The 61,068-nt window shown below is 35.3% G+C and overlaps 2 protein-coding genes, 1 long non-coding RNA gene and 1 pseudogene across 3 annotated transcripts; 2 read left to right on the top strand and 2 right to left on the bottom strand.

Annotated features, from left to right (window-relative positions):
- The first annotated feature begins 3,489 nt into the window (after nucleotides 1-3,489).
- On the top strand, nucleotides 3,490-17,548 carry LOC124835496 (uncharacterized). The gene is made up of 6 exons (XM_088098068.1): nucleotides 3,490-3,873; nucleotides 4,568-4,882; nucleotides 4,994-5,042; nucleotides 10,609-10,882; nucleotides 11,130-11,208; nucleotides 17,122-17,548. Exons 1-6 carry the CDS (start codon nucleotides 3,559-3,561, stop codon nucleotides 17,317-17,319), a joined length of 1,230 nt encoding a protein of 409 aa, XP_087954194.1. The 5' UTR covers nucleotides 3,490-3,558; the 3' UTR covers nucleotides 17,320-17,548.
- Nucleotides 17,549-20,899: 3,351 nt separating this feature from the next.
- Nucleotides 20,900-22,770, bottom strand: LOC124820385 (putative 12-oxophytodienoate reductase 11). Its single transcript, XM_047292054.2, has 5 exons — nucleotides 22,642-22,770; nucleotides 22,237-22,377; nucleotides 21,991-22,118; nucleotides 21,759-21,896; nucleotides 20,900-21,615 (listed from the first exon to the last, which is right to left on the bottom strand). The coding sequence occupies exons 1-5, from the start codon at nucleotides 22,710-22,712 to the stop codon at nucleotides 21,023-21,025; spliced, it is 1,071 nt and encodes a 356-aa protein (XP_047148010.1). The 5' UTR covers nucleotides 22,713-22,770; the 3' UTR covers nucleotides 20,900-21,022.
- Nucleotides 22,771-30,215: 7,445 nt separating this feature from the next.
- LOC148192439 (uncharacterized) lies at nucleotides 30,216-33,308 on the top strand. The gene is made up of 2 exons (XR_015782016.1): nucleotides 30,216-30,681; nucleotides 32,777-33,308. It is a non-coding gene; the product is annotated as an uncharacterized LOC148192439 (long non-coding RNA).
- A 19,147-nt stretch (nucleotides 33,309-52,455) lies between these two features.
- LOC124833396 (cytosolic sulfotransferase 15 pseudogene) lies at nucleotides 52,456-53,698 on the bottom strand (annotated as a pseudogene).
- Nucleotides 53,699-61,068: the final 7,370 nt, after the last annotated feature.

Raw genomic sequence — 61,068 nt, 5'->3', positions numbered from 1 at the left:
AGAGGCGAAACCCTCTACTACAGAGGCGAAACCCTCTACTACAGAGGCGAAACCCTCTACTACAGAGGCGAAACCCTCTACTACAGAGGCGAAACCCTCTACTACAGAGGCGAAACCCTCTACTACAGAGGCGAAACCCTCTACTACAGAGGCGAAACCCTCTATTACAGAGGCGAAACCCTCTACTACAGAGGCGAAACCCTCTACTACAGAGAGGAAGCACAAAAAAACGCAGAAAGAAGAAGGAGGTCCGAAGATGCGGAAGCATGCGGCGAGAAGAAGACAGACGTCAATGGCAGCAATGGTTACTTTGGAAGGTTTGAACAGAGAGAGGGAGGTTCGGTGAGAGACTGGCAGCGGCGTTGTTTGATACCGACGCCGAGAAGGCGGCGCGTGATGAACACGCGTTCGAGATCTACTTCTGGAGAGTGGAGGCGCATGACAGCGCATGCAAACGAGACAAAGACGGCGACCGCCAGGGTTGAAGAGACGGTCTAGATCCACTGGTCACCGGTCGAAACTGTGACGGTGGCCAGTGAGAAGGCGACGACTGGTTCAGAGGAGGCAGTGGTTCCCAGGAGACTTGTCTCTTTGATTCTGGGTGCTGAGATTTAAGAAGAAGAGAAAATGAATCTTATGAAATTTTTAGGGGCTGCCGGCGGCCATGACGGCCGACCGCCGGCAGACAGCAAAGACCACCGGAAGAGATCAGAAATCCTGCTCTGATACCATGTTAAATATAGTGAAAATTATATATAGGATTAATCTCCCTTGTGTTAAACACACATAGGGTTCTCTATTTATAATAGAAGAAATATGGGCTAAGCCCAAAATACAAATAAGAAATAATAACAAACTAACTGAAAGATAAAAGATATAATATTTCTAACAAGAACCAAAAAAAATGGCAGAAACTCAACTTACATGAATGAAAAAACCAATCAGTCCAAATTGAAGAGCTCACTGCAAAAAAAAAAATCAATTCTACAGTCTCTCTTCTTCAATTAAACGAGTAAAGAGTAAGAACACTTACAAAGAAACTAGAAAAATGACTTATAGAAATTATATGATTTAAAATAATGAAAATCGTTACAATTATATATATATATATTAAAATCTTTTAATATTCAAATAATCAAATCTCACAATTTTTAAATATTATCACTTTTAATAATGTTATTTTCTATATCTTTAGAATATTATTAGCTAAGAAAAGACTAAATGAAAACATAATCTAAATTAATATTAAATTAAGGTTTCATATTCCTCTTTATTGATATTAAATTTTATTTATATTTAGTATTAAAACACATGACTTATTACTTTATTTTTGTTTTCATTTTTACTACAAAATTAACTTCCAACCTTATTTTGTTTCCATCATAGTAACACTTGTCATAAATATTATTAAGGTTTAATACCCAATTTTGTCCCCAGTTTGGTTCGGAAATCTCAATTTAGTCCCCCTTTATAAAACTAATTGTAATGGATCCTTATTTGTAATTATGTGAGTCAAATTAGTCCCTTCCGTTAAATATAGACAAACGGAGTTAATGGGCGGATGATGTGGCAGTAGTCATTGGTTAGGTGTCTAACACGTAATTGTGTGAGTGCTTACGTGGTGTTAGGGCAGCTGATTTTAAAATTGGGTTTTAATTAGAAATTGGGTTTATTTAATTGGATTTATTTAATTGGGTTTATCTACAACACCATCTCCCCAATCTCTCGCCTCCCTCAGCAAAGAGAACACTGTTGAGTCCGATTCTTGTTTCTCCTTCTTCCCCATCATTTTCCATCGTCTTTTTTCTTCCATATCACAGGATTAGGGTTTTCAAAAACCCTTTCTTCTTCTCTTCGACGTCACTCCTACAACGGGGAAGAAGGGGTTTTCCGTGCGATTCGGTTTTCTTTCACTGTTCTTCTTCTCATTGCAGTTCAGTGATCAAATGGAGTTCCATAGTGAAGTTTCTCTTCTTTGTGGTTATGTTCTTGTCGCCAAGCGACGCAGTATTGGGGGATTCGGACGAATCTGCTCTCCTTCGTCTGAAGGCATCGTTTTCCGACCCCGCCGGCGTTCTCTCCACATGAACCTCCGCAGCCGGCACTGACTCTGGCTACTACTCTTGGTCTGGTGTCCTCTGCAACGCGAACTCCCGGGTGGTCGCCGTCAACGTCACCGGAAACGGCGGCAACCGCCGCAACGGAACCTCTCACCCGTGCAAAGGTTTCTCTCAATTCCCTCTTTACGGATTCAGAGTTCGGCGAACGTGCGAAGGTAGTAAAGGTTCTCTCTTTGGAAACATTTCTTCTTTTAATTTCATCAGTGTGCTCACGGAGCTTAGGGTTTTGTCTCTCCCCTTCAACGCGTTGGAGGGGGAAATTCCCGAAGCAATTTGGGGCTTGGAAAAGCTAGAGGTTCTCGATTTAGAAGGGAATCTAATAAGTGGATATCTTCCGTTTAGAATTAACGGCTTGAGGAAGTTGAGGGTTTTGAATCTTGGGTTTAATAAGATTGTGGGGGAGATTCCTGGTTCAATTTCATCTCTTGAGAGTTTGGAGGTTTTGAATTTGGCTGGTAATGGATTGAATGATTCTGTGCCTGGTTTTGTTGGGAGGCTAAGAGGGGTGTATCTTTCGTTTAATTAGTTCAGTGGGGTTGTTCCGCGAGAGATTGGGGAGAATTGTTGGAAGCTTGAGCATTTGGATTTGTCTGCTGTTGCTGAGGGAGGCGAGAGATTAGGGAGATGGTGTTGTAGATAAACCCAATTAAATAAACCCAATTTCTAATTAAAATCCAATTTTAAAATCAGTTGCCCTAACACCACGTAAGCACCCACACAATTACGTGTTAGACACCTAACCAGTGACTACTGCCACATCATCAGCCCATTAACTCCGTTTGCCTATATTTAACGGAAGGGACTAATTTGACTCACATAATTACAAGTAAGGATCCATTACAATTAGTTTTATAAAGAGGGACTAAATTGAGATTTCCGAACCAAACTGGGGACAAAATTGGGTATTAAACCTATTATTAAATATTAAATAAAAATAACACTTTTAATCTAATTTTGGATATAATCTAACAAAACTGAACTCTTTTTGTCTAATTACTCAATCCCACCATAATCCCACCACGACTTCTTTACTATTAAGAAGAACTAAATATGTTTTTAGTTTTAAATTAACATGTGAATTTGAAATTTATTTATATGTTAAACTTTGATGTTTTAAAAACAAATAAACATATAATTTCAATTCATAATTTTTTTCTTTTTTAAAGGATATTTTTGATTGACGTTAAAATGAAAATATGTTAAGTGAAAATACTAATGAAGTTTGACATGAAAAAAAATTGATATAATTAAATTAAAATAACTGTATGCATCTTTTAAATTTGAAAAAAACAAAAATATATGAGAAAATGACAAAGGATGAGAATCTAAAATCATATTTAAATATTAGAAAAAATAAAATGAATTAGTCCTCGTAAATTCCAAATAGAAGGCAGAGGAAATGGCACTTCGGATTCTTTGAAGGCGACAGAAAGCGTTGATGGCGAAAGAAAACGATTACACGATGGAATTCAGAAGCTACAGAGACGATGCGTGGTACACGGCGCGCGTTTCATTCGAGGGAGGGATGCTGAGAGTGTGGTGCTTCGACTTCCCTGGAGAGTGCTACGATGCGTTTGAAGCGTCCCAATTTGGGGAATGTGAGCACCTCCATGATTTTCAGCGTCGCTTCAGACCTATGTCTAAACAGCTTCAAGACAGCGAGTGTGGTTCAGTCGTGACAGGAACCAGGGTCTGCGCGTGTCAGCGCTTCGGTGACGGTAACATTCGCTTCTACGACGCCGTCGTGGATGGGGTCAGTCTCCACTCACCCACCACTCCTACGTGTGTTTTACCTCTTGTGAAATACAGGGTTTGTTTGGTTTAAGCTCGTATATTATAATATGATATAAGCGCTTTTACGGGAAGGAACTGGCTAGTTTGTTTAAATGATATGAACAATTTTTTTAAATTTAAATGTTTTTTATATATTTTTTTTAAAAAACATTTATTACAGAAGCTGAATCAGAATTTGCTTACTTAAATTATCTGATAAAAAGTTAAAAAGATGTTTTATTTTTATTTGGTTCAGTAATTTTTCTATCCAATATCGATCTATTATTATAGATTTGGTTGCACTTTTTCGGAAGATATTTTTTAGAAGTGTTAAGTCTCTTGTAACGGGGTTAAACTGATTTTGTTAATGAGTTAAGAAATACACAAAATATGTATTTATTCTTGCATTTCTCTTATTGTTTGGTAAGAATAATTTACTACGAGCTCTATATGACATACGGAAAAGACTCATCATTGCTCATTTGAGCAAATAGTAATGTATGATTCTTTCCACGTTTATGAGAAGGGTGTATTAGTTGAAATGAAAATTAAGTGAGTCCTAGATAGTAAATTCAATGAAATAGAAAGGTGATGGTTTCTTAGTTTGGGGAGAATAATGCAGGCAACTTTTACATTCTTATTAAATTAAATTGTTTCCTCTGTATCCTTCTTAGGTGAAAAGAAGAAAGCATTCTTTGACAGCAAAAGAGAAATCATGCGTGTGCACCTTCATACTTTTCTGGTTGAATGGGCCAAAAGAGGGAAATCTAACAGCTACAACAATTGAGGATATCTGCATAATTCAATCTGAAGGAGAGCTAGATCCTGTATTGGTTTCGTTTCTGGAGATGGCAAAGGGGAAAATAGATTTGTTTTCCACTCGTTCTGTGTCAGCATCAAAGGGGGTTTCTAGCATGGAAATGGCCGCTGAAGGGGACAGAGGCTCAGGCACTACCTATGGAATTGGTTATTTTGAGCGAATAGAAAAGGCAAATACTAAATGTTTTTATTTTTATTTTTTATGTACCCATGAATAATTTCTGCTAACTTGCTGAATGTATTTTCAATGCCTGAATATCTTACATTATATTACTCGACAGGAAAAACGACATGCTAAGCCGTCTGTTGCCAAAGTATTTTCACCTGAAGGTTTGTTTGTGTGTAACAGTAGAGTTTAACAGTAGAACTAGGTTCGACTCACCGGGTTTTTCTTCAAAATCCATTTCATGTTTTCCAGATATTTTTATAGGTCTCTTCGTATGATTGTCCATCTAGTTCTGTCAGGACTAAGTCATAAACTGTCAAAATTACAGGTCAACATTTAGGATCGTATGATTTTACTTACTAGGCGTGTAAAATTGTGTCAAATTCTACATGACTGATTACTTGTAAGACTGTGTTTAAGTAAATTTGACATTGTCGCTTTGCGTAAAATTGTTAGAATTACAATACAACTCATAATGTGGTTGAAAAATGAGCTCTTGGCCTATTGATTTTATGGTTAGACTGTACACAATTTAAATGGAATGACTTTTGAAATGAAAAATATGATCTATCTATTCTTGACAACTTGTGTTTTTGTTCATTTAGGTTGTTTGTGTATTTGATCTTCTTCACTTTCTTTAATTTAAATTTGCTTTGTTCTTTACTTTTGCACTTTCTTAGGTCTTTGTCAAAGACTTTGCTACAATTCTCAACCTGATGAATTTCTGTATACAAATGGAACATTGTTTCGTTTTTTCTCTTTTCTCACGTTACATCTGCAGTGATCTATATCCATTGCTACGGTAATGAATTATGAACAATATGGAATTCCTAGATTTGTGTTTATCTGTCTCTTCCTACTTAACTTCCTACTTAAAATGTAAGCCATGTTTGTTTTTTCTGACAAGTTAAAGTACTTCTTGTGAATCCATATGTTAATTTTCTGTACCTCTCTCTCTAGATACTTCTTATAATTGTTTGGGACCTTACTGTCCTGCCTTAAATTTTATGGTCATATGATTCAAATCCTTGGGAGACCTTGTTTGACATTGTTAAACGCTTATTCAATATTCTTATGTTTTAATTTTTCTCTACCATTATACATGCTCTTTAATATGCCTATTGGGTCAGGTAGGATCAAGTGTGGTTCTTATATATTTTATAATGATTTCCTATAATATGCATCTTTTATGTTGCAAATTCAAAACAGTGAGCATAAAACCACTACTATTGATTAACTCTTATAGCCAATATATAGCCTTACACAGAAGATACAAAAAAGTTTCAACCCATGTTTTACAACCTACTAACATGGAGAATAAACTACGAAAACATTATCTGAATCTGATAGGCAGTGGAGAAGAAGAAAGGCACTGAACGGCTGAAGGCGGTGAGGGCTCGAGCCGAACGGTTGAAGGCGGTGAGGGCTCGAGCCGAACGGTTGAAGGCGATGAAGGGCTTGAGCCGATCAGTTGAAAAGTTAATATCCTAACTGTTCTAGTAGTTAGGATGGGAGGGAAATGAATTGTATAAATATGTAGAGGGAGTTTTTTGGACATTAGTTGTATAGATAGGTTCTTTTGGATCCTGTGAGGGAGGTTATGCTCCCAACCATTCTTTGTACAGTGACTTCTATTGCTGTTAATAATAGAATTCATTCTTTCACCTCTATTACTTGTGGTTAGTGCGTGTTCTAGTCTGGGTTTCATACTGGGAAACCTAACAGAATCCCTAAAAGATAGGATTATTCAAAGCACTAACTAACAGACTTGAAATATTCAAAGCACTAACAGACTTGAAATCTAATTTAAATCTACAATAAGACTCAAATTAAAGACTTAACAAACTTCAACATCCTTCCTTAAACTGAAAACTATGTATTCAGTTTACATTTGAATCAAAACAAACTCCTAATAGACTTTGAAGCTTCACAAATTGATAAAGCTTTGATGGCTTGGTCATTATGTCTACAAGCGGTTCTTGGGTATGATAATGGATTGGTTTTACAGTTCCATCCTTTGTGAGCTCCCGAAGGAAATGAAATCTGACATCTATATGCTTGCTACGACGGTGAAAAACAGTATTCTTTGAGAGTGCAATAGCTGAACCACTGCCGCAGAAAACCGTTGTGCCACTGTTAGGAGCATGATTAAAATCAATTGAAATTCTCCTTAGCCAAATGGCTTGACAGGCACAAGAGGTGGTAGCTACAAACTCAGTTTCAGAGGTAGACAAAGTGACTATTGGCTCTTTCTTAGAAGACCAAGAAACAACACTTGAACTTAATAGAAAAACATAACCTGAAGTACTTTTTCTGTCATCCAAATCTCCAACATGATCACTATCTGTATAAGCAACCAATACCTCATCTCTTGTCTTTTTGTAGAATATCCCAAATTTGGAAGTCCCTTTTATATATCTCAATTACTTTCTTGGCAGCTTGGAGATGCATTTCTGTGGGATGCTCCATATATATGCTTTAAAGACTAACAAAAAACATGATACGAGGGCAAGTAGCAGTTAGGTACATCAAGCTGCCAATTAGCTGCTTAAATTGAGCACTGTCCACTCCAATGCTGTTCTCATCCCTCATGAGTTTGCATCCTGGATAAATTGGATTATGGACTGGATTGTACTTATGCATATCAAACCTTTCTAACACGTCTTAGGCATATTTCTTTTGACAAATAAAAATACCTTAACTTTGTAGGACTTCTTGCCGAGAAAGTATCCTATTTGTTCAAGATCTGACATATCAAATTCATGCATCATAGAATTTTTAAATTCTTCAAACATATGTTCATCATTGCCCATAAATATAAGATTGTCAACAGAGACATATAATCAAGATTTTACCCCATCTCCAACTTGGACAAATAGGGTATGTTCATAAGAATATCGCCTAAAACCTTCCTTGGCAAAGTATAACTTTATATGAATATACCAGGCTCGTGGTGCTTGCTTCAACCTGTATAAAGCCTTTTTTTAGCTTGTAGACATTTTGTTCAGCACCCTTTTGTTGATAACTAGGTGGCTATTCAGTGAAGACCTCTTCACTAAGTTCTCCATAGAGAAAAGTTGACTTGACATCAAGCTAAAGAACTTTCCACTTTTTTGTGCTGCAACAGAATTTACCATCCGAATTGTTTCCAAATGTGCAATAGGTGCAAAAACTTCAGTGTAGTCTACAACATATTTTTGGGTGTAACCCTTCACAACCAGATGCGCTTTGTACTTTTCTACATCACCATTTTCATTAAACTTTGTCTTGTACACTCATTTCAGATCAACCTTCTTTGCTCCTGTAGGTAACTCTGTTAGTTCCCAAGTATCATTTTTCTTCATAGCTTCAATCTTTGCATCCATTGTTGCCCTCCATTTTGCATCCTTTTGAGCCTTTTTAAAACAGGTTGGATCATTTGTTGCAAACATGACAAAATTTGTTATATCTTCTTCCTCAATAAACTTTCCCCACTAACATAATCTCTATCCAAGTTGGTTGCCGTCTCATTCTTTGTTCAGGTAGTTCTTCACCCATGTTAGATGAATTCCCATCACCTGATGCATTGACCACTTTCTCCTCATTGTTATATTCATCAATTTCAACTCATCTTCATTTGTAACAATTATTGCATTTGTTTCATTATCATTATCATTATCACCTCAATTCATGTCACCCAAAATAGCCTCCTCATCATGTTTACTCCAGTTCCAGTTGCTGTCTTCAAACACCACATCTCTGCTTATTATAATTCTTTGAGAAATAGGATCATACAATCTATATGCTTTTGACTCCTCACTAACTCCAAGAAAAATACATCTCACACTTTTGTCATCAAGCTTTGCTCTTTTATAATCAGGAACACGAGCATGTGATATACAACCAAACACTCTGAAGTAAGACATTGATGGTTTGAATCCTCTCCAAGCTTCTTTTGGGGCTTTATTCTTCACTACTAGTATTGGACTCCTATTGAGAACGTGAACTGCCCAAGGCAAGAATGTTTCTGGCAATTTTTGTCCTGAGAGCATACTTCAAACCATATTCATGATTGTTCGATTCTCCCGCTCAGCTACCATTCTGTTGAGGGCTGTATGGAGTTGTCAGCTGCCTTCGGATACTATTTTCATTGTGAAAATTATTGAATTCATGTGACTTGAACTCACCCCACGATTTGTACAAAGACCTTTTATGGATAAACTAGTCTTTTTCTCAACTTGATTCTTATATGTTTTGAAAGTAATGAAAGCCTGTGATTTTCAACCAAAAAATACACCCACATTCTACGACAAAAGTCATCAATAAAGCTAATCATGAACCTTTTGTTGTTGGATATAAGGTTGATGGGTCCATATATATCAGCATGTACCAATTCAAGAATTTGAGAGTCTCTCCAATGCTTAATAAATTGTTTCTTAATTCTGGAATATAGAATACACTGGTAAGGATTAGTGTAGTACCATTTACTAGCATTCAAACACTACCCTTTCACATCACAGTCATGCTTGAATTGTCTCCCAATGTCACCTTTGTCCTAAAGCTTTCATCAAAATCAACAAAAGAATCTTGATTGCCACACATGTGATTGCTGCATCCAGATTCTAGAAACCACAATTCTTCCTTGCTAACTTCTTCATCCTTCGCATATGCCATTAACAACATTTCTTCATCACCTGCAACATAATTTGGTGAATTTAATTCCTTCATTGGGCATTCATACGGAAAATGTCCAAGTTTATGGCAATGATAACACACTCAATGGCAGATTTATCAAAACTACCTGCCTCCACTTCTTCCCCATCCTCAAATTCTACCACGGCCTCGGCCTCGTCCTCGGCCTCGTCTTCAGCCTCGTCCTCCTCCTCTTGAAGATTCACCAAAGGTAACCTTTAAAGCTTTCTCTTCTATTTCATGAGGTTTCATCCGCTGCTCATGGGTGTCATTGATCTCAATATCTTTTCAATGACTTCAACATCATCCATCTTCGCCTTATTGACATGTAACTTGTTGACTATGGTAAGAGTGCGTGCAAAATAGTCATTGACAAATTCTCCATCTTTCATGCTGAGCATCTCAAACTCCTAGAGCACTTGTCGTTGTGCACGTTGCACTTTTGCTTCAAAGAATCCCAAATGCTTTTAATCTTTGTTCAAAATGGTTTCCAAAATTGACCTATCGATTGCCTAAAAGAGAGAATTTTTCGCCTTTGCATCATCAATGACTTTTCTTTGTGCTTCACTATGTTGAACTCCTTCTGCTGTAGCAGGGATCCCATCTTCTATGAGACTCCAATATTATTTTGATCACAAGAAATTTTCCATTCTCAGCTGTCATATTTGCTCACTGGTTTCTACAAGATCAGGCCCCTAATGGAGCTCTAATATCACTTGTTGCAAATTTCAAAACAGTGAGCAGATAACCACTACTATTGATTAACTGATATGGCCAGTATATAGCCTTACACAAAATACACAAAAAACTATAACCCACGTTTTACAACCTACTAACACGGAGAATAAGTAGGAAAACATCATCTAAATCCCTAAAAGATAGGGATTATTCAAAGCACTGACTAACAGACTTGAAATATTCAAAGCATTAACTAACAGACTTGAAATCTTATTTAAATCTACAATAAGACTCAAATTAAAGACTTAACAAACTTCAACATTTTAACTTTTTCTCAGATTTCCATTTGGTTTCTGATTTCTTCTTTTATTTGGTTTATAGTCACTTGTGATGACATGAAAGATCGGGATCTTGAAGGCACAAAAAACGTGTGTATGATATTGATTGCAAATATCGATGGAGAATTATGTCCATCTACAGTTACACAGTTCTTGCAGAGGCATACTTTAGTATCAGCTAGAGTCTTAATTTTTCCAAATTTGTCATCGGATGTATATACCAGGGGAGCCATTATATTGGATTCTGAAAAAGAGCTCCAAAAGATGTGTGGCTTTCTAAATGATCCCAACTGCATCATAACGTCTTCAACTGGCAGGTATTCCGTATGTATACTTCTTAAATATGATGTTTGCAGCTATAAACAATCTACTTTCATTGTTGGTTCAATTGTGAAATTAAACGTCTGTGTCCATCCACTAAATGTTGAAACAGGGCTTGTTAATTCTTTTTGAAGTAATTATTTTAATAATTTAACTACAATGCCTACAAGTTCTGAATATATTTAAATATTTTGTATTTACTTTTACTATTTTAGAATTAATCTCTTCACTATTTTTTCCCAGGCCATGGGTGATACTTGAAAAGCTAGTGGGGCTAAAAGAAATTAAATCATCAATAGGAACATTTGGGCATACATCAGAGGTATCTTTCGTACACAAATTTCTTTACTCCTTTTTTGCCACCATTTCCCGGCTTAGTAGTCACGAGCATGGAAATTGTTCAGGACTATATGATTACCAAATGGTCAAATTTGGACACCAGGAAAATCGTTAAATTTATGATAAAGTAAAAGGGGCACCTAGTCCAATCGAGAAACCGTATGCAGTGAGGGTAATCATCATCTTAAAAGTTGGTTTTTTAAAATTTATAGATTCACTTGTTAAGATGATATTAGAGTTTTTCTTTGAAAGATTTGTAGGATATATTGGGTCATCTATTATCATGCTATTAGTGGATCACTTATAAATATATATTTCCACAAGATATAATCCTCCGCATTAAAAATATTACATCGATTAGAAATTGTGGGAAATCAAATAGTATTTTAGGAAAGAATAAATTAGGAAATTTGTGTATTTCATAACAAGTATATATTTTATTGTAATCAGTACAGATTTGAATAAATAGGGACAATCCCATAAATCAAGGGATTCTAGAATAGAATATAGTTATTATATTTCCTAAAATAGCTTAGGTCTCCCGTATATATCTTGTATGATCTCTTTGTAATAAACATATCAATTTCCATTTAACCTAATTTCCAGATGGTATCAGAGCTTCCGATCTAGGAAGCTCTGTCTGCGCATTGTAAACCCTAAGACGGCAGCCTGCATTGCTGCTGCATTTTTCTTAACCCTAAGACGGCAGCCTGCATTGCTGCTGCATCTCTCATAACCCTAAGACGGCAGCCTGCATTGCTGCTGCATCTTTTCCTATATTCATTACATTTTTTTTCCCTTGCTATTGCAACCTTCTCTATCGCTCAATCTTCTGTTGCTGCTGTCTTCTCTGTGCCTTAATTGCACAGCCTTTCCTTTTTTCCGCTCAGCCATCTTCTTGCTATGATGTCAAGGGAAGCGGAAGTTGTGAACCCAACCCCAGAAACAGGGAATTCCCATTCCCAGCTTCCTGGAGAACTGCAGAATATCCATTCTGCATATCGACTCAATGGAAGAAATTATTTGAAGTGGGCCCAACTTGTTCGTACAGTGCTGAAGGGAAAGGGGAAGTTGAGTCACCTGATGGAGTCTGGACCCAAACAGGAGGATCCCAAGTTTACTACATGGGATGAGGAAGATTCAATGATCATGGCGTGGCTGTGGAATTCAATGATTCCAGAAATCAGCGACACATGCATGTTCCTTAATTCGGCAAAAGAGATTTGGGATGCTGTAGAGCAAACCTACTCTAAAGCCAAAGATGCTGCTCAAGTATATGACGTAAAGGTGAAAACTTTGGCAGCAAAACAAGGGAACAAGACTGTTACAGAATATGCCAATCAGTTGAAATCATTATGGATGGAGCTAGACCATTATAGAGTCATAAAAGCCAAATGTACTGAAGATTCAGCACTTCTCAAGGAATATATCGAACAAGACAGAGTTTATGATTTCCTTGTTGGTTTGAATCCTGAATTTGATCAAGTTAGGATTCAAATATTGGGGAAGCAAAAGGTACCATGCTTCAATGAAGTGGTGGCTATTGTGAGAAGTGAAGAAAGCAGAAGGGGTCTCATGTTGGAGAGTCCAGCAGTAGTAGAGAACTCAGCAATGGTGGCTGACCATAAAGGAGAACAGACGTTGGCCATGGTAGCCGAACAGAAGAAAGGAGGATCAGCAAATGTGGAGAAAAAAGGTGATGGTCTCTGGTGTACCTACTGCAATAAGCCTCGTCATACCCGAGAGAAGTGCTGGAAGTTGCATGGGAAGCCTTTAAATCGAGATCGAGAAGGGGGACACAGAGGAGGCCCCTCAAGGAAAGGAGGACAAGTTTATGTTGCTGCTGGAACAAATGAAGGAAATAATCCAGAAGCTGCTGCCCATCTTAATCAAGAGGAGATAGAAAGGGTGAGAACCTTTCTTAGTAAGCTGGAAAAACCTACAGGTGTGTGTTCTTTGGCATATTCAGGTAAGTTTCCACTTTCTTTTGGATTAAATGTCTCAGATACACCCTTTAACAATTACTGGATATTGGACTCTGGAGCCACAGACCACATGACACCATTAGCCAAATACTTCTCCACATATTCCCCATGTCCCAGCAACAAGAAAATTGCCACAGCAGATGGAACCCTTATAACTGCAGCTGGTCAAGGAAATATCCAAATCAATTCTTTAATAACCTTAAAAGATGTTCTCCATGTCCCAAAGCTGTCCACCAACCTAGTCTCTATACGAAAACTTATAAAGGATTTGTCATGTAAGGTTGTTTTTTACAACGATCATTGTGTATTTCAGGACAAGGATTCGGGGAGGATGATTGGACATGCTAGAGAATGGAATGGCCTTTATTATCTTGAAGATCCAAATCTGTCCAACAAAAACAGAATCTCTCATTCCTTCATATCTGAATCTTTGATGACCAACAGAGAAAAAATCATGCTTTATCATTGTCGGTTGGGACATCCCTCCTTTGGAGTGATCAAAATTATGTTTCCCTCTCTGTTTACAAAGTTAGATGTTGAGAGTCTTCATTGTGAGGTGTGTGAACTTGCTAAGCACAAGCGTGTATCTTTTCCAATAAGTAATAAAATTAGCAATTTCCCCTTTTATCTTGTTCATACTGATGTATGGGGACCTTCTAATGTTTCAAATGTGTCTGGTGCTCGATGGTTTGTCACCTTTATAGATGATTGTACAAGGGTCACTTGGGTTTTCCTACTTAAACAAAAATCAGAAGTCAGTTCTGTCTTCCTAAACTTCCACTCCCTGATAAAAGGTCAGTTTGGTGTTAATATTAAGAGGCTTAGGTCAGATAATGCCAAAGATTACTTCAATCATGTCCTTAATTCTTTTTGTCAAAAAGAAGGTATAATTCATGAGTCCTCTTGTGTCAAAACACCACAGCAGAATGGGGTCGCAGAAAGAAAAAATGGGCATCTATTAAATCAGACTCGGGCATTGTTGTTCCAACATAGTGTTCCAAAAAATCTCTGGGGGGAAGCTGTTCTTACAGCAACACACCTTATCAATAGACTACCCTCTAGAGTCTTAGGATCAAAAAGCCCTATGGAAGCTTTGTCGTCTTTCTATCCAAACCTATCCACTACAAATAATCTTAAACCAAGAGTTTTTGGGTGCATCTCATATGTCCATATTCATAATACAGACAGGGGGAAACTTGATCCTAGAGCCTTAAAGTGTGTCTTTGTTGGTTACTCACTCACTCAGAAAGGGTATAAATGCTACCACCCCCCATCCAAAAAATTCTTTGTGTCTAGGGATGTTACCTTCAATGAACAAGAGGGCTATTTCCATCAACCTTATCTTCCGGGGGAGAGTTTCAGGGAAGATAAGGAAAGTAGTAATTCTGGTTTTCCCATTCTTCCAGACCTGATATTTGAACCTAAACTAGATCAAATTGAAGCTGTACCAAGTGAAATTAATTGTGAAGCTGATCAAGGAGATGTTGAAGCTGGAAAATTTGGTAAGAAGCTGGTATACTCAAGAAAGACTAAGGCCATTCCAGGATCAAGCAATGTTCAAGAATCCAACTCAAATCCACAAAAAGAGGTAACAATTTTTTCTCCAGCTGTGCAGGCTGAAATTGAAACCCAAAATGATCTTGAAATTGAAACCCAAAATGATCTTGACCTCCCAATTGCCATTAGAAAAGGGCCAAGAAAATGCACCAAACAGCCAATCTACCCTCTCTCAAATTACCTGTCCTTTGAAAATTTCTCTCCTACCCATAAAGCCTTCCTAGTAAACCTAAACACTACACTCCTACCTAATACCCTATCTGAGGCATTGTCTGACAGAAAATGGAGGCAAGCCATGGATGTAGAGATGGAGGCGTTAGAGAAGAACAACACCTGGGAGTTAGTCACCTTACCAATAGGAAAGAGGCCAGTTGGATGTAAGTGGGTTTATACAGTGAAATACAAGGCTGATGGATCAATTGAGAGATATAAGGCAAGACTAGTTGCCAAAGGGTTCACCCAAACCTATGGAGTTGATTATTTGGAGACCTTTGCTCCGGTTGCCAAAATGAACACAGTTAGGGTGATATTGTCTCTTGCTGCCAATTATGGCTGGAACTTGGAACAATTTGATGTTAAGAATGCTTTCCTACATGGAGACCTTGAAGAAGAAATTTATATGGAGATACCTCCGGGATACGGTAGAGACGTTGTAACCAACACTGTTTGCAAGCTGAAAAAGGCATTATATGGGCTAAAACAGTCCCCCCGTGCATGGTTTGGCAGGTTTACTAAAGTTATGACAGGTCTAGGTTACAAACAAAGTCAAGGGGACCATACTTTGTTCTTTAAACATTCCAAGTCAGGGGGAGTAACAATATTATTGGTGTATGTGGATGACATAATATTAACTGGAGATGATAAAGAAGAGCAGCGATTGTTGAGCCAATGCTTGGGCAAGGAATTTGAGATCAAGACCTTGGGAAAACTAAAATATTTTTTGGGAATTGAAGTTGCCCACTCCAAGAATGGGATATTTATATCCCAGCAGAAGTATATCACTGATTTGCTCAAGGAAACTGGCAAGGCAGCGTGCAAACCTGCTAGTACCCCATTAGAACCAAACATAAAGCTTGGAAATGCAGAAGAAGACGTTGCTGTTGAAAAAGAGATGTACCAGCGATTAGTGGGCAGACTTATATATTTGTCTCATACCAGGCCAGATATTGCCTATGCAGTGAGTTTAATTAGCCAATTTATGCATAGCCCAAAGGAGACCCATTTACAAGCTGCCCACAGAATTTTACAGTACCTTAAAGGAACTCCAGGAAGAGGGATTCTATTCAAAAGGAATGGTAATGTGAAGCTTGAAGCCTATACTGATGCTGATTATGCAGGGTCAATTGTGGATAGGAGGTCAACTACAGGTTATTGCACCTTTCTTGGAGGAAATCTTGTGACTTGGAGAAGTAAAAAGCAGGGTGTAGTGGCTCGGTCCAGTGCTGAAGCGGAATTCCGAGCCATGGCACAAGGTATATGTGAGTTGCTATGGCTTAAAATCATCTTAGAAGACTTGAGGATAAAATGGGAAGAACCTATGAAGCTCTATTGTGATAATAAGTCAGCAATCAGCATAGCCCACAATCCAGTGCAGCATGATAGAACAAAGCATATTGAAGTGGACAGACACTTCATCAAAGAAAAGCTTGATAGTGGCTTGATATGCACTCCATATGTGTCCTCTCAAGATCAAATTGCAGACATTCTTACCAAGGGGCTGGGCTGCCACAATTTTGAGAAGATTGTATCCAAGCTGGGAATGGAAAACATCTATTCACCAGCTTGAGGGGGAGTGTGGGAAATCAAATAGTATTTTAGGAAAGAATAAATTAGGAAATTTGTGTATTTCATAACAAGTATATATTTTATTGTAATCAGTACAGATTTGAATAAATAGGGACAATCCCATAAATCAAGGGATTCTAGAATAGAATATAGTTATTATATTTCCTAAAATAGCTTAGGTCTCCCGTATATATCTTGTATGATCTCTTTGTAATAAACATATCAATTTCCATTTAACCTAATTTCCAGAGAAATATAATTAAATTTTGTATATAAATAAGCATACATTAGTTGTGCCACCAATTTTCCTTCGGTAGGTTCAGAAGATGACTGCCGAAGTTGTTGAGGGTAATGACAACCAATGCCTTAAAAAAATATAATATAAAAAAGTTAATCTTTTAAATTATTATTTATTTTAATTTTAATTTAAGAAAAAGACAACTCTTTAATTTAACGGATTAGACAGACTGGTCATAACATATTGATGGGCTGAAAATGTTTTATCTTAATACCATGGCAGTTCTCGACATGCTTCCTAACTTGTTGGATTAATGATTCTATCTTCGCAGAGTATATCACGAATAGGAAAGAGTGGAACAAGCAACGATTTGAAGGTTCTGCGCCATGGAACTCAAGAATTCAAGAGAGCTAGTGATATGAGGAATTTGCTTTTTGAATTTATTAGTCATCAAGAGCGACTACATAAGAGACTTGCACTTGAGGAGAGAAGGATATTTGCTGATGAACAACCTACATGTTCGGATTAAGGGATATATAAAAGAAAAAAGATTGAGGAATGAAGTCCCACATTGGTGGGAACTTCTAAAAGGTTATGGCTTGGTGGCTATATAAGAAATCTCTTGTTCTCTTTGTTATACATCCCATTCTCTCCTATTCTCTCATTCCTTGAATTCTCATAATTTTGAGAAGTTTTGTATTGAAAGAGAGAGGTGCTGTAAATTTCTTCCACCAGTATAAAATTTCTATTTTTGCCTATTGTTAGTATTTTCTCTTCTCTATTTAAGTTGTGTGTGCTTGTGTTGTAAGACTGAGACTCAACAATGGTATCAGAGCTATAGGTTTGTATTCTGCTGCTATTGTCAAGAAAAGAGTTATTACTGGAAATGTTTGGTAGAAAAGAGTTATTACTGGAAATGTTTGGTAGTAAATTGAAGATAAAGGTAATTTTGAGAAAGGACAATTGCATAGCTGCAATTGAAGGAAAACCCACAGAAATGACGGAGCAGAAGTGGAAAGTCCACAACGGTGACAGACCACATCAACCATCTGAACACTCTGTTTGCCTAACTATCAGCGGTAGATTTCAACATAGTTGAAAATGAACGCATGGAGCTTCTACTGCAGAGTTTACCAGACTTGTATGATCAACTCATCATCAATATTACGAATAATAATATTGAAGGCTGTCTACACTTTGAGGATGTTGCCGGAGCAATTCTTGAAGAAGAATCCAGGCGGAGGAACAAAGAAGACATACTGGAAAGTTCAAAGGAAACACAAGCTTTGGTGATGATGAGAGGAAGATCAAAGAAATATGGGTCTAGTGGGAGTCAATCCCATTATAGATCTCAAAGTAAGAAGCATCTCAAATGCTACAATTGTGGCAAAAGGGGGCATGTCAAGAAAGAATGTTGGCACGAGAAGAGTGGAAGAAAGAACTCTGATGCATCAACCTCACAAGGTTGTATGGCAAATATCAAAGGATGAAGATATTCTGTGAGAAAGAGGGGAGATTTGGTAAGTCATAAAAGTTCAGAAGATCATGACATGTGCTTATGGGAGATACGTTGTAGAAAGCTAATGCAATGGTTGCATTGACAAGTCAAGAAGAAACGGTGTTGACGTGACGTCGTACTTGGACATATGTTAAAGTGAAGTTTGCAAGGCGGAACGTAATCTGTACTCAGGCTTAAGAAGGTTGTTTTACCTTTATGCGAGCACTGTATGATAAGCCAACAACATAGATCAAAGTTTGCAAGTTTGACTACCAGAAAAGTAAACACAAGAAGACTTGGTTCATTCTGATGTAAGGGAATCACCAGAGTTATTCCTAGGAGGAGCAAAGTTTATTCCAGGAGTTTGTGGGTGTATTACATCAAGAGGAAGTCAAATGTGTTGTTATTACTAGTTCAAGAAAACCAAAGCACGAGTAGGGCTTGAAACTGGGAAAGAATGAAGTGCTTGGGCTATGCTAACAATGTGAAGGGGTATTGCCCGTGAGTTCCATCGCTCACAAGGTTATTGTTAAGCAAGAATAAAATGATGCTCCAACCAGAAGGCTTCGAAGAGCAACAAAACTTGGTTTGCAGGTTGAACAAATCTCTATACGGTCTAAAGCAGGCGCCAAAGTGTTGGTATAAGAGATTTGATTCCTTCATCATTAGTCTCGGATACAACAGACTAAGTTCAGACCATTGTACTTATTACAATAGGTTTAATTAAAATGATTTTATCATTTTGTTGTTGTATGTGGATGACATGTTGGTGATAGGCCCCAACAAAGCTCTAATCCAAGCAATTGGCTAGGGAGTTTGATATAAAGGACTTAGAACCGACAAACAAGATTTTAGGGATGCAAATTCACCGAGATAGAAAAAGATAGGAAGATTTGGCTTTCTCAGAAGTAAAACTTACTAAAAGTCTTGCGGCGCTTTAACATGCGAGAGTGCAAGCCAGTTTTACCCCATCTCCTATCAATTATCCTCAAGTATGAGTCCTAGTAGTGAAGTGGAGAGGATGTAAAAGTCTCGAGTACCGTATGCATCGGTGGTGGACAACCTTATAATTGCTATGATGTGTACAAGACCAAACATTGTACAAGCAGTGGGAATGGTTAATAGGTTTGTGGCAGGTTTAGGTGGAGAGCAGTGAAATATTGATCAAGTGTTCTATTGCGTTTCGGAGAATCAGAATTTGGTGTCAAAGGTTATTGGCAGATTTACGTAAATTCGATTCTACTGAAGTTTATCGAAAGAACAAGCAACACGAAGGCAAAAATGGTGTGAAGATTTGATTAGTTTCATCAAAATCTTCAAGTGGGAGATTGTGAGGAATGAAGTCCCACATTGGTGGGAACTTCTAAAAGGTTATGGCTTGGTGGCTATATAAGAAATCCCTTGTCCCCTTTGTTACACATCCCATTCTCTCCTATTCTCTCATTTCTTGTATTCTCATAATTTTTAGAAGTTTTGTATTGAAAGAGATTCTCTCATTTCTTGTATTCTCATAATTTTGAGAAGTTTTGTATTGAAAGAGAGAGGTGCTGTAAATTTTTTCTACCTGTGTGCTTGTGCAGGACTGGAAAAAGTTTTTCTACTGATTTTGTATGTAATTGAGCAGATATTGTAAATATAACCATACTAGTGCTATGGATATGTTCCTTTCCCCAAGATATTTGTTGGGTTATTAAAGACAGGGTAAAATTATTTGAGAATTTTTGAATGATTTTCTATACTAAAAAATTCACTGCTTGTTAGGGAATGTGTTTCTATTTTACACCTTTTCTAACTGTCACTTTGAGGCAGGGAAAGTGAGAGTACAAATTTATAGTTTTCACTCGTCGGAAAATGATAATTTATAGCATATTTATATGATTAAGTATTTGGCTATTCATTACTTCATCTAACTTACGAAAATTTAGAACTTTCAATGTTAGCTTCACACCTTCACTCATAAATATGCAGAACCCCCCCTTCAGTTTCCAGTAATGGATTTTATCTTGAGGCTCACGAGCTAATCTACTGTTCGATTAACATAATTATATATATATATATATATATATATATATATATATATATATATATTAATACTAAAATTAAAATACAAACTATATCAAATAATGATTCAAATATTATTGGAGAAGTAATGTAATTTTATAAAATATATTTCTTTCTGTATAAGGTTTGACTGACACATGAACTCAATTGATTATTTTGTCTGCAGTTGTCAAACTAAATATCGTTATTGCTTCCTACACCCCCTACAGTTATTAACTGTAGCTCCAAATCGATTGAAAGGACTAAAAAGAAAATTACGTGCTGCTTACAAAATTGTTCAAGTGGATATTACTGTTATATACTCTAAGTCTTTTCTTCACACTTCATCCTTCTTTTTTTTCGCTCTCGCTCAACGTTTTTCACATCAATCCTCTTGTTTTTTTCAAACAAAATTTCATAATCAATTCTCCTATAAGCTTGTATATATTTTCTATTCAAATGAAAATTTTATACTTCACCAATTATTTATTAAACTCTATACCTACCTTGTGACAAATAAGACAACCACATCATTCACTTTTCTTATTGATAATATTATTATGCTATTTTAAAGGTTTTCTGTTACAATTTATTATTGGGTGAAAACTGCTGCAAATACAGATTAAACAACAACATTTGAACATAAATTATTGAACCACAAAGTAAACCCTAATTTATATTTGATGTGATATCCTTAAGTGGTGGTTTCAAGATAAGGGTAGTCAGTGTAACCAACAATCGGATCATGAGTGTAAAAGGTGTCTCTGTTGTACATGTTGAGTGGTGCATCAACCTCAAATCTCTTAGGCAAATCTGGATTAGCCAAAAACAAACGACCATAAGCAACAAGATTTGTCTTGTTCTCAGCCACAGCTTTGTTCCCTTCTTCTCTGTCATAGCCTCCAGCAACAATGGAAGTGCCATTAAAGGCCTTCTTCATTGGTTCAAGAGTGTAAGGGCTTTCCACATTCTCCCCAGAAATGTTCCATCTTGGCTCGACCATGTGCAAGTACACCACACCATGTTTGTTGAGAGATTTGGCCATGTAGAGACCCAGTTCTTGAGGGTTGGAGTCAATACATTCATTGTAATCTGAAAAAGGTGATAGTCTCATTCCAACTCTATCTGCTCCTATTTCTTCAACAACAGCTTCAACAACTTCTAATGCAAACCGACAACGATTCTCCAATGATCCACCATACTGGTCTCTTCTGTCGTTAACTTGGTCTTTCAAAAACTGGTCTATCAGAAAACCATGTGCTCCATGAATCTCAATTCCATCAAACCCTGTACCAGTACTACTTGTGGTTACAAACTTATGAAGATCTTCATGATTATAGTATTTATAAAGACTCATTAACATTATGACTTTTTAGTGTATGAAGTGAAAATTCATGTGTTATTTATGAGTTATGTATACTCATTTTTACCTGCTTCCATAGCATTTCTTGCTGCAATTCTGAAGTCATTGATAATAGAAGGAACTTCATCTGTCTGTAACGCTCTTGGTTGCATGCCATTACCAGATTTTAATGGCTTGTTGGTTGATGAAATTGGAGCTTCCCCATCTGGGTGTGCATAAAAAATTAATGAATATCTGATTGATATTATATTCTATAAAGTTCACCAAGAAATTGTAATTTAAAAGCACAAATTATATACCTTCCTCTGAAACCCTTCCAACATGAACAATCTGACAGAAGAATATTCCACCTTTGGCATGAACAGCATCCACAATGGGTTTCCATGCTTCAATTTGCTCTCTTGACCATATACCAGGTGAGTTTGGGCTATATACAAATGAGAAGTATCATCAAATGAGATGAATTTTGAATACAACAGAAAATAGTAACTATATGTTGAATATCAGACTTATCAGATACGTGAGTATGTTTGTAAATTACGTACTATTTAGAAGAGGGTGAAATACTGGTAGCTTCAGAAATGAGAAGACCACCCTTGGTAGCTCTTTGAGAGTAATATAGGATAGCATGTGGCTGAGGAACATTATTGTAAGCTCTTGCTCTATATAACGGTGCCAAAACGATTCTGAAAATGCAAAAAGCAACACAGTTACATAAACTTTAAACCAAGAAAGTAGGTGCATGCATGTGCATGTTCTTTATATCTTTGACAGAACAGTTTCTCAAGTTAAATAAGACAGATGAAAATTAAAGAATCTAATTATTGACACACACACATATATAATCTGAAGAGAATTGATCTAAAAAAGCTTAACATATATTTAGCTAATGAATTGAAGTTTAAGAGTAACTTAAATGTGAATGTATTTGCATGTTTTTATGAAAGTACCTGTGGGAAATGTTGAATTTCCCCATCCTGTAAGGTGTAAGAAGAGGGATGACATGATTAATTTCACCCATTTTTGTGCAAACTTATTTGTCTGATACTTTTTCTTTCTCTGGTTGCCCTTTCGTTTTGCTTCACTTATATGGTGTTAATTCAGATTGAGTTGTGTATTTATAGATGTCGGGTGAAAGGAACAAAGTCACAATTGTCAATGTTCAATGATATGACGTAAGAGAGTGCGTTGGATGTTATTAACAAATATATCTTTTGACCAATCAATAGTTCACTTTATAAGTGGTCAACATACAAGGATAACACGTAAATGCGGACGTACGCTTTGAATTGTATTTGGACTTTATGAGACGTGTTCTTTTTTTAAACTGATCGATCAATTCGGTAAACTATAGTGTTTTCCGGTAAAAACTTGTATAGGTTTAATAAATATTTTTATTCTATTAATATTTTCAATTTTTTCAAAATAGTTTTTGCACTATAAAACAAACTAGAATTACCCGCTAAAGTATCCCATTGATAACATCCAAATTTTGTTGGTAATTGAAGTTTTTTGATGGGTTACCGATAGACTTCAATTTGTTGATACTAGTGCAGAAAGGACTTTAGACGTATGTTATTTTGGGCTTTTAACGTCTGATTTTTGTCCGACGTCTATATAGGTGACGTTAATGAGACGTCGGACCCAATGGGTCAGACGTTTATATAGACGTCTGATCCATACAGATCAGACATCTATATAGACGTCTGGCACTATAGATCAGACGTCTAAAATATTGTCGTATTTGATTGCGTCTTTTTCCGCTTGAGGACTCTCGGGTTGCCCCTGGCTCATGGTAATTCAAGTTTACAACTTTATATTTTAGTCGAAGAGAATGTATTGTACATTTTGTTTTGTATTGGGTGGTTTTAAAAACGTAGTGGAAAGAATTGGAGGAGTTCAAAACGCAAGAAGTCGCCGCCCAAGAACGCCGCCTAAGGACACGAGCAAAACTGCACCAAAATCCAACGAAAACACATTTTAATCGGTTCAAATGAAATATAATGCATCAAAGAGTGATGTAATTGAAGTAAAATTAATTTAAAATGGTGCAAAAGTGAGAAAACGAACTTGAAAAGCGTAACCCATAGAGAGAAAACGTGAGGAAGATGATGAACATTAAGAATGCGTAATTGTTGCCTCGCGTTCGCAGTGTTTTAATGCAGCCATATAGAAGTCGGTTCCCCCCACATCAGATGTCTATATGGCTGTAGAAGTCGGATTGGCGGGATTGAACGTCTAAATTGAGTTAAAAAGTAACTTTTTAGATTTAAAAAATGAGTATGTAGAAGTCGGTTCCCCCGACGTCTATATGGCTGTAGAAGTTAGATTGGCGGGATCAAACGTCTAAATGGAGTTAAAAAGTGACTTTCACTACTGGAAAAACGCAATTTACAGACGGCATATTACCGAAGGCTTTGAAGCCCTCGGTACTGAGATGATTAGCGAAGGCTTGTAAGCCCTCGGTAACATTCTCTCTAATTTAAGTCTCAGATTGGAATTTTCGTTCCCCAGTTTCATTTTCTTCACGCTTCATCGTTTTCTCCAAATTTTTTGATTTCTCTCCCCTTTGTTCTCTTCTCTGAAGCTTCCCCCTTCCCTTCCCTATTTTGCTCGTGCCCTCCAATGTACCCTCCAATATTGAGCGATTCTGGGACAAGTGAGGGTTGGTTGGTTGACACTGGTTTGGGGATTCTTTGGCTGGGATTGAAGATGACGGTTTGGGGTTCTAAGGCTAGGTTCGCTGAGGCCGGTTTGGTGGTTTTGCGGTTGGGTTGGTTGACGCCGATTTGGGGGTTTTGCGGCTGGGTTCGTTGACGCAGGTTTCGGGGTTCGTGGGAGATGTCCGGAACGCGGCGGCAACGACAGTCTCACTGAAGGTTGGTAGATCTGGAGCGAATAGCATTGCGATGGTGATGGAGGTAGCAAGACGCGCTACGACTGTTTTTGTGGTGGCTCTGCCGGTCAGCGAAGGGGACAAGAGTGTGTGGCTGTGAAACTGTACGTTTGTTATAATTAATTATGAAATAAAAATGAAATTGACTTTGCATATGTATGAGTTATAAGTAAAAATTTGGAATTGGAGTCTGAGATTGAGATTGAGATTGAGTTTGAGTTTGCACTTGAAAGAATGGGAGTTCAGCAAAAGCTCATTTCTTTCTTCTTTCATTCTTCTCTTGTATTCATCATGATTCCTTCAAAATCTTCAAGTATCTATATTATATGATTGATTGAATATAATACTGTATGATGTAGTGATTCATTACATGGAGAAAATATTGAACGAATAAATGGTGCTCTTTAAGTGATTTTGTCTTGAAGCATGGTTAGAAAATGTTATTGTATTTTATACTTTAAAATGAATAGAAACTGGGACTTGTGTGAAATTTACATACTGGTCAATATTTGATGAGTATACTGTGTGCTTTTTTAATCCATATCACACCCTTTTGAAGTTCCAAATGTAAGACCAGTAAGTAATCTTATTTACGAGATCCCAGAGTCTGTGTTTGGAATACATTTAGATAAAATTATGTGCTTCTGAATATTTTGGATGCCTTTATAAGGCTTTCTGTTGAGCTGTGAGACTTAAGCACGTTTTCATAGATTGATAAAATTTGAATAACTGTAGATATTATGATCATCGTTTGGCATTTCCTTTGCTTTTAAAACTTCATATCACGCAAGCTTGATTTTTTTAGTTTCTAGTGTATCGGGTTAGGATTTGTAGTCTTGCTTTTCTATGATGGGTCTTGGTCGTGGCTGTTTGTTTATAATATCATAGCTTATGACACATTCCTTGTATCTTCATAGATTGTTAATAAGGGATGTTAGTTTCTCAGTTTCCTGTTTTATATTTAAATTCTTCACAAAACTGCTGCTTTAAACGGGTTGTTGTTAATTTCAATGGACATTTGCTTCTGTTATTAACATAATTTTATTTATTATATTTCAGACCATGGCCAAATCTTTTGAGGTTACTGAGTTACCAGGTACATGAAGTTATGAATTTTATTTAATCCATTTGTTTTGTATAATTAGCTCTTGATGCATTTTCTAAAAACCACTAGAGCTCTTATGCAACATGATTTTGCAGTTAGATCATCCAAGTTTATTGCACGCAGACAATGGGTTGTTGCCGGAGCTGATGATATGTTTATTCGTGTATATAATTATAACACGATGGATAAGGTCAAAGTATTTGAAGCACATACTGATTATTTTACAGGTGGTGACAAACCATATCTAATCACTGATTCTGATGATCACACTGCCAAGGTTTTGTTTTAATATTTGTTTTTGTTTGTTTATTCTGTTTGTATAAGCACATAAAAAGAGTGGAAAGGTTTATTTTGGTGACTATAATGTCTAGATGTGATTTAAAATTAAGATAGCACATATTGAGATTGATAGGACATATTCAGGTGTCTGGTTTTAAGCTGTTGCTATATTTATTGGAAGTATATTTTCAAAATTTGTTTTATGGTTTGATCTGCTTGCAGGCTGGAAAACACATTAAACTATGGCCTTGAAAGAGTCTGGGCTATTGGATACTTGAAGGGTTCACGTCGGTGAGCTTTTTTGTGGATAATTTTTTTGCAATTTCTTAATAAATTTTTTTATGCCCTTGAACAGTGTGAGTGGGAGATTGCTGTGGCAAATTAAGCCTGTATTATGAAGTTTCCTTGCCTTTACTCTTTTTTCATAACCAAAATTATTGGGTGCGTTCAAACAGAGTTGTGATTGGCTATGATGAAGGAACAATTATGGTCAAACTTGGTCGAGAGGTACTTGTGGCTAGCATGGACAACAGCGGAAAAATTATTTGGGCTAAGCATAATGAAAGGTTACCTTTAGCTGTTAAGGAGTTGGGCACATGTGATCTCTATCCCCAAGTGAGTTAATATGCTTTTTATATTTTGTTTCATTATATATATATATTTCTTAAAATTGTGTAATTTGCAAAATTTATGAGTTAGAAAATGACAGATGTTAGAAATTGGAAAAGAAGAAAATGAAACTGGTTCATAGAGACATTTATTGATGTTTTAGAATCCATTAGTTAGAAAAAATAAGTACATGAAGACACTTGAAGGGAACAAAATGAAATTGGTCCAAAAACTTTAAACTATTGATTGTCCTATTTGAATACATTTTGAGTTAGAAAATTAAGAATGTTAGAAAACAAAGAAAAAAATGAAAGTGGTCCAATTTCATTACGGTATCATAATCCTAATCAAATCCATTTTATAAGTTATTAGAAAACTATGATTATCAGCAATTTCAGTCAAAATAATATTTTCAAAATTTTTGCAAACCAGGAGTATTGCAAAGAGATGGAGAAATATTCCAAGTACAAGTATTAAAGTCCCAATCGTGAGCAACCTTAGGAGTAAGTTTAACTCTTTTACTGTTAGGGACACCAACAAGCATAGAGATACATCTATCTTTCAAGAAACCAAATATCATTACAAAATATAATTTGGTCTGTCCGAAAACTATGTTCTGAAACCAAATATCATTACAAAATATAATTTCAAGACAAATTTTCTATTTTTAATTATTTTTGCTCTAATGCAAAATTTGGCAAATTCAGAAAGTAGCATTTGTACATGATTTAGCAAATTAGACATTTTGGTACATTTACATTGACCTCATCATCGGCATTTTTCTCATGTTTCATGAATCATGAAACATCATGTTACATAAAGATTGAGTAACATATAAGATTAAATTCCATCCCCGTTTAGAACTTGTTTATATACCAATATGTAGTGGCAGGCGTTGAGATGCAAAATTTAGGGTGTTTGGTTGAGTGCTTACATAATTGATTTAGTCACAGGTAAGCTTGAACTGAAGTATTATATGTTTTAAACTTAAATTTGAGATAAAGTGGGACATAATTTTCTCAACTCAATACAAAAGCTACATTTTTGGTTCTTTTGCTGTTTTACTTTGTAAAGCTTTAGTTTAGATATATATGCATCACATTCTGCAGCAGCCCAACGCTCTGTTTTTTTTTTCGTCCTTCGGAAATTACCGAAGGCTTTTGGCCCTCGGTAATTACCGAAGGCTTTTGGCCCTCGGTAATTACCGAAGGGCGAAAGCCCTCGGTAAATGTTAGCGACAAGGGATTTACCGAGGGCTTTTTGGCCGTCGATAAGCCTTCGGTAATTACCTTTTACCGACGGTTTTGGGCTGTTTTCGAGGGCTTCTGGCCTTCGGTAATGCCCTTCTTTTTTGTAGTGTTTTTATATTTCAAAAATGAGTATATAGAAGTCGGTTTCCCCCACATCGGACATCTATATGGCTGTAGAAGTCGAATTGACGGGATCGGATGTCTAAATGGAGTTAAAAAGTGACTTTTTAGATTTCAAAAATGAGTATATAGAAGTCGGTTCCCCCTACATCGGACGTCTATACGGCTGTAGAAGTCGGATTGACGAGATCGGACGTCTAAATGGAGTTAAAAAGTGACTTTTTAGATTTCAAAAATGAGTATATAGAAGTTGGTTCCCCCCACATCGGACGTCTATATGGCTGTAGAAGTCGGATTGACTGGATCAGACGTCTAAATGGAGTTAAAAAGTGACTTTTTAGATTTCAAAAATGAGTATATAGGAGTCGGTTCCCCCCACATCAGATGTCTATATGGCTGTAGAAGTCAGATTGGCGGGATCAGATGTGTAAATGGAGTTAAAAAGTGACTTATTAGATTTCAAAAGTGTGTATATAAAAGTTGGTTTCCCCCACATCGGACGTCTATATAGTTGTAGAAGTCGGATTGGCGGGATCGGACATCTAAATGGTGTTAAAAAGTGAATTTTTAGATTTAAAAAATGAGTATATAAAAGTCGGTTCCCCCACATCGGACGTCTATATGGCTTTAGACGTCTGTTCCCTCCATAACAGACGTCTATATGGTTGTTTTATTTACGGAAAGTGCCACATGTCATTTTTAGGTTGGATATTCGAGGGTCAGATGTCTAAAGGGTGACGTTAAAGGTTTTTTCTGCACTAGTGTGATAATAATCTTGTCGAAAATTATTACTCAATAATTATCGAAAACCTATATCTGCCGGTAATTACTGACAACTATATTTGTCGGTACTGTCAGAAAATTGCGTAACAGATTCAAGTGTAGTGGACTATAATTGTCACCCATCACATTGAACCTTAACATAATCAAAATCAGAGAACACAAACAACCCAAACATCAATCACCAAATGTAGTGACAATTTATGTATATCATTAAAAAGCTAATTTATAATGTCATCGTCATCAAAATTATTTTGTTCTTCTTTATCCTATCTGAGGTAGACTACACTATAAAACATCGTTGTTGGAAAGGTGTTGGGGGTGGATTGAGGCTGTTGTACCGTAGGTTGTGCGTTTTGAGGCTAGAATCTCATGACCAGAGTTTGAAGATTTTCAAATGAAAATAATTGAAAACACTAGAAAAGGAGGAAGGGGGGGGGGGTGGGTTGAATATTGTTGGAAAATTTTTTACCATATGGTCGATTGACAACTTTGTTAAGGATTAAACGATCTACACAAGTTGTTAGACAATTGATTTGTAAAGTACTGTTCAAGCCTCAAGTTCACGTATAAAATGTTTTTCAAGCGTTTTTACAAAACTATTGCAATACTTTAAAAAAGACAACTCTTACAACAGATAATGTAAGACCAGAATAAAATAAAAATAATTTTTATTTTTATTTTTATAATTTCTAATATTAAATATTTAATTAGGTGATAAAAGTGTTTTGGAGTGGTATGAACATTAATTAATAATTGTTTTATTTTAATTTTCGAAATGGGACTAAAGAAGGTTTTTATGTTAATGTTTTACATTAGATTTTCAGTGAGCTATCATTGATCTAGTGGTTACGTGCAATTTTGTGATCTGTGTGGTGCTGGATGGTTCTGTGTAAAAACAAGGTTTAATCCTTTTCGACATCCCTATTTATGTACGAATGTCTCAATTGGGTCCTCGTTTTTTAAAGTGTATCAAAATGGTCCCTAATTTTGAAAATTGATATCAATTGAGTCCTTTCCGTTAAGTTGGCTGGACGGCGTTAAAAAGATTGATGAGTGGATGCTGAGATGACGAACGAACGCACGAGCGCTCGACCACCGAACGAACGGTCGTCCAGTGTGGAACGAACGGTCGTCCAGCAGTAAGAGGTCGACGAGCGTTCGTTCTCTGGTAGACGAGCGTTCGTTCGCTGGTGGACGAGCGTTCGTTCGTCATCTCAGCATCCACTCATCAATTTTTTTAACGTCGTCCAGCCAACTTAACGGAAAGGACTCAATTGATATCAATTTTCAAAATTAGGGACCATTTTGATACACTTTAAAAAACGAGGACCCAATTGAGACATTCGTACATAAATAGGATGTCGAAAAGGATTAAACCTTGTTTTTATTTCTTCTATCTTGTGTACAGGTTTAGGAGGTGGGGCCCAACACTTTGATTGACCGATGAGGGATTATACATTTGCTATTTTAGGAGAATGAAAGAGGAAGTTACTCTTTAGTTATTATCTTTTTTTCAAAAACAATAATTTGACACGGTTTTGAAGGTTGACATTCGTTTGAGACGTTGTGGACCCTATTTTTTCTGAATGTCATTAAGGGTACTTTTGGAAGTTTGTTTTAAGCAGTGAGTATAACCGCTTCACAAATCATTTCTATCAATGCAGTGTCTGAGGCAAACATGAACCTACTCCACAAGCTCCTTTCTCTCCACGCACTGGATTCATTAAAGCAAACACTTATTGCAATGGTTTAGGAAAGCAGCACCCTTTCTCTCTCTTGCTCGACAAACCCTAAATCAGACACAAAATCCCCTTCTTTGTGGTGCACTAGAAACCCTAAATCGAACACAAATTCTGTGCAAAATTGGTGTTTACATTGTGTTCACAAAAGCGAGAAGCTGAAAAGGATTGTGTTGTCGTGAAATTTGAGTAGTGTTCATTGTATTAATGTGAGTGTGATGAATCCCTTTTCTTCTATCACGTTATGTTGTTTAATCTAGTTATACCGTGTATTGAATCTTTTAGATTGATCTGAATGAGCTTTGTTCTATGATTGGTTGATGATATTGCAGGATTACAATTTATTTATATTGTGTAATGATAACGAAGGAAAATAATAGGGTAACCAGAGGGGAGGATTTGAGGTTGAGACAACAGAAGTGTGATTGTAGGGCAGAGATGGTTGGGATGAATTCTGTGAGATCTGGTAGGAGCTACCTTAGACCGTGTAGATGAGTAGAAATTGTTGAGTTTCGTAGAGGAGAACCAAGAACTAATCCTTGTTAGGAATGTATGATTTTACCTTGTGATGTTCGATGATGTTGTCGATGCGATATGGTAGCTTCACTCTCTGATTTAAACTTCGTCGTATCTTGTATATATTATGTATGCCATATTTGGGAAAGTTTGGCACGAATTGTTGTCGTAGATATGCTTGTTGTTGACTTGTTGTATATGGTATAAGCTTGAGTTTGGATGTCAACATTAATTGAACTTCACATCTTAGATAAAGTGAGAGTATGTTAATTGTTTAAATTTTTACCCATGTTATACTGAACATCCAAGGGAAAATAAAGGAATTAAATGAAAGATACTACTTTTTTGTTGTGTGAAGATTTGACCATACCGCTTTGTTTCTAAATGGAAATAAAATCCATGCCATGATTCTCGATTTTTCTTTTCTTATTAGTTATTTTACATTACTTTTTAGTATATGATTGTACCGTGGGAATCTTTTACCAAAAGGTGCATATTGCAACCTAAGTGAGTATTGGAGTGTACCTAAATATGTGGTTGTGGTTGATGAACATGAGAGTGAATGATAGGTCTACTAGTTGTACTTAGTAAATCTCAGTTCTATATGCAGATAAGTGATTCCTTTTGCCTTGTGTGCATAGGAAGGGTTGTTCGGGTATTGAATCTTCCTTGGGTGGGGGTGATGGTGTCTTCCTTCTCCTTGTGTAGCAATATTACATGTTCCTTAGTTGGATTGTGGGACTAATTGAGCATATCTAAAGGGGAAGCTACATATTAGTCTATAGGAGCACTTCAGTCGGGTGAGATAGGATATATGAGTGAGACTCACTCTTTCCACTATGGTGATCATGGTATGATGATGCTCAGGATGTTCTTCATGACTGTAATAGTTGTAACGTCCCAAATTCGGAAGTCACTTAAGCACATCAAAGTCCAAGAATTCGCAAAGATAAAGTTTGAAAATTTCAAAGGAACTTAATTTATTATAAATTTAAAATATTCTTGTCCATACTCTCAAAATAAGGACAAACATTAATTACAACTGTTGATAGGGGGAGCTATACTCACCTATATATCTACTATTTTTAATGATGAACAAGAATGATTTTATGGTTTCTTGCACAACAAATAGCCTAACAACTGATTTATTATTACTATGTTTGTGCTTGATATGCTTGATTAATATATTCATTGTTTGTAAATGAATCTTTAGTTTAAATAGATTGCACATTACATTTCTGGTAGAAATAATCAATTAGACATTGTATATAATTTGTTAGATTTCTCCAAATATCACGAATTGCTTAATAGTGGCAAATAACTATGTAGTAATCGATTACAGTAGTTGTATAATCGATTAAAACATGTTGTTATGACAATATGTGCTTGATAAGTGCATTGATCTATTTGGAATGGCAATTCATTTGAAAATTTGCTTAAGTGTTGAACATAACCGATTACATAAGTTTTCTAATCGGTTAAATATGTTTCATATGTAAAATCAATTTTATTTAAAGCCTTAACTGTTTCTAACGGTCATATGAATTTATTGTTAGCTTGTATGAATTGTTTAATCGATTACATGCGCCGTATAATTTGTTAAATCTTAAACAGATGTAAAACTATTAAAGAAGAAAGAAAAGCTTAACAAATTACATTAATTGCGTAATCCATTAAAGTACGTCAAGATTCAAAAATCTTATATATAACTGTCTTGCGTGTTGTTTCAATACTATCTTTTGAACTATCAATTTCATAACTAACTTGTTGATTGAGTATTGATTTTAGGAGCGTCTAAGAACAATCTTGAAGAATCAAAAATCAAATTTGGGTTTATCATCAAGATTCTTTCAAGAAATCTAAGCTGAAGCATTCTGATCTATTATGCACTGTTGGTGTACTATTGTGAAGATCAAGTTCCTCATTTTCAATCAGTAGATTGAGTTCCTGTGCGATTGTGCCAGGGGGTGAACTGTGATTGTTCTCATTGATAGTTGAGATTGCTCTCAAGGTGTTTAGAGAGCTGGTATTGTTCCTGTGCGGTTGTGCTAGGGGGAGAACTGTGATTGTTCTCATTGATAGTTTAGATTGCTCTTAAGAAGTTTAGAGAACTGGTATTGTTCTCTGTATTGGTAAGATTGTGAGGGTGTTCGCATCTTGTTACTATAAGAGATTGAGTGTGGTGAGAAGTACATTGAGAGGGTATATCTCTGTAATCTTGTAATTCAGTCATTATAGTGGAATCCCTTCAATTAAGGCTGTTGAAGGAAGACTAAATGTAGGCTTGGCAAACTAGTATATATCGTTGTGTTAATCTTTCTCTCTTTTCTCTTTTATTGGTTTTTCATCATACTTGTTTTATTGATTTCAAGAAACACAAAGAACTCATCAAGTTTTTGAAAGGATCTATTTTTAAAGGGCTAACCAATTCACCTCCCTCTTGGTTGAGATATAAGACATCACCTTTTCTAACAATTGACACCAAAGCTAGGAGACTTTTAATCAGTTAAGTTTTCTGTGTAATCGATTAAAAGTTCTTGATGGCTAGTATATCTCAAATTATGAGAATAATGGTTTCTTAAATTCAATAGGCAAAGATGTATGTGATTTTGTGATTAACAATTCTCATGAGTCTATCAAGACAGGAATATCAAGGAGATCAAATCAAATGTAGAGAAGATTCACCAACATCTTGAAACGTGCAGAAAGTACAAAAAATAAAGAAACATATATGATGGAAGAAAGGTTCTCAAAGTTCTTGACATGCAAAAGGAGAACGAACTTGAATCTTGTAGAAAATTAAGAGCACTCTAGAGAGCAAGATTTGCAACAAGAAAATGAAGGCAGGAAAGATGTAAGCAAGCACCCTAAACAACAAACAAATTTAAGCATGATGGTCAGATCTACACAGGCTGGAAACAGTGAAGAAAAATATAAGAGAGAGGCTATGTGGTATCTTGACAGCGGATGTTCCAGACACATGACTGGAGATCCTACAAGGTTCAACAACCTATCATACAAAATAAGTGGTCATGTCACATATGGAGACAACAATAAGGGTAAAATTGTTGGTATTGGTAAAATACAAACACTTTCCTCATATATCATTGAAAATGTCTTACTTGTTGATGGGTTGAAACATAGCCTATTTAGCATTAGCCAATTATGTCATAAGGGATTAAAAGTTACTTTGCAACCAAATCACTGTTTAATTTGTCATGCTTCTTCAAATGAACTTGTGTTAATTGGAAAGAGATACAACAATATAATTTATATTGATTTTAAGAAGACTTCTTTTAAATCTGTGATATGCTTGCTGTCTGAGGAAGATGAACATTGGTTGTGGCACAAAAGACTTTCACACATTCACATGCCTCATTTAAATAAACTCGCATCTAGAGGTCTTGTACTAGGGTTGCGAGACATAAAGTTTGAATCTGATAGACTTTGTGACATTTGTCAAAAAGGGAAACAAAGTAGATAATCTTTTAAATCCAAAAGGATGATATCTACTTCTAGACCACTTGAACTATTACATATGGATCTGTTTGGCCCTTCAAGAATCAAAAGTATAGGAGGAAGTCTTTATGGTCTGGTCATAGTAGATGATTATTCTAGGTTCACTTGGACTTTCTTTCTTGCATTTAAGAGTGATACCTTTAAAACTTTTAAGAGATTTGCCTCTGTCATTCAAAATGAAAAGGATCTTAGAATAAAGGCTATTAGAAGTGATTATGGGAGAGAGTTTCAAAATGAAAACTGAGAAATTTTGTGATGAACAAGGCATATCACATAATTTCTCTACACCTAGAACTCAAAGAAACTCAAAGGTCGGGGGAAGAACTTTGATTGTTCTCATTGAGAGTTGGATTACTCTCAAGGTGTTTAGAGAGTTGGTATTGTTCTCTGTACTAGTAAGATTGTGAGGGTGTTCACATCTTGTTACTATAAGTCATTTTTAGTGTGGTGAGAAGCACATTGGGTATATCTCTATATTCTTGTAATTCAATCATTATAGTGGAATTCCTTTAACTAAGGTTATTGAAGAAAGACTGGATGTAGGCTTGGTCGAACCAGTATATATCGTTGTGTTGATCTTTCTCTCCTTTCTCTTTCATTGTTGTTTCATCATACTTGTTTTTTCTTATTTCAAGAAACAGAAAGAACTCATCAAGTTTTTGAAAGGATATATTTTTAAGGGGATAACCAATTCACCTCTTCTTGGTTGAGATATAAGGCATCACCTTTTCTAACAACTTATAAATTTATTCCCATAAAAAAATTTCTTGTAAAAATGCCCATTGTAGATCCCTTCTCTCGTCGATTTGCGGCTCCAGAGTCATCTGTATTCCTATCTACTCTCGTACAACACACATGTCATACAATCATCACAGTAAACAAACACACAACAACAACAAAAAGGTATGGGTGAGCTTACAATGCCAATGTAAAGAAGCATAAAGATTTTAATGGTATAGATTATTTAGGTTTCTCCTTTCCTTACTTTTCTACACTTCTAAGATAACTAAGGTTACATTGCCCGAATATAATGATTGAGTAGTCCTTTCGTACTAAGCTAGAACCAATTCCCCTTACTTTCTCAAGCCTAACGAGTAAAAACTCCGGTGCAACTCACCGAATATTGTACTCAGCCTCATAATTGATATATAGGGGCAAAAACTATTTATTGCCACACAAGCTGGAGAATAAAGTACTCACACCTACTCTTGCTACTTCATACAATCTGAAGAATGTTCTTTCACAACACAAAGAAGAAAGAAATGTTAATCACGAGTGTTTAGATATACTAAATCACACTGGTTCTTAACTACATCTATAACTATATCACATTGGTTTGTCTAGTTTTACCTCACATCCACTCATACTAAGAATTTCTATAATACTTTATAACAAAATATCACTTCAAATATCCATCATACATTCACATTTAAAGAAATACTTTCTTAAAAATATTTTCTATAAATACAATGCCTATTTATTCATATTTTAACTTTATAGCCAAACTCTACTAATCCAGTGAAAACTAATACATTAATCTAACAACGTCAATCTCACTCCCTTAATTTTATACACTAAAAATTACATACACATTACTACCATAACTGTTAACATTTAAAGTAATATAATAATCTAAAGTAATATAATAATATAAAGTAATATAATAATCTAAAGTAAATAATCTAAAGTAATATAACATATCTTTTACCAAAAGTTTCTTAGATTAACGTGCCGAACTATTAAATATAACAAGCACTTAGGTAGGGATGACAACGGGTCGGATCAGACACAAATAGTGCGATATCCGAACCCGACCCGCATGAAAAAAGTGTATCCATTACCCATCCTGCTACTCGCCGGGTACCCGTATAAAAAAAATCCGCAGATTTTTTTCAATCCGCGGATATCCGTTGAATACCCGTTAACAGTGTGTATTATTATCCAAGCCCAAATTCTGATCCAAACTCTATTTTCCTTTCTTTTTCAAAACTTATAAACCCTAGATCTTCACTTCAAAACTCAGATCTACACCAAAACATTTCAGATTTGCACAAAAAACATCTCAGATCTACACCAAAGCATATCAAATCTGTATTAAAGGATCTCAGATCTGCACCAAAGCATCTCAGGTTTGCCTCTCGTTGCCGTCTCCTCATGTTGTCGACCACTCTCGATGCGGTATAGTCTCTCAAGCTCTGCGAACAGGATCACCCGCGTGGCTGGCTCCACCACTGGCCGTGGGTGGAGCCGTGAATGGTGGAAGAGGAAGTTGCAAACGCTACGACAGCGGCAACGTGAGGTACTTGCGAATGGTATTCTTGTTGTTGGTAGGTGGCGAAAAGAAGAAGGGAAAGGAAGTTTGAGAGAGAAGAAGAAAAAAGAAGGGAAGGAAGTTTGAGAGAGAAGAAGAAAGAAGAAGGGAAGGAAGTTTGAGAAAGAAGAAGAAAGAAGAAGATGGGAGACCTTTGAGCACCGTAACAGAGGCAAAATTAAAATATTTTAATTTATTTTCTAATTTCATAAAAAAGTAATGGGTAAATTGGAATTTTGTTTTTTAAACAGGTAACGGATACCTGCGGGTACCGATAATGTCATATCCGAACCCGACCCGTTAACGAGCGGGTATAAATTACCCGCTACCCGCGGGTACCTCTTGCCCGCAAATACTAAATACTTGCTACGGATTTTGCCCGCGGATACCGCAGGTACGAGTTTTATTGCCATCCCTACACTTAGGTCTAGTACAATGGAACATTACTTTTCAGCCAAAATTTCGTAAATTACCGGGCCAATGTATAATTATTAGCAACCGACATTTAATTCATTAATCTTTATCATCCTATTATAGCTATAATAAGTTCCAGATTTAACATTCATCACCTAGTTTCAATATTATTTTCTATTCAAGTTTGATTTTAAATTTCTAAACTAAGGTAAACATACCTTGAAACAAAATTCGTGAGCATATTTTTTCTGCACTATATGTTAGCATAAGTTAACGAGTTCACCTCCATTCAAGTAACCCATACATTTCCTTTTTACCCATTCAAATGGTACCAATGCACCATAATTCAATCAGACATATGCAATTTGTATCTATAGTCAGAACCAAAAGTAATAAAATATACTATCTCACTCTAAACAATACATTTTATTTCGTATGCTTCAGGAATGAAATAACCATTCAAAGTTTCTAACACCTTCATTCACTTACTCTAATACAATATAATGATGATGGTTTTTCATCAACACAGGGATTATATCAATTCTACTTTTAATTATATTACAGTGGCCTATCACCCTGTAAGAGACTTATTTCAGCTTAAAGCCACTCCAACGTCCGACCAGGTTACTGATAACTTTTTGGCAAGTATACCAAATCGTTCAAGTAATACAGTTAATTAAGTCAAGAGTATTGTTCTCCCAAGGGAATTTGAGTTATGTTATTCAATTAAAATTATTTATCAAGATCAATTATTGCTGATAACATTTGTGATTTCAATTTGGAATTTAGTATGAAATTAACAACGTAAAAAAAATTAAGATTGAAAAATGCGATAAAAGATCACTGGAATTGGTCTCTGACTAACATTACAGTAAAATCTTGGACAACATATATTCTCTGTTCAAGCATTCACATAATAGTATCTTGGTTTAATTCCTTAAAACAAGTTCTAAAATTATCTATTGAATTATTAATTCCTTAATTAATTCATCAGATAATTTTGCATTAAATCCAGATGTTGAGAATGACCAAAAGCACAGAAGCTATTCCAAGCATAGTTACTTTTAGTTTCTTTTCTTACGTTTCTGGTTCCAAAAATACTTCCAGTACAAAAGAACTTTTAAAGAGAATAATACTTCTGTATAATCAAAAGCAAGTCAAGAAAAGAACAAGAACAAAAACATATATTGCACAAGAAATTTACATTAATGTGTCGTCATACAACCAATTCCAATGAACAAAAAATTTAGCATATCCTAGACATCTCAAACGTACTCTTTACAACAATTCCTTACAGAATGTCTGGAAAGGTCTCTTGATCGTCTCCTGAGTTCTCCAGTATTTTTCTCTTTTTTTTGTGTGTCAGAAGATCGTTTTCGCCTTTCTGTCACGTCCTTTAACTGTTGCACTTCAACTGTTGTTATTTGCTCAGCGCACAGCTACTGGTGCGCTATGCGAATTTCCTTTTTCTAGCTGTGCGAATTTTGGCTTGCGCTTTGTGAGAATTGGCAGACAGACTCCAAATTATACACCCTTTCCTGTACAATAATTTACATAACAATTTACTTTCTATTACAACTTTTCATTGAGTAATAACATGAATAATTATAAGATTGAGATCATTTATAAGTGTAAAAACAACTCTTTTTCACACTTATCAGTTACTCAAGTTTAGTTTGTTTATAATTATTTTATACTTAACATACCAACACAGTAATGGTGATGTTCATTGTCATCAATCATGCAGACTCACGTTCTCCTTATAGTTCTAACTATATTCACAATTTCTATAAGAAGGTACACAACATTTATCCAGACAAGTCCTAACAATTAACATCTCCTCGAGACCCATAGCAACTGGATTCCACCAAACCCAACCTATACATACCACAATATCTATCAATATTACCTAGTAAAAATGCCAAAATTTAAGCTAATCAGTTTTCTTCACAATATGCCATCTTCAAACATTAGTCAAACATCAGTCAACCAAGACAATGAACAAATTATCATATAATCAACAGACCTCTATAAATTCATTCAATGCTTTAATCCCATTTAACATACCATTTCTTGTTATTGTTCTAAACATACCTAGACTATGGTTTATCAACTAGATGAAAGAGATAACTCAATAGATTATAATATATTCATCAACTCATACATGAAAATATACTTAGAATAAGGGACTATCAAATTTGTCAAACAAGAAACCTAACTAAACAAATATCCCAAATTACACATTCAACTAGACTTTTCAAATAAGACAAACATAACTCTCCATATCTGGAATATTCGTTCGTCCGCTTTGAAGAATCTCAGGTTTGTAACTCATTCTTAGTCTCGAAACTCACAAGTATTGTTCTCTCTCTCCCTCTCCCATACGGCCCTATACATAGGTTTTTTCCCGTCAACCCAAAATAAATTCACGTACCTAGAAATTAATCCCTAACTTCGGATTCTTCTTCTCCTTGTAACGTATCCTCGCTCTCCCAATTTCGTTCTAGTCCATTAATCTTCTAACCATTGGATTCTTCCTCACACCTCTCTTCGGATTATTCTTCACATTTCTCTAAATTTTGACTTAAAATTAATTAATTTTCGCATCAATTAAATTATATTCAAGAGAACTTTTACCCCACCATACTACACTCTTTACTAAATAACATGATACTTTTATTTAACTCAGACAAACTTCCCCTAAAACAAGTATTCAATCAGTGAGGGTCTTACAATAGTCATGATGGTGTCTATGATGATCATGGTATTGAAGATACTCCTTGTCATGCTATGTTAGTGGTGTGACTATAATGATTATAGTAAGTAGTTAACATAGGTGCTAATGAGTGGATAGACCAAGGGTCTATGTGTGAGACATTAGTAATGACATTGAGGGTCAAGGAATCAAGGATTGAAGATCAAGGATTGGGGATCGAGAATTGAATAATTCATTGTTATTAAGTTGTCATGTTAGAGGATTATGACTCTTATTGTTATTACTATTGGATATGGGGTGGTTTATGGTTGATTTATATATATATATATGTTTGAAAAACTTGATGAATGTATACGTGTTTGTGTGTCGTGAATGATATTATCAACGATGATCGTATAATGTGTTATACGTGAGTAGATGATGTTGTAGATGTTGTTAAAGCATGATAGATTCAAGAGATAACGGGAAATAGACTTGGGCATTTTATTTAAAGTTATTGTGTTTGAACTTTAAGGCAGTGTAATTAGAGTTATTTTATTTCCTTTATTAGTTTCATTGGACAAGTGTTTTTGAACTGTTATGTTTTGAATAAATTATGCACGTTTAAATGTTGAGGTTTTGAAAATATGTTTCCACGCTGTGATAAAGTTTTGAAAATATGTTTCCACGCTGTGATAAAGTTTTGAAATTTACTAGTTCTATTGAATAACCTGTTACACCCTAGAAATTAGGACATTACATTAGACGAGTTTGTCTATTCACTATCAAAGTGAGTTTTCTAACATCCCAAAATCTCAAACTTGAAAATGCATAATTTATATATTGTAACATTACATTTACGGTAATATCCCGTAATCTCACTTGAAAATTTGTAGTTGATATATATATCTATACATATTTTTGAAACTCATATTTCAACTACAAACTCATAATTAAAATTCAAATTCTTCCAATTTATTCTTCTATTTCTTTCTTCATCGGCATTGGATCAGACGACATTCCTTCATCTGCTCCCGTATAACGAATTATACGATCATCGCACATACACAAACACAAACAAGTAGGGTGAGCTAACATGCAACAAATCATTTATAAAACATGCATAATTACTTCGATACAAACATCATATAATAATTATGCCAAACACCCTCATACCATCGTACCACAATTCCTATTGGACACTCATCCCACAATACCCAATAAACACCACAATACCCAATAGACACTCATCCAAATGATACGTTGATGAGCGGTCACGGGAGGTTATGCACTTGTAATGACTTGTACTTCTTCTTACAAATACAGTTCCAAAATACTTCATACCATTCACAAGGTTAGTCCCCTCACTATGTCCAAAATCGGCACATAGACCAGGACCTCCTGCTCCTCTCACCACATAATTCATCCTTCTCTACTTGAAACTGGATGATTATTAGAGTATCAAGATAACCTCCAACTACAGGACCCTCAACATCAACATATACACAAATAACATAACATTACTGAATCTCTCCACGAGACTCATACCATACTCATATTCCTCAACTCACATTATACCCTTACAAAATCTCCCCATAATACTCATATAATGTTCAGACGCATAAATTCAATTACAATATAATAAAATACAATCATCACAATTATAATTCATAATTTCATATCTACCATAATAACATGAATTCATCATACATTTCCATTCCAACAAGATATATTGCACAATAATTTAACAGTACAAAATCTGTTCAATAGGATTTAAGTTAAAAACTTGTCGAGTAAACTTCCAGGAAAGAGAGGTGCGTCACAATGGACAACTTAAGTACCAAGTATTTCCTTAGCCAAAGTCTTCCTCAACTAGTTTTTAAAAAATTTCTTATTTACAGATTCAAAACAACATCATATAAAATTAACACCGAATTTCCATATAGATATCAAAAAATAGAAATTAAGCAATATTGAGATCCCTGAGAAGATACGAAATTAATATCTCTAAATCTATACCTCCGATTTCAAATCTGAACAGTCAAAGTAATTCACTATGTGTTAGAAACTACAAATTAAAATTTCAGGTTGATCCAACGGTTAATTAGATAGATATAGAAGTTTTACCGAGGTAACTCAGGGACAAAATTTTAAGTGGTTTTCGGTTATACTCAAGATGCGGAACAAATTCCTCTAAGCACAGACATCTAATTACAAATCTGAACGGTCAAGATGACTTAATATGTCTTATGAACTACATACTAAAGTTTGAGCTCAATCTAACGGTAATTGAAATATATATGAAGTTTTTACCATGATAACTTAAGAACAGAAATATAGTGTTCATCAGATTTTTCGAACTTTCAAAATTAATTTCTGAAACCATAGACTTCCAATTACAAATCCGATCGGTCAAAGTGTATTAATATGTCCTAGGAATCATATATCAAATTTTCAGGTTGATCTAACGGTCAAATAGGTAAGAATCTATGTTTTACCGAGAGGACTCAGTAACAGAACTACAGGGGTAATTAATTTACTCAAACATGCAGGATTTATTTCTCCAAGTACAGACTTCTAATTGATGATCCGAACGGTCAAAGTGAAGAAATAGGTCTTAGGATTCATATATTAAATTTTTAGCTAAATCCAATGGTAAAAACAATTAAAAGAAAGGTTTTACCACAGTAATTCAAAAATAAAAAAATTATAATCATGAAAACTAAATTTATACAAATGAATAGATAACTACCATTAGCAAAATTTTAACATATTCATAACTCATCTTCATGATCATAACACGCATAAAAATCATATATAAAAAGGATTAGCTCCCCTACCTCTGTTCCAGACTTAATCTCGTGCTTTAGAAATTGTTCCCCGAAAACTTCCAGAATTTCCCCTTTGCAACTAGAATTTCCTCCAACTCTCTTCTCTCAAAATTTTTCTAAATTTTTGGAGCAAATTTTCAGCCTTCCCCATGCTTGCTATTTATAATCCAAAAATTTTACTATTCATCATTTTTTTTAATATTATTTATTATTTTAATTTCACCACTTACATAATGGATTTACCACTTACATAATGGATTCACCACTTACATAATGAATTCATAATGGATTCCTTAATAATGACTTCAAATATGAATGCTTTCTCCATTATCAATATTTTAAATTTTACTTATATTTTATTTTATTTTCCATTCATAAAGAAATTTATTACTACTAGTAATAAAATTGTTACTATTAAGGTAAATATTTTTCATGGGTCTTACAAGTTTCGCATTACACATTAAATGAGTTTGAACATACATTGATTAAAACTTTATTCATACACTAATTAAGCAACTCTATTGAGAAACACTAGGCAAATATGTTTATACATTGACTAGACAAGTTTGTTCACTAATGATTAGAAAAATTTTGCAATACACATTATATGAGTCTGAATATACACTAATTAGATAAGTATAACAATACACATTATACGAGTGTGTCCATATATTGATTAGACAAGTCCATCAATACATATTAGATGAGTTTGTCAGTGTATTTAATAAACGAGTCTAGTAATACATATCAAAATTTTTTCCATACATTGATTAGACGAATATAGGAAAAAATTACATGACTCTAACAATACACATTAGACGAGACTATCCATACACTAATTAGATGAGTATAATAAAAAATATTAGAAAGCTCATTTCATACATTGATTAGGCGAGTTTAACAAAAATTATTAGACAAGTTTAAGAATACATTATTTAAATAAGTAAAGCAAAAAATATTAAATGAGTTTGTCAATGTATTGAATAGATAAGTCTACATATATTGATTAGACGACTCTAGCAATATACATTAGATAAACTTTTTCATACACAAATTAATGTCTATTAATACACATTAGAAATGTTTGTTCAATTACTTATTAGATATTGCAATACACATTATACAAGTTTGTTCAAACACTTATTAAGTTAGTGATGGAATCTTGCCTGACATACCTTCTTTAGTGTTCTCTTTTTGTAATTTTACATTTTATTGTATACGTGTATCAGCTTGCAAGGAGCATGGGTTACTATAAATACCCAGCTCCTCTCTTTGTAATGGACACTTTTGAGAATAATGAGAATTGAGTTTTCTGAATCAGAGACTATTCTCTCTTGAAAGTCACATGCTAGAGAGTCCAAATACTCCCTCTAGCCACCTTCCTTGCACACTACCTTCATTCTTTCATTTCTCCATTTTCCTTTGTGCTTTCTCAAACCCTGACGCTGCTTCCATATCCGCATCAGCTTGCACGAATCATCCACTCGTTAGAAGCCACATCTTCCCTTCTCGCGTCAGCTTCCCATGCCTCGCCACATCATTTTTCCTCATACGCATCAGAGGTACACCTTTTCATTTTACCACATTTTCTCTCTTGCAATAGCATCTTCGCAAACCTTTTCCATTCACGCTCTCAAGAGCTCCTATCCACCAGTTCATCACAGATTCCACATTCTACCTCGTTTTCTTCCTTGCTTCAGCCTTTTCAGCCAAAGAACCTCATCTTCACCGAACAGTTCTTCGATCTATGGCCTTCTCTAGGGTTTTCATCCTTTGTCCTTAGTTATTAACCGATTGAATCCACTTTTCTTTTGATTGAAAGCCTTTCCACTATTTGTTCTTCATTATCCACCGTTCAATCTAGCTTTTGAACCGTTGAATAGGTCCAACTTGTGTTTTCCCCCTTTTCTTGGGTTCCTTCGGTCCAGATTATGGTTCTTCGTGTTTCTAGGCTTTTCTACCGAACAAACCCTATTTTCTTGAGTTCTTAGATTCCTGCGTTCTTATCGTGTTCTCAATCATTCCGTTGCGTCATTCTCTTGTCGAGGAAGGCTCGAGGAGTCCGAATTATGCTCGCACAACTTCTATCGTAATCTCCTCGGGCGCCCGTCCATCATTTAGTTTAGCTAAAAACATTATATAGGTCTAACAATACAGATAAGATAAGTTTCTCCTTATACTGATAGACGAATATAATAAAAAATGTTAGAGATTCAATTCATACATTGATTAGACGAGTCTATCACTAGTGTAGTAAAGGAAAACGACACCGATTATTTTTGTCTATACGAAGCAGTTCGTGAATCAAGCTATATATACACGCGAGGCAAAAAGGGGTAGCCTTTTTGCCTCATTTTTGAACCGAGGCAGTATTTGGGGTTCTTTTGCCTCAGTTGGTTTCGAACCGAGGCGATTGATCCCCTTATTTTTATATTTTTTTTCCAGAAAATGGGGACTTTTGCCTTTTAAAAATCATATTTTTCCTTTTTTTATCTGGGACAATCGGCGGGCAACAAAACGGTCGAAGGCGGCGACGAATGGTCGAAGGCAGCGGATGAACGGTCGAAGGTGACAACGAACGGCTGAATGCGGCGACGAACAGCCGATGATGATGGAGAATGGTTAATGACAACAACAAAGAACGTAGTTAACGCGAGATTAATGGAGACCACACTAGGAACTTCGTGCTAGAGAAATGGAGGACATGAATCAACAACTTCACCTGAGAGAGAGAATGGTTGTGTGAGGAAGAAGAAGGAACAATAGGTTAAATTTTTTTACGATGGCGGCCAGTGATTGAGGTAGTTGCGGCGGCCAGTTGTGGAGGTAGAGGTGACGACCAATGGTGGAGGCAGAACTAAGGCAATAAACCTTTATCAAAAAAGTTGATAAGTGAAAAGTCTTATTTGCATTGGGTGAGCAAAGTTTTTTGCTTGGTTGGTCAAAAAAATGAGACAATATACCCCCTTCAGCATCAGTTCGCACTGAATTCATTTGCGGTTAAACCGAGGCATAAAGGTTGGCAAAGTTGATTTGAAACGTTCAGAATCAGAGGTTGTGAGTTTCTGGCAAGACATACTGCCTCAGTTGGTCAAAGAACCGTAGTACGCCTATTTCAAAAAAGTTGTTAAGGTTTTTTTCCTCGGTTGGTTAGAGAACCGAGGCAATAGGCCTATTTCAAAAAAGTTGTCAGTTTTTTTTTCTCGGTTGGTCAGAGAACCGAGACAATAAGCCTTTTTCAAAAAAGTTGTCAGGTGAAAAGTCTGATTTGCATTGGGTCAGCAGGGTTTTTTGCCTCGGTTGGTCAAAAAACCGAGATAATATACCTCCTTCAGCATCGGTTCACACTCAATCGATGCATATGTTTCATCAGAATTACGAAATTGTCACCACATTTTTATACGCTTTGTAAGACCCTTGTAAATTCAAATTTTACCAAGTTGTAAAAATTTCAAGTTATAGTGTAAAATAAAGTGTTGTCAACTTTGATATGGTTTAGTATTTTACTTATAACTTTTTGTACATTTAAGATTTTGGATTGATTCTTTTTCCATTAGAAAGTAGACTCGAAGAGCTTCGATTCGAGTACTCATACGCCTAATTCGACTTCGGGAAGGGGTCCAACCGGACTGTCAAAGTTGTTTCAGTTGTGTTGTTGGGGGATGGCGCCCCAATGCCCCTTTCTCAAGGGTGCCCAAGCGCATGAAGACCAGTCCAGTTGCGCCCCAGCGCCCTTTCTGAAGGGCGCCCCAATGCGAGCGGTGTTTCAGATTTGACGTTTTAGATCTAAAACACATTGGACTTGCGTGGAAAGTTGGGGAATTTGTTCCAGATCCAACATTTCGGTCCCTTGGGTCTGAAAGGACCATGTGTGACCCTCCTTTTCAGTTTTGAGTGAATTCTTTTATGATAGAGGGACCATGGTTGTCCCTTGAGCAAATTGGTTAAGAGAGGGGATGGGGTTCTGCACTTGGGCGTGAGGTGCTGAGTTGTAGAGAAGAAAATGATCCGTAAGAGAGTGTTCTAGAGGTTCTTGGAGCAAGGTGCTGCCCAGATTTGTGGTGAAGGATTCAAGGTGTTCCAATGAGGTCTTCAAGAGGTAAGGGGAGTTAACTCAACTGATTTCTAGAATTTCTTTGGATGTATGAGTCCAGTTGCTTGATTTTGATGTGGGGAGCTCTATGGAAATTGATTTTGGTTAAATTGGTGGTATGATTTCAAGAAAATGATTCAAGTGGGTTGTTACCATGGTTTTGATCTATGAAATTTTGGTATGAACTTTATGATACAAAATTGTTGAATATATGTTAGATTGATGGTGAATTTTCGTTCTAGCATGTTGATCTATATGTATATGAAGTTTTTGGTGGATTTGGATGTGAAATGAGATGGAAAACATTATAGTTTACCTCACTTTTTCATCAAGTGCGAAAATGGTTTGTTTTGGATGATTGATGAAATTTGAATGGATAAATTGATGATTATGGAAAGAATGGTGTGGTGTGAATGATTAATTTGTTGAAACCCAATATAAAGTGGAATGGTATTGTTTTGATGGTGTTTTGAGTTGATTTTTGAGATAAAAGTTATGGGGGTTTAAGAATTGACTTAATGAAGTATTGGTTTTTAGTTAGAATCTGTAATGAGTATCAATTGATTAGATGTTTAGTGACTTGTTTATGATGGAAGTTAACTAATATGTGGTGAAGGATGAATTGGTAGTTGTTATAGTGTGTTTGCCATGTGGATTCAAAGGTATTTTAGGGGTATTGATAGGTGAAAACCTAATAAATGTAAATCTGATATAAACCGACATTTTAAGCTTGATGTTGAGTGATTCAAAACTGGGTTGAACATTGAAAATGGTAGAAAACTGAACTTAGGTTCTTTGGTAGTTGATATGTTGAATTTGGATTGATTTTGGGCTATTTTTTGGGGTTTTAACAAGTGATATTTTGAATTAGATGTTCTGGGCTGTAGGTGCTGATTTGCAATATGTTATTGAGCCAATTAGAACTTGTTCAAGTGGTTAGTTTGCAGAAAACAAGAGTATAAGGTGTAAATTTGAGTTTAGGTGTTTTAGGAGTGTAAAAAATGGTTTGATATACCAAGTTTCGGGTTTGATGATCACTGGATGTTTACTTCCAGTTATAAATATGTTTTCTCATCAATTCTAATATTTAGGAAGCCCCTTTGATCATTAGAATAAGTCTCAAGTGCATCAAAAGCCAAATCTGCACTTGTTGTTAACTGATATAGGGCTTCAGCGTCCCCTAGTTGCGCTCTAGAGTGCATTGATCGTGTGCAGGTCGCGCTCCAACGCCCCCTGGTCGCGCTCCATGGCCACTGCATGTGCCTGCATGTTGTAGAATTTGTTTTTGAGAGTTTTTGTGGTTCCGAATGTCCGTTTTGGACATTTTCTAGGTCGTTTTGGGGTGTTTTAGACCCTTCCGGAGCTGTTGGTTGTTACTAATGAGGATCATTGGTGTCTTGAAGATATTATGGTTTTGATGATGCTACAAGATGAAGAATGTGAAGACTTTTGTTGTATTTATTTAAAAGCATTTTGTAGAATTAATTGTATAGGAATTACTTTGTTGATGTACGAACTTTTAGAAGTTTTTCTGTTTAGAGAGTCTTTGCGCAGCTAATCGATTATTTGGTATAATAATCGATTATTACGAGCCTGTTTGGAAAAGAGTTCCTTGCGCAAATAATCGATTATTGCTTAGAATAATCGATTATTTCAATCTAAGTTAGTATTGCCCAAGTCACACAAATAATCAATTATCATTCAGGATAATCGATTATCACTTTTTGAAAACCCCATAATGGACACAAATAATCGATCATCACTTATGATAATAGTTATATTTGGCAGTTGGGATTTGTCTTTTCATTTTCTGAACCTTGGGTTATAAATAGTGTTTTCCATAGCTCTTAGGAAGTAACTTTTCATTTTGAAAGTATTAGAGTTGTGTGCCTAAGGGAAGCTCTCTGTGAGTGAAAAGAGAATCTATGCCATTTTGAGAATACAGTTTGTCTGAGGAAGTTCTCAAAGTGATAGTGTGCTCTTGCCAAGTCTTGTGAAAAGGAGAAGCTCGCGCTTTGTGTGTCAAAGGTCAGAGTGGTTCTCTTCAAGTTGGCTGAGTTGTCTCTTCCGGTTCATTTGTCGAAGGAAGGTTATTTCGTTCGTTTGTCGAACGAAAGGTGTTATCGTTTCTTAATTTTTACTTTATATCTTGTAATCTGTACAAACATTATTTTAGTGAAAAAGGTTAATCATTATTCATAGTGATTAACGACTGGAAGTAGAATCTTTTGATTTGAACCAGGATAAATTTTCTATGTTGATTTTCTTGAACTCTACACTCTTTAAACTTTTAGCATATCAACTGTTCGATAAAAGTTCACTAAGAAAATCAATTTTTGAAACCGACTATTTTAACTTGACTTTTGACCGTAACACGCTTTCCGCTATTTTATTCCGTTGCGCGACTTGACGATACCGGTTGTTTTAACCAACAATGTAACAGTCCCCAAGCTGTTTGAGTTACCTAAATATTGGTATTAAAAGGATACAAAGAAAATGTGTTGCATATAAAATATATTGAACTGTTTGATACATCTATTGAATGTAGAAATTTTGTATGATCTGTGTGAGATTGTAAAATGATATGAGAATGAGGTTTGGATGGTTAAGTTTTGTTGAAATCACGGTTGGATATGAATTGATTATGAGTTTCATGATGTATGAAGAACTTGAATTGTTTATGATTTGGTATTGTGATGATTATGTGATGATGATATGATATGTGTGTTATGGTATGGTTGGATTGGTATTGTGAGGATTATTGGATATCTGTATTTTGGTTGGATGGTGTCATTGAACGAGTGATGGATAGTAAGCATTGCGGTTGTTGGCCCGGGAAAGCTCTAGGAGAGTGATGGGAAGCAACCCTACACACGGGTGATGTCTGTAACCGCCCGGGGAATCTCTTGCATTTATGTAAGAGTGATGGGGGTGACATGGGGTACTGATAATGCTAATTCTTACCATTATCTAAGCATCATTTTAATAGCAAAATCAACTTTTCTTTAGCTTATTACTTGCTTAAATCCTCTCTTTTATTTAGTTTTAGTGTTTATCTATATTTTGGGCTACATTACGTAAATAATACTCTAATCCCTTGTTTTCTTTGATCTATTTTGATGTTAAGAAGATCCTCCATTACATTGAAGAGCCTCGGTGATCCAGGAAGTCTTTGATTTAACAGTCATTTTCGCTTAAGCGAGAATAATTTAGCTTAAGCGAGAATTCGGGCAGTATATATACTCACGAGGCAGAAAGAAAAATGGTCTTTGGTTCTTTGGAGGCGCGATTTCACGTCTGGAGCTCATGGAGGGCGCGAGGAGCTTGTGGGAACATCTCCTCCTCTTCCTTTGGGTCTCCTTCTTCTTCCATCTTCCATGTTTGTAAGCTTTAGGGTTCTCCATGGAAATGGAGAACCAGATTCATCTTGTTAGGGTTAGATGTAGCCTATGAACTCTTGTGTAATGAATGATTGTTTCGTATTTATAAATGCCTTTTCTATCTATTACTAGTATTCTTGTTTCCGATCTTAAAGCTTGCATGTAATGGGGACGTTCATGACTTGATTTTGGGGTTTCATTGAGCCAGGGATGAGATATGAAATCTTGAACTGAAACAAGAGTCCTTGTGGGTCATTGAGCCAGGGATGGGATATGATTCACATGTTGTCGTAGATCCTAGTTCTTAATGCGGGTTTGCTTGTTAGATTGTCCAAGGGATTGGAGTTTGATAAGGAAAACCTAGGCTCTTTCACCTAAGGGATTAGGGCTAGAGTGTTTTAGTGGATTGACTTTAGTAAATTGATAGAGAGGAGATGAAATTGGTTATACACAAGAGTGCATTGGTGAAAACTAACCTTAACAATGTCATTTCATACCATTTCTAGACTTTTCCATTTCCAAGTGCCTTCAATACCAAAGTCCAACCTTGTAATTACTTGTGAATTTATCTTTTTGCACATATTCTTAAATGATGAGTTGTTCTTGAGTCTAGATGAGTTGTTAATCGAACAATTTTTTAGTATTACGAGTCTCTTGGGAAAACGATACCTGGTCTTACCACGGTTTATTACTTGAACGATTTGGTGCACTTGCCAAAGAGTTTAACAGGTATTAGTCCGGTGAAGCTCGTGACAAATTAATTGGCGTTGTGTGTGCTGGCCCAGGGAATCTCTTTAGGTGAGTGATGAGGGTTATACTTTCACTTGTCCGGGGAAGCTCTTGATCAGAGTGATGAGGGGTGACATTGTGTACTTGCCCAGTGAATCTCCCTATAGAGTGATGGGAAGAAGCACTACACATTGGGGTAATGTGTAACTGCCTGGGGAAGCTCTAAAAAGAGTGATGGGAGTGACGCTAATACTATTGGTGTATGTATTTTGATTGATATGTTATACATATTGGTGTATGTAGTCTGATTTATTTTGTAATGCATATCGGTGTATGCATTCTGATTTGATATTTTGATGCATATTGGTGTATGCAATGTGGTTGAAGTATAATTCATACTTGTGTATGTAGTTTGATCTAGTTAAGAAGTGGATGGTAGTATGTTGTGGTATGTTAGGTGTGCAGTATACTCGAGGTATGAGTATATTTATGATGTATGTTTATTGTATTTTCGTTAGCTCACCCTTGCTTGATTGTGTATGTGAATGCGATGATCGTGTAATGCATGATGTTATACGGGAGCAGATGTTATTACAGATGTGATGGCTGATGCTTCTGAACATGCATAAAGGATGAAGGAGAAATGGGATAGAGGACCTGAGATTGTATTTTTAATATTTTATTCGATCCCGACTATTTGAACATTTATTTTCGGAATAATCGGTTTGTAATAAATAATGTACTATTTTTTCGATGAAGTTGGAGATTAAAAATTTTAAATTTTACTTATGTGTTTTACGGAAAAAATTAGTCGGTGTAACGCCGATTTCTAGGTGTTACACGCTTCGGTTTTTTGAAACAAAAGCGTAATGTGCGAGTTAAAAAAATGTTTATTTACTAGTGTATTAATACACATTAAATAAGTTTTTTTATACATTAATTATATTTTTAGACGAGTATGTTCATGCATATATTAGATAACTATAATAATACACATTAGACAACTCTATGCATTATTTAATTAGACAAGTTTTGCAATATGAATTAGATAAGTTTGTTCATGTACTAATTAGAAGAGTTTAACAATACACATTAATGAGTGTGTTCATATACTTATTGGATGAGTCTAACAATACATATTAGACAAGTTTGTTAATGTAGTGATTAGACAAGTGTAGCAATACACTTTAGATCAATTTCGTTATAAACTCATTTGTATTTTTAACGAGTCTCCTCTACAAATTTTTATATATCTTTTATATTTGTAGAGAGTCTACCCTATATTTTTGCACATGTTTTATCATTTATATTTTTACAAAATTTACTTTTTATGTTTTTACATATTGACTTTCTAAAATATTTTTTATATTTATTTTATTCACAATCAAATTATTGACATAAAAATATTTATTATTTATTTCATGAGTCTCTAAATCTCTTTAAGTAAACACGCACAAGTATCAACCCGTGTGTGTACATACAGATTTAAAACTAGTTCTAAACAAAATAAGAAAATTGACAGCAGAACATGTATTAAAGAAAGTAAGAGAGCAGGAAAATAACAATCATATCTAAGAAATATTTTACGGATCCAGATAAGTTTCTGAATCCTTCTAACAAATTCAACACAGCTTTTTCATACAAGTGATTCTGGAACAAGAGCAAAACATGTCACATTTCTGCCACACGATACATATAGCTATTTATTTGTAGTAGTCGCTTACTGCTTTGAAATTTCAAGGATGCATTATTTCAAATGATAAACCAGATCCACTTAATTTTTCTTCCATGATTTTGGATAGTTTTTCTGTCATTGAAGGAGAAAAATAATTTACCCAGTCTCCTATTTCTGCTTTTCGAAAGAAGTGCTTATTCTCAACGATTTTGTACGAGATTCCAGATTTATTAACTTCCAAATCCTTCATCTTCTCAAAACTACATAACCTGATTATGCTTTCGAACACTCCATTGCTTTCTTCTTCTTGAGTGAAAGGAAAATCCAGAAACTCTGCAACTCTTTTCACATACAAGTTGACATTCTCTTTAAGATCTTCATATTTTAATATCAGAATTTTGTTAGGTCTAACTATGCTCTCCTTCCAGTAACCTAACATATGACTCCACCATGGACCAAACTCAATTATCCCATTGCAATACATTTCAAAAATTTCCTCCATTGTTGGTACAGATGAAGAATGTTGCTTTATTTTATTAAAGAAATTCCAGGCTGAGATAAAAGTGTCAAAAGGGTTCCTACAAATATATATTATCTTACAATTAGACTCTATGATTGACTTAGACAACGAAGGGAATGGAATGTGAGTTCCAAAAAGCCTTGGCTCAGTTGTTGGAAAATGACTATCAGCAGGATGCATGAATTCAATGAAAGGCACAAGTTGATGAGGATTGGAAGTAAGCAATGGATGGTTATAAATGGAGAAGCATCGGCGATTTACAATGGCAAAAGCAATGGCTTTCAACCATGTAGTACCTGATTTTGGAAAACTAGCAACAATAATATCACTATCTTTTGCTTGAAACTGCTTCTGAAAAATGTTTACCTCTTTCATAAGAATCGATGGGCACCAAAATTCTTGAAATAGATACATATTTGAGGATGCCAAACCCCTCTCTCTTGGGAGGGAGAGAGTAAGTTCATCTTCTTTCTTCACTTGTCTTTCCTCTGCCATCAAGAAAAATTTCTGCAGGAAAAAAGATCAGTAGAAAGTTTGAAAATTTCTAGTGGTCAAAGTTGCTATATCTAATGCAAATGGTAGTTCACCGGTCGTAGTGGACGAGAATTTTGCTCACTAGGGATACCCTTTTATAGCAATTAATATAGAAGTTGAAGAAACATGCTGTAAGCACAAAAAAAGGTAATCATAAACAATTGGAAATTGATTATTTAACAAACTTTCACACGCTGGTGTGGCGCTTGGTCTGGCAACAGTTTTACTTTTATTTTATTTTTATAAATTTTTTCATGTAAAAATAAAGGGACATATATTTAAATTCATTTTCATTTATTATTGTCAAACCTCATTAAAAACGCACGCAAAACCTCTGAGCGGACGCCAGGTGTCAAGCGAAGGAAATCTGGAAATTAGAAAGTGGGAGACAGGTGTGGGCAGTAAAGTGGCTGTTCGTCTTTGACGGTGGTAGCAAAGCTTAGTTTTTCAAAACTCACGCCACTCTCTCCATGCAACCTCTCTTCCAAACTCTGAAACTTCATTTTTCTCCTCCTTCTCTCTAAAAGCTTTTCCTTCTCTCTATAAAACACTCACTTTCTCTTCTTCGATCACCACTCAGGCACCGTTGGAGCACTCCCGGCGTCAAGAGCTTCCAATTGAACCGATCAGTTTTTGGTTCTGAAATTGGTAAGTCACTTTCTCTTTAGAACATTCGTTCTTCTTACACATGCGAACCCAGATTCTTGGTTGCATGAATATGTCACTTTGTTCTGAGTATTTATGTTTTTCCTGTTTGGTTTAGTTTGTAAGGGGTGATCGTCGAACTCTAAGATTTCAGTAGTGAGGAGATATATTTCTGCATTGTTGAATGTTCGGTCACGCTTAGAGGTAAGGGAAGCTTATATAATTTAATTGTATGTTCGTTTTTACGTTCGTTGCTAATGAATGCATGTTTGTTGAGTGGATGAATGTATATGAAGTATGATTATTTACTATGATATGGATGTTTGATTTTATGAAACTAGATGTTGAGAGATGAATTGATATAAAGAATTCTAGTATGAAATTTCCCTATGAAAGTGCACGTTCGTCACTGAACGGTCCTTGACCGTTCGGTTTTTCTAGTGAACTTGGTTGGAATTGGATTCTTTCAATTGGGAAGAATCCTAGTTGAGGACGAGCGTCTTTGTTTCGTAATACTGTGCATGAGCGTTCGGCCAAGCATAGTTGTTCCTTGGTATTCGGTTATAAACTTAAGTATATCTATATGTATTTGTATATTTTCGTTTGTTCTTAAACACTACTTAAAAATGGTATCTTATTATATTTATCAAGCCTTTCTCCTATAAGTTTAGTAGTGTTCGGTCTTACACCAAGCGCTCATACTGAGTAGTGCTCGGTCTTTCACCAAGCGCTCGTGCTGAGTAAGTGCTCGCTCTTACACCGGATACTCATTCTCCTTTCTGAAAAATATATATACATATATATGAACGCTCGTTCAAACTCAATAGGGTTCTCCCTTTTCGGTGCTCAATCTTCGACTGACATTCTCATTGTTCTTAATGTTTAACTCATTCAAAAGCTAAGTATATTTATTGATGTTTGGTTTCTTCACCTGATTCAATTCTTTACCCGTATTTGAGGTTTTCACAGTGTCTGTCTTAAATTGGTTTCAGCCTAGAGTCTTAGTATTCGGCCTAGGCCTATTAGCGTTCGGTTTAACTCTGGAGTTAGTTCATTCAATTGGCTCACCTAGTAAATAAACGTTTCACTAGTAGGATAATGAGAAAAGACACCGGTTAGATTTGGTTATAGGCCTCAGTTTTACAACCGAGGCATATGTGAGCGAGGTAAAAAAGCCAAACTTTATGACTCGGTTATGGACCGAAATAAAACGAGATAGAAATATAAGAACCGAGGCACTAGCGTGTTTTTTTTTATTTCTTCAGATTTAGGACTCAATTCATCATGCCAAACAGAACTTTCCAACTAAAGAATCTAAAACAATCGAAAGAAAACCATACACAAATCAAACAAGAAACAACACACAATATTAAAACAATGTTAAACCATTGATTGAACAATCTAAAACAATCAAAAGAAAACCATACAGGAATCAAACAAGAAACAAGACACAATATTACATTACAATAATGTTAAACCATTGATTGAACAGAGTTTGACAAGAAACAACTAAAACTAATGAGAAGTTTGACGGCGACTCGCGGCTGCAAACGCTATTGTCTAGGGCGGCGGCGACATTCGAAGGGGTGAGAGGGTAGCAGCGACTCGCGGTGAGGAGTTTGATGACAAGCGCCGTGGCAGAGACGAGGGAGGGCTCCGATCTGGAGCGGTGGATCTCGTCGATCTGAAGATCTGCATCTGGAGCGGCTTGGCCCTTTTCTATTTCCAGCGGAGGTAGCAGTGCGGAAGCAGCAACGACGGAGGCTCAGCGGCGGCGAAAGAGTGGAGTCGTTGGAGGAAGCACCAATGGCAGCAGCGGCGAGGCGGGGCACCAATGGGCGAGCACTGGCACGCGGAGAGCAGGAGGAAGGAGAAGCACGCGCAGAGGAAAAATAGGAGGGTAAAGGAAGGAGAAACGCGGATTAGGTTATGTCTGAATAAAGTGGAGAGGTATAGGCATCAGTTGCCTAGTCACCCGAGGCAATAAGGCCTTTTTTCTGAACTGGGTAGTGGTATATGCCTCGTGTCTTGAATTAACCGGTGCCATATCGGTATTCTACCTCAGCTTTTAGATTAACCGATGTATATATCCTTATACGCTTCGGTTCTCACATAACCGAAGCCTATATAGCGAATTAAAAACCACACTTTTTACTAGTGTTTGATTCCTAATCATTATTGAAAACTATTATGTTAATCACTCCCTTTCCTAAAACCAATGATTCCATCTCTCGGTTTTGATCCGTTTGGAACTAGAGACCTTTGGTCTCACTCCAAGCGTTCGGTCTGGTTCAGGGTTGATGTTTAACGTTCGGTATTTGGTATTCTTAGTGATCTTTGTACAAAGGGTTTAATTGAGATTATTAATAATGAAAGATGAATAGAATATGATATGGATGAAATGTTTTGGATTATGGACGAGCGCTCTGGGGAGGAATAGCTCATGAATGTATATTGGAATTTGTAAAGTATGAATGTGGGCATGCTAAGTTGGCGGTTCATCCTGGTGTTCCGTGATTACTCGTCCTCGCGTAGAGGAGGGTAAGTCATGTGTGGGAACGGCAGGAGGTCCTAGTCCTTATGGTTAATTTGGACAGATAGGACTAACCTCGAGTGGCAGCTGTTGAGGGTATCCCAGTTACTACATCACCAGGGTGCACGAACGTCATAGCTACACAAAATTCATACAGTCCGGACAGTCAGTCTAGTATTAGGCTTTGCACGAACTAGTGATGAATTATCTTGTTTAGTTGATTGTGTGAAATATATGTTTATACATGAATTGAATTACATAAGCTTACCATATGTTTCCTGTCTTGTCTGTTTTGTACATTTGGTTGTTTTTCCATTGCAATGATCATCCATGTGGATGTGAGCAGAAGGAGATGAGCTGTTGGAAGAAGCGTTGGAAGAAGAAAATTTAGTTGAGGTAGAAATTAAGGCCAAACAGTAGAACCATTCGGTCAGTATTATTAGTTTAGTTTTAAGATGATCGTTCGATCATCTTTTCCCTCTTATTTTGTAGGACCGTTCGGTATAGCCTTTTGTAAACCGTTCGGTCGGGTTTGCTTATGTTGTTCAGTTTTAGTTTTCTTGTTTCTTTGTAAGGTCGTTCGGCCACAAGCGTACGTTCTTTATTTTGTAAGACTGATCTGTAATATTAATCGATGTGATTATTCTATTATATAGTTTTTACAATGTATTTTGGGATGTCACAATTATATATTATAAAAATAAAATAAATACATATATAAAAAAATTATATTAAAATAATAATAAAAAAATATAAAATAAATATTAAAATCATGTTTATAAAATAATCATTTTCCTATTTATAATAGATACACTGAAATACATTATTTATATTTTTATATTTTTACATTTTTTAAGGCTTCAGATTGTGAAAATCAAACATAAGGCTTTTCGTCGACTTAGTTTTAAACAATGATCAATTTTTTAAATTAGAATAGTTGTAAATTTTAAGTATAAGTAAAATAATAATAATATATAGTAATAAATTAACTAACGAAATAATGGCATGAATGAAACTTAACACATTTTTATTTTAGAAATATAATTTACTCTTCTACTTACACTGTTCATATAATTTCATCAGTTTAGTTTTTTTTTTTAAATAAAAATAAAGTTCTTAAATTAATTTTTCTTCCTTATTAATTTTATCTAGATAATACTAATAAAATTTATATGAATTTAAGTTTAAGGAACTAAATTGAATCTTTTAATGAAGTATTTATTATTAATATCACGATATTCAACTAATTGACTGGCTTTTGTTTTTTTTTTTCGATGTCTAATTAATTTCCAAAATTGTAGTTCAAAGTTTGGTATTCCTGTGAGAAAAATTAGAAAGTGTCTTCATTATAAACTACCTTGTCAACTTTATTTAAATGGATCCAATCCACCACTTTTAACCTAAAGTCTTGCACCATTGAGTCTATAGTTCTACTCATATTTATTCTTTTTATTTATTGAGAATTTATAAGAGAGATTATATATGTGTCACTTTAGCTTAATACACCGAAATTAAGATCACTTTTAATTCAAAACAACATTAAGTTTATGTCTCTCATTACTACTACGATAACAATTATTTTCGTCTTATAATACCAATTTCAAAACCGAGACATATTAAACCAAAATTTAAAACTTTTCTTTCAGTTGTAAAAAAACTGAGGGAGTAAATAAAAAATAATAATTTTGGGTCTATGACACCGGTTCCAATAACAATAACTGTAAAAGGCCTTGTCAGATTTTAAATAATTATTTAATTTGTAAGATCTATAACACCGGTTATATAACATAACATGTAAATTAGAAGTTCATACATAAAGTTATGGGGTTGGTTATATGTATATTCTCTCATTGTGATATTTCTGAATTGCTTGTACATCGCCAACTAGAAGGTCATCATCAAAATTTATAGTAGTTTTAAATAAATGGTTGTTAGCAATATGAACGTTAATCGGATTATCTTCGTTAAAATCAAGCTATTTTTTTGCGTTGAAGGGCGATGTACCAATGATGAGACGTATGATCTTTTACATAAGAAATCTAAGATGCTTGATGTGCCATGATAAAGGGTTGGTCTCAACCCACATTTCAATAATCAACTAGAGTCATACCTAATTTATCAATTTTCACACCACTCTTATTGTCAAACCAGTTATATTTAAACATTGAAATAAAAAACACAATATAATCAACCTCTCATACGTATTTTATTATACCATAGTATGTCATTAAACCAAGTACAAGATTTTGATATTTGGATGTGTAGTAGCGACTCAACTTCTAAACTAACTCCACTATTTTGTACTATATTTTTATCATCCAAAGACTTCGTATATAATGTGAGATTATTAATTTTGTAACATGTACAACATAGCACATCAAATTTTATTCCATTTGTTAGCCATCAAGAAAAAAGATCAGTAGAAAGTTTGAAAATTTCTAGTGGTCAGAGGGAGTTAATGGAAATGGTAGTTTACCGGTTGTAATGGATGAGAATTTTGCTCACTAGGGATACCCTTTTATAGCAATTAATATAGAAGTTGAAGAAACATGCAGTAAGCACAAAAGAGAGGCAATCATATATAACTGGAAATTGATTATTTGACAAACTTTCACACGCTGGTGTGGCGCTTGGTGTGGCAACAGTTTTACTTTTATTTTATTTTTATAAAATTTTTCATGTAAAAATAAAGGGACATATATTTATATTCATTTTCATTTAATATATATTAAAAAAATAAAATAAATATATATATATAAATTTTATATTTAAATAATAAAAATAAAAATAAAAATAAAAAATAAGAAAGAATAATATAAAATAAATATTAAAATTGTGTTTATAAAATAATCATTTTCCTATTTATAATAGATACACTGAAATATATTATTTATATTTTCATAAAATATATTTTTACATTTTTTAAGGCTTCAGATTGTGAAAATCAAACATCAGGCTTTTCTTTGACTTAATTTTAGACAATAATCAATTTTTTAAATTAGAATAGTTTGAAATTTTAAATTTAAATAAAATAAAATAATAATATATAGTAATAAATTAACTAACGAAATAATGGCATGAAAGAAACTTAATACATTTTTATTTTAAATATATAATTTACTCTTCTACTTCCACGATTCATATAATTTCATCAGTTTAGTGTTTTTTTAATAAAAATAAAGCTCTTAAATTAATTTTTCTTCCGTATTAATTTTATTTAGACAATAGTAATAAAATTTATATGAATTTAAGTTTAAGGAACTAAATTGAATCACTTAATGAAGTATTTATTATTAAGATCACGATATTACTAATTGACTGACTTTTTATTTTATTTTATTTTATTTGGATAAATCTCATTTCTAATCAATTTTTAAAATTGTAGTTGAAAGTTTGGTATTCTGTGACAAAAATTAGAAAGTGTCTTCGTTATAAACTACCTTGTCAACTTTATTTATACGATCTTGCACCATTGAGTTTATAGTACTAATGCAGAAAGGGCTTTAGACGTTTGTTCTTTTGACTTTTTGACGTCTGACTTGCATCCACGTCTTTGTAGGTGACGTTAGTCAGACGTCCGTTGTGTCAGGCCGAACGTCTATATAGACGTCGGGACTGACACAACGGACGTCTATATAGACGTCCGGCGAAGCCACCCCGGACGTTTATATGGCTGAACGAGTTGTTTAGGGATTACGGGTTTGGACGTCGGTTTGTGCACTGCCAGGCGTCTATAGACGTCGGTTTGTGCACTAACCGACGTCTACTGGGCGTTTTTGTTTAAAAAATCAATTTATTTTTGCATTAAAACCACACCTGAAAAACAGAAAATCGTCCCAGAACAATATATAGTATAGTATATTTACGTTTCATATAAAGAAAGTTCTACTTAATGTACAAAATAATCCAATACCAAAACTATCAATATATAAACTTATAAAACTAAAATTAAGCAATGTTCAACAACAAATAAAACTGTTCCTAACTCCATCTTTACAGAAGATAAGTTGTCCACTCCTGCCTTATTTGCCTAATCCTTTCCTCTGGTATAGGAGATGTGCTCTTGAAGCGCTGCAAAATTGAAGAAAGATTCATTACACTAGTGCAATCAAGAGAAACGAAAGCGGTCATTTTTGCTTGTAGGCACCGGTTCCGCACCCGAGGCATATACAGACGAGGTAAAAAGTCTACCACTTTATGC

The sequence above is a fragment of the Vigna umbellata genome, chromosome 9 (genome assembly GCF_029865625.1).
Source record: "Vigna umbellata cultivar VRB3 chromosome 9, Vumbellata_1.0, whole genome shotgun sequence".
NCBI lineage: Eukaryota > Viridiplantae > Streptophyta > Magnoliopsida > Fabales > Fabaceae > Vigna > Vigna umbellata.
This window is presented reverse-complemented; position numbering and strand designations above follow the sequence as displayed.

Excerpts from the sequence above, each read along its gene's own strand:
- LOC124820385 (XM_047292054.2), bottom strand. The coding sequence starts at position 22,712 with ATGGGTGAAATTAATCATGTCATCCCTCTTCTTACACCTTACAGGATG. Across the intron at positions 22,378-22,641 it reads AAATTCAACATTTCCCACAG|AATCGTTTTGGCACCGTTAT; the intron begins GTACTTTCATAA and ends TTGCATTTTCAG. Across the intron at positions 21,897-21,990 it reads TGGAAGGGTTTCAGAGGAAG|ATGGGGAAGCTCCAATTTCA; the intron begins GTATATAATTTG and ends ATGCACACCCAG.
- LOC124835496 (XM_088098068.1), top strand. The coding sequence starts at position 3,559 with ATGGCGAAAGAAAACGATTACACGATGGAATTCAGAAGCTACAGAGAC. Across the intron at positions 10,883-11,129 it reads ATAACGTCTTCAACTGGCAG|GCCATGGGTGATACTTGAAA; the intron begins GTATTCCGTATG and ends ATTTTTTCCCAG. Across the intron at positions 11,209-17,121 it reads CATTTGGGCATACATCAGAG|AGTATATCACGAATAGGAAA; the intron begins GTATCTTTCGTA and ends CTATCTTCGCAG.